Consider the following 67970-nt stretch of genomic DNA (forward strand, 5'->3'; position numbering starts at 1 on the left):
GGGTTGAGCATCTGCCTTTGGCTCATGTCCTGATCCTGAAGTCCCAGGACTGAGCCCCGTATCAGGCTCCTTGCTCAGCAGGGAGTCTGCTTCTCCCTCTGCCCCTCCCCCTCTCTCACACACTCTATCTCAAATAAATAATCTTTTTTTAAAAAAAGATTTTATTTATTTATCTGACAGAGAGAGACACAGCGAGAGAAGGAACACAAGCGGGGAGGGGAGGAGTGGGGGAGGGAGAAGAAGGCTTCCCGCCCAGCAAGGAGCCAGATGTGGGGCTCCATCCCAGGACCCTGGGACCATGACCCGAGCCAAAGGCAGACACTTAAAGACTGAGCCACCCAGGTGCCCCTAAATCAATAAATCTTTAAAAAACAAACAAAAGTCTATTCTTGCAAGGAGCTTACATTCCTGTGGAGGGAGACAGGCAATCTACAAAGAAACCCAAAGGGACAGGTTCTGACAAGTGCTCTGAAAAAGAAATACAGCAAGGTGAGGTCAGGGAATATGGGATGGGGAGCTTGTTTCCTATTGGGCCACAGGTCAGACAAAAGGTGAGAAGGCAAAAAGTGAACAGGGACCTTAAGGAACAGGGAGAGGACAGAATGTTCTGGACAGCAAGGAAAACAAAGGCAGAGTCAGGAGACAGGGTGTTTGCTGTAGCTCAGGAAACAGCAAGGACACCAGTGAAGCTAGAGTGGACAGACCGACGGGAAGGATAGGAATGAAGTCAGGGAGGGTCAGGCTTCCTGGCCATGATAGGACTTCGCTGTAGCTCTGAGTGGGGGGTTTGAGCAGGGCAGTAATGCAGCTGATACTCACTATAAAAGGTTGCCTGTGACTACAGTGTGGAGAAGACACTGTAGGGGGGTGAAGATGATCCCTCCATTCTTAGAACAATGTTGCTATAGATAGGAATACAAAGTCAGGGGCATCTGGGTGGCTCAACCAGTTAAGCGTCTGACTTCCTCTCAGGTCATGATCCCGGGGTCCTGGAGTCTACTTGTCCCTTTCCCTCTGTCCCTCCCATTTGCCCTTCTCTCTCTCTCTCAAATAAATAAATAAATAAAATCTTAAAAAAAAGGGGGGGCGCCTGCATGGCTCCGTTGGTTAAACCCCATGTTGGGCTCCCTGCTGGGTGTGGAGCCTGCTTAAGATTCTCTCTCCCTCTCTCCTTGCCCCCCAGCCCTGCTCGTGCTCTCTCTCTCTCAAAAAAAAAAAAAAAAAAGTCCAACCCCAAAAATATAGGCTGGTGCTCAACTGGCTGGGTACCAAGAATACTAGAAGAAAAGCTGTGGGTCAGAGTTGGCTACACCCTAACCATGAATTAGTAGTGTGATGTCATGTGGCGAACCAGGCAATCCTGGAATATGTGACATCTGACCCACAAAGAGTAGGAGGACCGACTGTGCCATGTTCGGTGCATACTAGGCCCTGTACCCCACAGTTGCCTTACGTTTGAATGCTTCCCACCTGCCCTGCAACCCGGGCTGCACACAGGCCTGGTCCTTCCATAAGTGCTTTCTCCCAGTGTTTTCCCTTCTCTTCTGGCTGTGCTTTTAGTGCTGTCATTCATTCAGCAACGACCGTGCGCCAAAATTTGTTGAAGAGCGCCAGGAGAGGGTCTCGGATAAGTACTTGAAGCTTGAATCTTTTGTTAATTGCACCAAGCTGCCGTTGGCACAAATCTCTCCTCTGGTTTATCCTCTCGTGGACAGCTTTTCTCCACCTCTCAGCTGTAGTCTGGGACATATGCCTGCCAGACAAAGGTCTTCCCTATGGCCCCAAATCATTGGATTCAGTTTGGGTCAGGCCTCGCGACCTAGTCTCTGTCTGCACACAAGTGAAGATAAGCAGGGCCAGGGTGGACAGAATTGTGCAGGGAGTCAAGGGGTCTTTAACTTCTCCCCTCTTACCTCCTGACAGGTCGGGTCCCATATGGTCAGAGCAAGGCCAAAGTGTAAGGGGCCCACGGCCAGTCTTTGTCCCTTTCTTTGTAGGTGATGGAGAAGAGAGTCCCTATAGAGCCCTGGGTCCAGAAAGAATGAAACCCTGAAGCAGGAGACACTGAGTGGTTGAGTCGGACCAGAGACTTGAGCCAGTTTCTACCCTGCAGAGAGGCAGGAACAGGCTCCTTCTCCAATGCCTGGAGATGCCAGCCTTGAGGATTCCCAAGGGTCTGGGGCTCAGCAACCAGCCTCCTGCCCCAGGCAGAGTCCTGCGGACTGGACACAACCAGCCAAAGGCTCTGAGGGACCACAGGAGCTGGGGACGAAGCCCCCAGCCCAGACACTACAGCAGAGAGCCCCGTGTTAGCCGCACGGCCTCTAACCAGCGGGAGCCAGAGGCGGGGAAGAAGGGGAGGCCAGGAGCAAGGACCTACCCACTCTGCCAGGCTCTGCCCCGGGCTGTGCAGCTTCATGCTCTTCATGCTCGTGAGGCGTGACTATGCCCAACAGAACAGATAAGAAATCTCGGTCCCAGAGAAGTCATACAACTTTCCCAAAGATGACACAAACTACAGACTCCAGACCGGCTCAGACACCCAGGCTGCTGAGAAGAGCCCCCTGGAGCCTTGTCAGGGGCCCTGGCCACCTGTGTTCAGCCTGGGGACAAGCTCAGGCCTAACATCCGTGTCGTGTCGATCATGAAGAGTTACTGGACAGTTGAATGTCAAGTGACTTCGCACCGCCACCCCCCCTCCACCAACACCACCACCCCACACCCCCGGCCACAGGGGCCCCAGGCCTTCTGCCCTTCCCACCCTAAGCTGGCCAGATCCCCAACCCAATTGATAGTGGGTTTTATGAGCATGCGTGCATTCCAAAGGGAGGAGAGTCCAGCCCAGTTGGAGCTACCACAGCTGCCAGAGGCTCGTCCCAACCCCTAGTGTGTTGGGCTTCTTTGTCCCCCGTCCACCAACACTCCCTCTTCTTCCTGCAGCAGGTTCCCACGCCGTTGAAGGAACAGTCCCCAGCTTGTCACAGTTTTGCTGCGCCCCCACACCCCATCTCCCCTCTCCCTGGCTGCCTCCCCCTCACCAGGGTGCCTATTTGGCTGGAGTAGCTTGAGCTTTGGGTTTCAGAACGAATCCAGAAAACCCAGTAAGTCCAGTTGGGACCTGGGAAGAGGCCAGCAGCCCCAGGGGTCATGTGACTGCCTTTGGCTTCTTATTGCTCCTCAGGCTTTGCCTAGCACCTAATTAGGGTCCCTGCCCTCTAGGGCCCACGGGTGGGAGATGGGGGTGGGGGGGAGCACAACCACCAATAATACAATGTAAGAAACTCCAGAGCTGCCCTAGGTGTAGAGTCCCGTGTTCTGCTTGGAGAGCGATCCATGCAACAGAACGGGTTTGTGCTGGCTGCCCAGTTCTCACTGAAAGGTGAAATCCACCTCAACTTCTCCGTGTCTCACTCGGTGGATCAGCCTGCACCATCGCCTCCTAGTGCAGGCTTGCTGGGAAGCTCTGAATCAAACAACAGATTGTACAGGTAAATGTGTTCTTCCACCTAACACTTGTGCAGGGGCCCGTTCCGGTCTCCATGGTTACCAAGAGCAACCTTGCCCAGGAGGACCTGTAGTGGAAACAGCAGGAACTGCATCCGTGGCTGCCGGGTCTGGGAGGGCTGGCAGGAGAGGCAAGGGAGGAAAGGCTGGGGCCCCTGCAGGCTCCGGGGGGTGGGGGGCAGGTGGAGGAAACTCTTTACCTGAAAATGAATTTCACAGGTATGGAAATCTCCCCGCACTTATTCTTGGCATACAGCATTTTGAACAGTCGTTCCCAGTTTTCTTCAAAGGTGTCACTTTTAAGATATGTTTTCAATTTTTCTATTTTCATCGAAGAGAGTCCACTAGATGTGGACTTTAACATGGGCCAATTTCCCCATTTAATAAGGAAGTTCCGTGAGAAGAAGCAGTTGCAATTTCGAGAGGTGAAACTACTCTGGAAGATAAGACAGGTGAGCTACTCCTGGTGATGGGTATTGAGGAGGGCACGTTCTGCATGGAGCACTGGGTGTTATGCACAAACAATGAATCATGGAACACTTCATCTAAAACTAATGATGTAATGTATGGGGATTAACATAAGAATAAAAAAAATTAAAAAAAGAAAAAAAGAAAAAAAAAGAAAGTAAAAAAAAGACAGGTGAGCTACTGAGTCCAGAGTGAACACCAGAAACCAGGAAGCCTGAAGCCGAATGTCCTGTATGCACATAAGCGTGAACACTGTGGTTCAAACCGGCTGCCTCCTTCCCTTTGCCTGGCTGCCAAACACAATTTGCTATATCTTAATGTACGGAGAGAAACCATTTTTATGACATAAAATGGAGTACTAACGTGGAATTTATTTTTCCTTCATGTCCGCTGTGTTGGATGACTCTGGCCTTGACTCTGCCTCTCCAAGCCCCCAGCTTCTCTCATTACCGCGGGGCCAGCCTGCGCTGCTCTGAGAATCCCAGGGGCCCTAACCCCACCGCCCAGACGCGCATGCGCAGCGGCTGTCACTTAGAGCCCTCCGTGGGGAAGAAAGATCAGAGCAGCACCCTGGCAGAAAGTAACCCGGCTGGTTTCCTCTACCTCTTGTACATCTTGTCCCTGCCACCACCCATGGCTCAGACGTCCGGGTTCCAAGACAACTGACCTAGGACCAGCCCTCCTTCCCCGATCCTCTGCTCCCTGTGCCAGTCATTTAAAGCACATAAACACGTGTACCTCGGTGTGAGGCAGGGTACCTCAGTGTGTAGCCAAATCTAGTGCAGCCCCGCTGACGGCTCAGGTGGCTGGAGTACAGACCAGCTCCCCTCCCCCATCCCATCCCACTCTAGGGAAAATTCAGGCTCGTTCTCTCAGCTCCATTGGATGATACAGAAGGTCCAACTCCTTAGCATAACCCCCGAGACCACCCCTGTCTCCAACACTAAGCTGCTCCCTCACAACACCCACAGAAAGCAAATGGGCTTAGGAGGGATGAGGACGAACCAGAAAATGCTGGACTTGGAGGGGCGCAGATCCCCCTTTCAGAATCTCACAAAAAATACTGTCCTCTCCCCAAGGGAAGGGTGGGGAATGGATATCCATGCCTCGCTTGCCCATTTTCTTTGGGTCCCTCAGTCCATGGACCCCGGGTTAAAAATTCCTGCTCCATACTGAACTTGGTCCCACAGAGAGTATAGAGAAAGAAGCAGAACCGAGTTCTCAAACACCTTTCCCTTTTCAGAAAGCCAAACCTGGGAGCAGCGAGAGGCAGGAGTGATCAAGCAGGGGACAGCCATCCAGAAGATTCTGGAATCATTGTCTGAGCAGCAGAGGGGAGCTGTGTGTGCAGCCAACCGTGGCCAGACAGAGGAAATGCAGGGTCTGGCTGCTGTCCATCCTTACCCTCGCTCCCACCATCAGGCTCGATGGCCCCATCCTGACCCCTGGTGGCTGCCCGTGGGATAAGGCCGGCACTCTTCCCAAGCTCCACCCTGCCTGGTCCCAGCCTAGCAGGAAAACGGAATCCCCCACCCCACAGGTCCTGGCTAGGGTCCCCAAGAAGTACTGGCATGTTTCCTAGGGGTCCCTCAAGAGGGTTTACTCCACTGCAGTCCCCAGGTGACTTCTCAGTGTAAGTCCAACAACCAAACAAATGTATATAAAGAAAGCACTGTCACCTGTCAAGTTGGCAAAAGGTGTGTTACAAAAGGGGTGTGTGTGTGTTATAACTAAAGGTCAATGCAGGTCAGGGTGCAAAAGACCAGCACTCTCCTGCACAATGGGTGAGAACACAAATTTGTACAACCCTTCTGCAAGTGATCCAAGCAAAAGAAATCCAAAATCTTACAAAGTGTTCCTACCCTCTGGCTCAGTAATTCTTCTGTTAGGAATCCGACTTCAAAAAATCAATACTCAAATAACATGATACCCAGAATTTGAATTAAATGGGAAAGGAAAAAACAAGATGAGCCAAGCATGATCATCGCTGAGGCTTGGTGATGGGTACATTGGACTTCTTTATTCTGTTTTTTGGTTTGGTTTTTTTTTTTTTTTTGGTTTTTGTTTTTGTTTTTTTTGGTCAACTTTGGTTTATGTTTGAAATTTGCCATGATAAAACATTTTTAAAAGAAAGCATCAGAGATGCAAAGATTTGTATAAAAGATGTTAATTTTCAGTAGCAAAAAACTGCAAACAGCACAAAAGTGCTATGCCGGGATGGCTAAGCAGATCATGCTGCATCCAAACACTGGAATATTATGCAGCCATTAAAAATTCCAGGCTGTTTCAATGCCATAGAAAAATGCCTACAGTGTAATGCAAAGCAAATAAGCAGGATACAAAATGGATATGCTAACTTAACTAATTCTATTAAACAGCGCATAGAAGGAAAACTATATGAAAATACACTAACATGTTTCTTATACAGTGAGACTAGGGGTGATTTTTATTCTTGACATTGTCCTTTATTTTCTTAGTTCAACAATAAGCATGTTTTACTTTTATAAATAGGCCCCCAAATTGACTTTGTTGAAGTACACCAACTTGGGAATCTGAGCTATATTCAACTCCAAGGACTCCCGTATATTAGCTGTGCAACGTTGAGCAAATTAACATCTGGGTCCCAGATTCCTCACCTATAAAGCTGGCATAATGCCAGCCTATTTTTCAAGCCACCATTTACCGGGTATTTACCATGTGTTAGGTAGGCACTATGCCCAAAGGGTCTTCCCCTATATATGATCCCACACACTATTCAGACATGATTATTTCAGTCCTCACAATTAGCTCTGGAGTAGATTAGCATCTTCCCCTCTTAGAGCTATGCATACTGTGGCTCAGAAAGTTAGGGAATGTGCTCAGGGTTGCCCAGCTAATTAGCAGTAGAGTCGGGATTCAGACAGAGGTCTGTCCATCTGTGAAAGCCCAGATCTCGGCCTCCAGCCTGGGCTGCTTACGGTTACAGGTTTGTGGGAGGACTGAACGCAATGATGCAGACTAAGTGCATGGAGCACAGAGCTGCTCCATCCTTGTTCCCTTTTCTAGGACCCCAGCATAATGACAAATTGTGCCAAAAACCAGTGCACCCTCCAAAAGTGTCTCTGCCTTAGGAGAAGGGATTATAAGACCTGTAGGGACAGAAACAGATTGGGGCTGGAAGGCTGCCTCACCCAGGGAGGTGGCTGGGACCGTGTGCCCAAGTTCCAGGTACTTCTGTCAGTGACTTCTTCAGCCCTACACATTGGTTTGCAGCCTAGAATTCAGTACAGAGTCGCTCTACCAACAGGCATCACTCCCTACCTTCCATTACCCCTCCCACCCTGTCTTCCTAAAGAACAGGGCACAGGTCTCACCAGGCCTATAGGTTGCTTTTCTTTTCTTGTTGTCCCTCTTTCTTGGATAAAAGAAAGAAGGCTTGAATATCTAAGGATGAGCAATGAGATGGAGCTTGGCCTGCTCGAGAATCCCTTCTGGATTTGTCATAAATGCCTCTTTCCCTAGGGAGCCAGCCTAAGTTAGTTTCCATCCCTTCTCCCTATTTCTACCCCTCCAACCTGTTACAGCACTAACTACACTAGAGTTGCTTGTTGGTCATCTCTGTCTTTTTCACTGGTAAGCTCCATGAGGGTGAGACTGTATCTCTAGCACCTAGCAATGTGCCTGGGACACAGTCAACTACGTAAATGTTTGCTAAATGGAGATCTGGAGGGAGGAAGGAAGGAAGGGAGGGAGGACTTCTCTACCATCAGTCTTCGCCCAAGTAGACCTGCAGCTGCCCTGTTCTGTGCAAAGCACTTTGAAGATGTGGTCCCTGCCCTGGAGATTTAAAAATATACACATTTCTCCAATTTTGTATCCACCTTTAGGAAAATAAATTGCAAGGGACATTCCTTTTTATTCCAAACCTCACACTATCTTACTAAAGTACCCAAAATGGAGCTCCCGAGTCTGGGAGGTTCCTAAGTACATGGACTCCTGGGAGGAATTACAGAGCTCAGAAGTCTCAAGTTTAGTGTTCTGGGGTGCTTGGGTGGCTCAGGTGGTTGAGCGTCTGCCTTCGGCTCAGGTCCTGACCCCCAGGGTCCTGGGATCGAGCCAGCCCCAAGTCCCTTGCTCAGCGGAAGGTCTCCTTCTCCCTCTGCCCCTGCTCCTGCTCTCTCGCTCACTCTCTCTCAAGTAAATAAAATCTTAAAAATAAATAAAGTCTAGTGTTCTAGCTCTGCCACCTCTGCTGTGTGACTCTAGTGAGTGACTTTCCCTTCTGGGCCTCAGTTCTTTGTAAAATGGAGTGGATCAGACTTTGTATGACAATGAAAGCAACTGAGTACGTCTATTTACCCTATTGTGGGTAATTGGACAGTGTCTTCCCTCCTAAATGCTTAGGACTGGGATAGATGCAGCATCTCAGCAAGTAAGCTGAGGGGCAGGGAAGATAGTATGTGCCCACTTCTGTCTGTAAGCAATAAGGCCCAGGATGTGCTGCCCCTCTTGTGAGTGGTTGGAAGGTGGTAGGCTGAAGGGGGCTTTGCCACAGTAAGGGGCCACCCCAACATGTCTATGTGTCTTAGCCTCTAGGTTTGCAAAAGGCTCCAAAGCCCCAGAGTCTTCATGGCACTACCAAGCATGGCCCCTGCTCCCCATTCAAAAACAATCCACCCCTCATGCCACCCCTTCCCCTTCAGAGGGACAACCCAGGGAGAAATCGCTGGTGGGGGGGGGGTCTGGATAAGCACTAGTGGGGCCAGGCTTCCTGCAGGGCCCCATTTCAAGCTTCCTCAGAAAGTACAAGTAAGGGAGGCTTCTGGTCGCCCTGCTGTGGTTACTTAGGGGGGACAGCGGACTTGGAGGACACAGGCTTCCTGGCTTCCAAAGGCTTCCTGGCTTCAGTCCAAGCAGCTGGCAGGTTCATCCTTCTCCCTGGAGCCCCACAAACACCACTTCCGGCCCTCCTGCCTCCGCTTGGGCTCTTCCTGCCTGGATTTCCATGCCCATACCAGCCCTTCCCTGTGCAGCGCTTTCTCTCTCCCTTACAACCCTTATTCGCTCTCACTCTCCCTATTTCTTTCCCCCTCCCCCTCCTCCCCTGCTTCTCTCCTCCTTGCCAACCCTCAGCAGCCCCAGAATGGGTCTCCCCCCTCCCTCCTTCTCCGGCAGCATCTCCCCCTCCTTAGCTCTCACCCCTGCACCTCTTTCTTTGTATTCCTCTCGCCCTCTCCCGGCCTCGCCTGCATCTCTCCTCCCCCGCCTGGCATCGGCCTCCCCCAGCCTCCCCATCTTCAGCTCTGTCTCCTCCCTCTCGCTCTGCTCCCCTCCCCTTTCTCCCCCCCACCCTCGGTCTCACCCCACTCCCCGCCGGCATTCCAGAGTTTCTTTCCACCCTGGGGGTCTCTGTGCCTCTCATTCTCCCCTCTACCTGCCTCCTCCCTCACCTCAGGTTTAGCGGGAACCCATCTTTTCCAGCCTGGGCACCCCCCTCCCAAACTGTTAACATCGCCACTGTGTCTTCTTCCTCTCCTCCTCTCCCCACCCTCTCCTCTTCTCTCTTCTCCCTGCCCCTTTAAATCTGCCTGGCCCAGCCTCCCCGGTGATGCTGGGATGGAGCAAACATTGATTTGTGCTGGGATGGAATCGGAATTTTGATTTTTTTTTCCTCTCCCAACCATAAGAAGGAAAAAAATAATAAAAACACCCCCTTTTGATAGCCCCCTCTCTCTTCCCATCCAGTTCCCAGCTCCTCTTCCCTATCTCCATCCAAGGCAGATTTTTTTCCCCTCCACTATTCTCATCCCCCCCCACCCCTGCCACTACCTCGCCCCCCACCCCCACCGCCTGCTCCTCCAGCTGAGGAGAGAGGGGACTCTCTCTTGCGGCTCCCCCACCTTCGCTCTCTGGGTAGGAGCAGTCTCTCCGGAAGGGAGGGGGCTTTGGCTTGTCGGGACGAGGTGGGAGTGGAGGTATCCTGCCATGGATGCTGTGCCTGGGAGGCAGCCTGAGCCCCAGCCCACATGGTGAGTAACCTGCCCCCTCCCTTCCGCCTGTTTGCCCATCCCCACCCTCGCCTTCTCCCGCAGAGCCTCCTCCATCCCCATCCTTTCTCCCACCAAACCCACTGCCCACCTTGCTCGGATGCCCCCACTTACATTTCCAACCCCCACCCCTTGCCTGGGAAGCCAAAGAACCGGGGTAGAAGGGTCTTGACAGCAGCCAGAGGAGCGGGTGGCCTACGACTCTGCCCAGCCCCCTCTCAGGACCACCTTTCCACCGCCCCCGCCAGCAACTGTCATCCACACTCGACACTTTGGGGTTCTAGGCTGGAGAAGCGGGACTACCGCTTGGGGCTGGGGCCCCAAGTCCTGGGAGGGGTCCTCTACAAGGAGGGAGGGGTGGGGAGAGCCCCCATGCCTCCAAAGCTTAGGAGCTGCTGGAAGACGCTGCCGAAGGGTGGGGGCTTGGGGGGCGGTGCTGATGCCCCGGAGCCACTGGGCCAGGGAGCGGCGGGCAAAGAGGAGGGGCCTCGCTCGCCACTTCCCCCCTCTTTCTCCGCAGCCACTCAGGATGAGGGTCCGGCCCTGCCAGCCCGCGCTGGGGCCCCCCCGCCCGGCCCCGGTCTAACTGCCCCCGCCCCCAGGCCTCGCCCGGCTCGCAGGCCCCCAGCCGGCTCTCCAGCCCCAGGATGCGCTGAGCCGCCGGGGGGCTGAGGCCGCGCCAACTACATGCATGTCCCCCGGGGGCAAGTTCGACTTTGACGACGGGGGCTGCTACGTGGGGGGCTGGGAGGCGGGGCGGGCACATGGCTACGGCGTGTGCACGGGGCCCGGCGCCCAGGGCGAGTACAGCGGCTGCTGGGCGCACGGCTTCGAGTCACTGGGCGTCTTCACGGGGCCCGGCGGACACAGCTACCAGGGCCACTGGCAGCAGGGCAAGCGCGAAGGGCTGGGCGTGGAGCGCAAGAGCCGCTGGACGTACCGCGGCGAGTGGCTGGGCGGGCTGAAGGGGCGCAGCGGCGTGTGGGAGAGCGTGTCGGGCCTGCGCTACGCCGGGCTCTGGAAGGACGGCTTCCAGGACGGCTACGGCACCGAGACCTACTCCGACGGAGGTGCGGGGCCCGGCCCACTACTGTCTGTCTGCTCGTCCGCGTGCGCCTCCGCGTCCGCCTGTCCCGCGTCCGCCTTCCCCGCCATCGGCCCCCTGCCCCGCTGTTCTCCTGTACGCCTCCCCCATCCATATGCGCCCCCTGCGCCCATCTTGCCGCCCTCTCCTCCCATCGCGCACTCCTTCCTCCCACTCTGGCCCCTGCCTGCTTCTCCCTCTCCCCGGTCTGCAGTCTGCCTGCCCTCACCCCTTCCCTGTCTGCCTGTCCCTCACGCCTCCCATCTACCTGACCCTCACCCCCCCATCTGCTTGTCCCTTCCACCCCTCCTCTCTGCCTGTCCCACACCTCTCCTCTCCCCCCACCCGCCTGTCCCTAACACCTCTGCTCTGCCTGTCCCCTCACATTTCCTCAGTCAGCTTGCCCCTCATCGTCCTGTCTGCTTGTCACATGACTATCTTAAACACCCCATCAGCCTGTCCCTCGCACCCTCTGGACTAGCTGTCCTTCACACACCCAGCCTGCCTGGCCCTCCCCCTTTGCCTTGTCTACCTGCACGACCCAAAACCACAGATCTCCTGCTGCTATCTGTCGGTCTTCACTCTGCTCTTCCACACCTTCCGACCCAACCTGGCCCGTCCCCACTCCTAGAGCTCTTCCTCGACCTCCACGCTAACTGCCCCCACCTCTCCCTCCCGACACTTAAGGCCTCCAGGGGCGCTTGGGGCCGAGGGTGCAGGAAGCAGCGGGTCCTGACCCTTTCTCCCCGTGTTACCCCGCCCGCAGGCACCTACCAGGGCCAGTGGCAGGCCGGGAAGCGCCACGGCTACGGGGTGCGCCAGAGCGTGCCCTACCACCAGGCGGCGCTGCTGCGCTCGCCCCGCCGCACCTCCCTGGACTCCGGCCACAGCGACCCCCCGACACCGCCCCCGCCCCTGCCCCTGCCGGGCGACGAGGGGGGCAGCCCGGCCTCGGGCTCCCGGGGCGGCTTCGTGCTGGCCGGGCCGGGGGACGCTGACGGCGCGTCCTCCCGAAAGCGCACCCCCGCGGCCGGCGGGTTCTTCCGCCGCTCGCTGCTGCTCAGCGGGCTCCGGGCGGGCGGGCGCCGCAGCTCCTTGGGCAGCAAGCGGGGCTCCCTGCGCAGCGAGGTGAGCAGCGAGGTGGGCAGCACAGGACCCCCGGGCTCCGAGGCCAGCGGGCCCCCGGCCCCAGCTCCGCCCGCCCTCATCGAGGGCTCGGCCACTGAGGTGTATGCGGGCGAATGGCGCGCCGACCGGCGCAGCGGCTTCGGCGTGAGCCAGCGCTCCAACGGGCTGCGCTATGAGGGCGAGTGGCTGGGCAACCGGCGGCACGGCTACGGACGCACCACCCGCCCGGACGGCTCCCGCGAGGAGGGCAAGTACAAGCGCAACCGGCTGGTGCACGGGGGGCGCGTGCGCAGCCTCCTGCCTCTGGCCCTTCGCCGGGGCAAAGTCAAGGAGAAGGTGGACAGGGCTGTCGAAGGCGCCCGTCGAGCCGTGAGCGCTGCCCGCCAGCGCCAGGAGATCGCCGCTGCCAGGTGGGCATCCGCTGCAGAGGCCAAAGCTGGGCTAAGTGGAGAAGGTACCCTGGGGACAGTTGCGGGGGTGGGGGTAGGTAGTGCCTAAAGGAGGACCACGACCCAAGGCGTAGGACTTGGTGGGGAAGAGCAGGCCTAAGGCCAAGCAGTTGTAGCCCTGGGTATTTGGATTGTTTATATCTGAGGCTACAGGTGGATGTGGGTGTAACTGTGGGTGGCTGGGTATTTGAGGGAAGCCGTGTTAGACTCTAACCGTGTCTTGGTGTCTTTTGTGGGGATGTGTGTCAATGTTGTGTGTGGGAGTAGCAAGGAGCGCTGGCTTGTGCAGGCTCAGAAACCTGTCCCCAGTGCTCCTCTTGCAGCTGGGAGGAGCAGCCCTGGGCGGAGAGACAGGGAATGTGCATTCCTAGCCACATCCCTGCCTGCCCACAGACTGATGTTATTTCAGCCTTGGACCTTGGGGAGAGCTAGTTTGTACAGCTGACCTATCCACATGAGAAGATAGTTCCTCTCAGCTTTGCTTCCTCTGCCTCCCTTTACCCAACTGATAAAGGTTTGAGGGGAGGAGGCTGGCCTGTAAATGAAATTTTCTCTCCGTAAATCAGATTACATGTCCATGCGTTATCTTATTATCTAAAGCAGCACTGTGCAGTAGGAATATAATGTAAGCCAAATATGTAATTTTTAATCTAGTAGCCTTGTGAAAAAATAAAAACAGATAAATGATTTTAATTATTACATTTTTTTAAAGTAAGCTCTAGGCCCAACATGGGGCTTAAACTCAAGCAACCCCGGGATCAAGAGTCCCACACTCCACCAAGTGAGCCAGCCAGGTGCCCCATAAATAGTACATTTTTATTTAAACCAATATATCCAAAATTTGATCATTTCAACCTAGAATCAACATAAAATTACTAATGAGGGACTTTATAGTCTCCCTTTTTTTTTTTACTAAGTCTTTGAAATCTAGTATATATTTCATGTTTATATGCATCATTTCAGATCAGTGCATCATTTCAGATCAGACTAGCCACATTTTTTTTAATAAATTTTTTTAAAGACTTTATTTATTTATTTGACAGAGAGAGAGACACAGAGAGAGGGAACACAAGCAGGGGGAGTGGGAGAGGGAGAAGCAAGCTTCCCGAGGAACAGGAAGCCCGATGCGGGGCTTGATCCCAGGACCTGGGATCATGACCTGAGCCGAAGGCAGACGCCTAAAGACTGAGCCACCCAGGCGCCCCCAGACTAGCCACATTTTAAGTGCTGGATTCAATAGCACAGATCTAAAGAAAGCCAAAAACCCATTTGTAATGAGGTTCACAGACCTCTGATTTATACAACTCATACATGTGAATTTTTGTATATTGGATTTTCTTTAAAAAGGAGGGTACAGTTGAAGGATTTTGTTGAAATTTGAGACTGCTTCAGAGGATCAGATACCAAGATATGTCCAAATATGCTTCAGTGCATTTGTATAAGGGGTGACCAAGGTGTCTGTGTAGGAATGTGTCATACCCAAAGTAGATGCCTGAGCCAGAGATGTCTATCTGTAGCTACATCTCAGTGTCTAGGTGGTTAGAGTCCAGGGCCTTAAGCCAGGGAAGGGGGAGGGCAGGGCACCAGGGAGCACGTTAGTCTAGATGAGGAACAGGCATGGGCAGGAAAAACTGATCTCAGTAGCTGAAAGATCAGTCAGTGGGAGGAGGCTGGTTGGTCTCCCCAGCAACAGGCCTGGCAAACCTGATTGGTTGCCAGCTGCCATGGAAACAGCAGAGCCTCAGCAGCAGGTGCCTCTGCCAGGTAGCCTGAGCCTGGCCTGATGACTGGATCTACTGCCTCAGACTTGCTCATCTACACCCTCCAAACTCAAAAACACAGCCTCTTGTCACTGTTGCAGTTTTTGGCTGCCCGACAGAACTCCATGCAACCCAGGACTCTGATCGTCATCCCCTGCACTAAACCCTGAGACCAGTTTAGTTTCAGGGCAAGGCTAGTTCTATAGAGTCTGACAGCCCAAAGAGAAAAGAACAGGGTTATCTAAGGTCCCTCCAAACAGGCTCTAAAAGTCCTTGACCCAGCAGGTTTGAGGGGAGGAGGCTGACCATATCTCCCTAGGTACATAAAGAGGGGGTAGGCTTAAGACTACAGTGAACACCACCAGCCTTCTTCCTACCCAGGTACCCAGACTGCCTTCCTAAGCCAGATGAACAAGCCTGGGGCCAGCAGAGGGGTCTTGATCCATTTAAGCCCAAGGATATCTGATTACCTTTACCTCTGCCCCGTTGTGCCCCACCTTCAGTCAGTATTACAGAACTCATTGAATGATCACGGGCATCTGCGATTAACAGCAGACGGTGAAAGGGAGGGGAAACTGAGGAAGCATCTGACATTAGAGGGAGAACTGGGAAACCACCGTGGAGAAAGGACTGATAGTGCTTCAGGGCGCCCGTACCCAGGGCGCAGGGCACAATGGGAGGGGTATGTGGAAGGGAAGGAAACTAAGAGTTTCCTTGGAAGGTATAATCACAACGGTGAGAAATGCATGGTGGCTGGGAGAGGGAGTAGAAAGAGCAGAAAGGGGGGGACCCACGCTTACCCCAATTCCAGAGCTCAGAAAGGATGCGATGGTGCAGGGAGGAAGGGGCAGTGACCTAGAGGTGAGAAGAGTGTGGTAACAGACGAGGCTGAAGAGAAGGAGCCTGTGAAACTGTCATGTCAGGAAATCTGCAGGGAAGGGGCAGGGTTATGTTAGGGGGGTTAGCAGTGGTAACAGGAAAGGAGGCAAAGGCTCCAGGCACAGGGAGCGGGTGGCCCAGAACAAGGGGCAGGGAGAGCAAAGCTGCTGGGAAGGCCCAAGCAGGTGCGACTAGAGAGAGGTGTGCGGAGGGCATGAGGTCTCATCTGTCCCTGGGAAGGGAGCAGGATGGGACTGTGATAACGGAGTGGAGGGCGGCCGGTGGCTGTGGCTGGAAGAGGGGACGTGATGGTGGCAGGTGTGAGGGGAGCCGGAGAGTGTGATGAGAGCAGGCACAGCCCAGGTCTAGGAGTGGAAAGCAGAGGCCAGCTGCCCCGCCAGGCCAGGGAGCAAGGTGAGCAAGACCGAGCCCTCCAGAGGTGACCTCCGATCCAGAGGACACGATGTGGTGGGGACATGGACCAGGGGGCTGGAGCATCTGAGCAGGTCTGCTAAGTCCCTGTCCCTGGAACCCGACAGGGCGGCAGATGCCCTTCTAAAGGCAGTGGCAGCCAGCAGTGTCGCTGAGAAGGCTGTGGAGGCAGCTCGAATGGCCAAACTGATAGCCCAGGACCTGCAACCCATGTTAGAGGCCCCAGGTGAGGCGTGGGCAGCCTGGGGAGCTGGAGGGGCTCAGGTGTGGGGAAAGGGAAGGAAGTCCCTGCAGAGGACTGGGGATGGAAAAAGCCAAGGTATGAGGGTCCAAGGGGACAAGGATGGGGGCCAGACCCAGATGTTTGGGGAGCGGAACTGGGAATTTATAAAATAGGGTAATAAGGACTAGGGGTCTGGGGTCTGGGGTCTGGCTTTGAGAGGCTGTAAGCCTGGGAGGTGCTCAGACAGGGGGATAAAGCTCTAGCTTTTGCTGCCCAAGGCCAGTTAGGCCCCTCTGATTCTTAGCTGTCCCTGCCACAGGCCGCAGACCCAGGCAGGACTCAGAAGGTTCCGACACAGAACCCTTGGATGAGGACAGCCCTGGGGTATACGAGAATGGACTGACCCCCTCAGAGGGCTCCCCTGAACTGCCCAGCAGTCCTGCCTCCTCCCGCCAACCCTGGCGACCCCCTGCCCGCCGGAGCCCACTGCCTCCTGGAGGGGACCGAGGTCCCTTCTCCAGCCCCAAAGCTTGGCCTGAGGAGTGGGGGGGCCCCGGTGAACAGGCAGAGGAACTAGCTGGCTATGAGGCCGAGGACGAGGCTGGGATGCAGGGGCCAGGGCCCAGAGACGGTTCCCCACTCCTCGGAGGCTGCAGCGACAGCTCCGGAAGTCTTCGAGAGGAGGAAGGGGAAGACGAAGAGCCCTTGCCCCAGCTGAGAACCCCAGGGGGCTTGGAGCCTGAGCCCATGGCCACACCGGTCCTGAGGGACCCAGTCTCAAGGGGTCCTGAGGCCGGGTGCCTGACAGAAGAGCTTGAGGAGCCTGCTGCAACCGAGAGGCCCGCCCAGCCGGTGAGCTGCCCTCTGTCCCTGCTTTGTGGCCCCTTTTCTCCTCAAAGCCTTGCCTCTCATCCTTTCCAGACCTCTGTCTGATTCCTTCAGGGGCTCTGATTTGGACTCAGCTTCCTTCCTGCCTGCCCACTCTTGGACTATATCCCACCTAAAAAAAAAAAAAAAAAAAAAAAGGGAACTTGTGAGCTGCAAGCAACTTTAGAGACCTTCACCTCCAGCTCCCTCATTTGACAGATGGGGGAACTGAGGCCCAGAGCCCTTAAAGTAATTTGCCCAAGGTTACCAATAAGGAATGGTAGAGCCAAAACATCTTTCCCTGTTCTCCTTCCATATCATTTCCAGCTCCTGGTTTCCTACTCCACCCCCACCCCCACCTCCACACTTTCTCTCTTTGGTGCTCAGAAATAAAAAAGGAAAAGCTTGTTCCCTCCCTACCCTGACTCTCCCTCCCTCTCCTGGGAAGAAGGGAAATGGGAAAGGAGGCAGAAAACTGGGAGGGGTGGAGTTTTCCCAGAAGCCTCTACTCTGATTGGACTCCAGGCCTTCTCCTGTTTCCTAGCAACCACATCCTCACCCCTTCATCCCTCTGTGCTTTACTGCAGTACGGACTGCTGCTGCCAACGTCTGCTACTAAGGCCAGGCACCTTCTGCCTGGGCCACGTGACATGCTAGTGGGCGGGGAGCGGAGGGAGGGGGAGGAAGGGCTGTTCCCGACTTGAGGGAGCCAGCGGGAAGGAGGGGCCCTGCCTGGCAGGAGGGAGGTGTTTTTTTGCAATCCAAAAAAGGTTGGAGATGCCCCTGCTCTGACCTCTGGGGAGAGGTGCCTGGGACCCTTTAGCTTTGCCACCTCTGCCAGGGCAGGAAGGTGGGACCTGTCACTGGACATGGTCCTCAGGGACTGAGACTGCCTTTCCCCCCCATCTCTCTAGGGAGCTGCCAACCCCCTGGTGGTGGGAGCCGTGGCCCTCCTGGACCTCAGCCTGGCGTTCCTGTTCTCCCAGCTCCTCACCTGAGGCTCCTGCCCAGCCTAGTTCTGGCTTCGGTTGCTGCCTCTTCACTTCTTTGACCTGCCTTTTTCTCTTTTCCTCCTCCTGGTTGTTTTTTCTCCTATCTTTCTTTCTCTCCTTCCTTCTGTTTCTTTTCTGTCCCCCTTTGGTTTTGTCTTTTGCTTTTTCTTTCCAGCTCTCCTTTCAGATTCTCTCATTTATTCTGGATCTGTCTCTGTCTTCCTCACTCCCTCCCCCACCCCACCCCACCTCTCTCTCTAGATTGTTTACATATGAAGGGCTTTTCTCGCTCAGAGTCGCTCTCTTCTCTGAGACACACAAATCTAAGTCAGACCATTGCCCCGTGTCTTCCCCGCCTTTTCTTTAGACCTGAACTTCGGTGAGGGTGGGGGTTTGGTGTCCTGAGGAGTCTCCTGGAAGCTGAGTGGAAAGGAAGAAGAAAATGGAGAAGGGATGACTGTATACGGGGCAAGGCACTGGCTGAGCTGCTGTGGCTCCCTGACCCAAAGGGCCTGGTGTCCCTGCGAGGCCTAGTGAAAGAGCTGGAGGAGGTACGGCCTCCATCTCTGACTGTGGAGGAGCCTATTTCACCTCCAAGCACTGAGCTAGGTTCTTGCCTAACTCCATACTTCCCTGAAGGAGACAAGGGAGATGAAAAGTAGAATGACTCCCTAGGATCTCCCTCTTCCTTTCCTCAACAGCCAGCCCCCCGCCCAACCCCCTAGGGTGGCATACCTTGTCAAGAGCAATGTGTAAAGGAAAGAAACCGTCCAATGCAGTCACGTCTACCCACTGACCTCTCCCACCCTCCTCTCTCCCCCTAAAAGTTTATTTGGTTGGTCTGGACTCACTTGTGGCCTTTGATTAGATTTCTAAGGGGCCTGAAGAAGACATTTCTACTGCAGAGGGTTAGAGGCACTTGAGCTAGGACCCTACTCCCCAACTCTGGCAGTTGTGGCGTGGGGGTGGGGGGAGGCATTTCTGGGGAACACAACCAGCCTAGATAACAGGAACTCACAGAGCAGCAGAAGCTGTGACAAGTTTAGTAATCTCTAAGTGGGTTATATCCCTTCCCCCGTCACATCAGAATCTTGTGAAATGGGAAAACAACAGAAAGAGGGATCAAAGGAAGCCAATCTCTCACACACTTTCCAGGCAGGGCAGAGGTGGGAGTCAAAGCAGGGTGAGAGGTGGGTGGAGAGCCCTGTTTGAGGTTGTGGCTGATCCCTGTTAATAGCTTTCCCCTCGGGGCAGGAAGCCCTAGGAAGAGGAGGACCCCTCTGTAGGGTCCCCAGGGGATCTTTCCTCCCTCCCCTGCATGAGGCAGACGCAAGCTGCCTGCCAACCCCCTCCCTCAAGGAATGGCCTTGCCTGGGAATGCCCACCACACGTACCCTCTTCTTTTTTTCTAGTCAAACTCTGTTTACTCCTTGGCCTGCCTCCCTCCCTCCCCTCTAAACCTTTACTTCTGATTTCTATTTCATGGAATTTGGGATTGAAGTTAAACTACAACAGTGCCGCCAACACCAAGTCTTGCAGGAAAAAAAATACAAAGAAATTTAACAAAAAAATATATTAATAAAAAAGTTCAAAAAAGGGGGGGGACTGTCATCTCCTTTGGGGTGCGATGGTTTCAAATCCAAGCTCTCTTGAGGCTCCCTGGGGGGTGAGAATGTACAAAGAGGCCTCTTGGGGAACCCCAGGCCTCTTATGCAGTCTTGCCGCCAGGACAGCTCCTTGCCCTCAACTCCAAAGCCTGAGGCCTGAGCTCAGAGGGTTCTAGACAGCTCAGCTGGGCGGCCCAGGGGGGGGCGGGGTCCCGTGACGGGGGCGGGAAGAGGGAAGGACCAGACGAAGGACCAACCCCCGTCGGGCCCGGTACCAGGAAGCGCTGGGGGGAAGAGGAGCGGAGTTGAAACAAGCCAGGTGAGGCTGTCGTTAAGGCTGGCGTCCTGGTGTGAAGCTGAGTCCACCTGAGGTGTGACCTTGGGGAGGAATCCCGCGGAAGAGGTAGCGCAGGACCCAGGGAGGAAAGCAATGGCCGAGCTAGGGATGGGCAACCAGGTGGGACCGGAGGATTGGGTGGGGTGGGGGGGGGGAAATAGGCGGGGTTCTGGCGCATGCTCCGTCGAAATGGGCGCGGAGTGGGGCGGAGACGCATGCGTAGTGGGGATCTCCTCCCACGGTGAGGAGGGGGCGGAATTTGGTAAACCCACGTGGGCAAAGGTAAATGTGGGCTCGGTTTTAGGATAGCTGCAGGACCTGGGCATTCAGGATCGTGGTACAGAGCGAGTCTGGGCTGGACGGCCAGGTACTCCCGGCCCGAGAGGTTCAAAGCCCTCTCCATTTCCGGGCTCTGCCCCCTCAGGATGGTGGTGCCTTCGCTGAAGCTTCAAGATCTAATCGAGGAAATTCGTGGGGCCAAGACCCAGGCCCAGGAGCGGGAGGTGATCCAGAAGGAGTGCGCCCACATCCGCGCCTCCTTCCGCGATGGGGACCCTCTGCACAGGCACCGCCAGCTGGCCAAACTGCTCTACGTCCACATGTTGGGCTACCCCGCCCACTTTGGACAGGTACTGGGCAGGGGTGCCTCCCTTCTGAGTTTGATGAGGAGGGCTAATGGGGCAGGGTCTTGGACACCTTCACCTGCTTGTGCCCTGATTTTTTCATTCTCCAAAGTTTCTGAGCCCTTCCTCACAGCATGCACTGCCGACCTCCTTCCCCATTACAACCCCTGTAGGTCATAAGCTGGACTGAACCCTTCATTCTCTGGCCAGCCCCATTCAAGCCACCTCCTTTTCTCTCCCACCTCCTCGACTCCTGGTTCCTTCAAACTACCCACTAACTTTGAATTTCCTAAGCCTTTTCCTTTGTTGAAGGGAGGATGATGGGAAATGGTGTTACCATAAATTAATCTGCTGGTAAAGAAGATAGAAAAGGGCTGTTAGTGCCTCGAGTTTCACCCCTGCCCCTTCCTGGTCTGCCCCCTTCCCTGTAGATGGAGTGCCTGAAACTGATCGCCTCCCCCAGATTCACAGACAAGAGGGTGGGCTACCTGGGGGCCATGCTTCTACTGGATGAGAGGCAGGATGCCCACCTGCTCATTACCAACAGCATCAAGAAGTGAGAGGGTTCTGGGAAGCACTTGGAATCAGGGAGATGGGAGAGTGGGGAACTGGGAAGTCCCAGGGGGCTGCCTGTTGTAGGTACTGGGAAGGATGGATTTCTCAGAGCTTGACTGACCACCCTCCCAACTCTGCAGTGACCTGAGCCAGGGGATTCAGGCAGTACAAGGCCTGGCCCTGTGCACTCTGAGCACTGTGGGCTCTGCTGAGATGTGCCGGGACCTGGCCACTGAGGTGGAGAAACTGCTCCTGCAGCCCAGCTCCTATGTGCGCAAGAAGGTGAGATGGCAGGACTCTAGGCACTTGCCCCTCCCCCCCCCCAAACCGTCCTGTTTGCCACGTGTTAAAGGTGGGAGGTCCATCCTGGGAGACCCTGCCCCTTTTTGAGCCCCCTGATCTCTGCAGGCTGTTCTGACTGCAGTGCACATGATCCGGAAGGTCCCCGAGCTCTCCAACATTTTCCTCCCACCCTGTTCCCAACTGCTTCATGAATGCCACCACGGTAAGGCCACGGGCCTCCCCATCCCCTGCCTTACCTCTGGCTATGGACAGAAGTGAAAAATAGGATGGGAACACCAGCCGCTAGGAGCAGGGTAGCATGTGCACATGAACACACACACGCAGTAGACTCTCCTGTGCCCCTGGCCCACCATTCACTGCCCTCCCCCCCGACACCAGGCATCCTGCTGGGCACCATCACGCTGATCATGGAGCTCTGTGAACGAAACCCTGCAGCCCTCAAGCACTTTCGAAAGGTGGGCTGGTGAAAGGGGCAGGCCCTGGGCCAGGAAAAGAGGGGCCGTGGGGTTGGAATGGGTCTGAAGGTTGAGAGGATTAGGAAGAATGCCCAGTAAGGCTGTGCCCTCCCTCCAGGTGGTTCCCCAGCTGGTGCAGATCCTCCGGACTCTGGTGACGACGGGATACTCGGTAGAACACAGTGTATCTGGAGTCAGCGACCCCTTTCTGCAGGTGGGCTGACCCTGTCCTGCTGTATCCCTGGAAAAAAGAGCTTAGCAGTAAGCCCATGGCTAGCGGCCACCTCCCAGAGAACACTTTGGGTCAGTGAGTGGCAGGCAGGAGGGTGGCAGGCACAGGATCGCACGGGTCATCCCGAGACCAGTGCGGGAAGCGGGGGATACCTAAAGGTCAGAAATCCAGTTTGGTAACAACAACAACAAAAAGCCTGTCTCCAAATCCCCTGGCCTCACATGCCTCTGATCTCCCAGGACCCCAGGGACCTGTGTGGGGTAAGGGGAGGGAAACTCTAGGAAACCAGCCAGGCCCCTCGCAATACTTTCTTTGGTGCTGGATTTTTCTCTTCAACCCAACTCCTTACCCTTTGAACCCCTCCACCTTTCAATGTTTAACCCATCTCAGGTCCAGATACTTCGTCTGCTTCGGATTCTGGGCCAGAACCATGAAGAAAGCAGTGAGACCATGAATGACTTGCTGGCCCAGGTGGGAGGCTGGAGAGTGGGCACTGGTTAGGTGTGTGGCTCTGAGATCCTACCAGGCCCAGGCACCCCTCACCTGACCACCCACCCCATGGTGGCCGTATAATCACGTCTCCGTTTCCCTCTAGACTGCGATCTCCATGAGGACAGGGACACAGTCTGTCTGTGTGGTGGCCCCTGGCACATCGTGGGGGCTTGGGGAACTTTGTTAGATGATGAAGGGATGATGTGGTGGGTACCTTCCAGAGACCTGAGGAGAGGACCGAGCCCCTTCTAGTTGCATCTTCTCCCCCATCCACTCAGGTGGCCACTAACACAGACACCAGCCGAAATGCGGGCAACGCGGTCCTGTTTGAGACTGTGCTGACCATCATGGACATCCGCGCTGCAGCCGGCCTGCGGGTATCATCCCATATGCCCCTCCCACTGCAGCCCCACCCACCAACCCCAGCCAGGCAGACAGGTCCTGTGCGCTGCTTTCTCCTCCCCACCCATCATCCTGTGCCCTGCAGCCGGCCTCCTTAACGAGCGCGTCGCTCCTTCCCGGACTGTCCTCAGCCTTTGCCTCCCGCAGGTTCTGGCTGTCAACATTCTCGGCCGCTTTCTGCTCAACAATGACAGGAACATTAGGTAATCATCCCAGGTGTCTGGCTGGGCTGTGCCACTGAGCCCCTGGTCCCTGGCCCTCCTCCTTGCAGCGTCTCTTGATTTACCTGCCTCTTACTCCAGGACTAGGGCAGATGGGGCAGGGAGGGGGCTGAGGCCCACGGCGTGATAGGCCCTCCCCCGCTCTGGCCAGGTACGTAGCCCTGACGTCATTGCTGCGTATGGTGCAGTCCGACCACAGCGCTGTGCAGCGGCACCGGCCCACTGTGGTGGAGTGTCTGCGGGAACCCGACGCCTCCCTGAGCCGGTGAGGAGGACAGAGGAACAAGGAGGCAGGCAGGGGGCCCAGCGCCTGGTAGCCAAGACCTGGACCGGGTCAGAGCAGCTGAAGTGGAGGGACTAGGAAACAGGTGCCTGGAGAAGGAAGGGCCTGAGGCCTAGCTCAGGGTGACCCGGCCACCGTGTATTGACGACATCTTTCTCCTGCCAGGCGGGCCCTGGAACTGAGTCTGGCTCTGGTGAATAGCTCCAATGTGCGAGCCATGACACAAGAGCTGCAGAGCTTTCTGGAATCCTGCCCCCCTGATCTACGGGCCGACTGTGCCTCAGGCATCCTGCTGGCAGCAGAGAGGTGAGGTGACAGGTGCCCAGAAGGCAGAGACGGTAGACTCTGGGGAGGGTCCGTACCAGGGCTGAAGAGGCATATGTCCCCTAGGTTTGCCCCAACCAAGCGGTGGCACATAGACACCATCCTGCGTGTGCTGACAACGGTGAGGCAGGGACTGATGTAAGAGAGCTGGGAGGGAGTGGGCAAGGTTCACCACCCTGAACCCTTGGCCACATTCACCCCCTCCAGGCAGGCACCCATGTACGGGATGATGCGGTGGCCAACCTGACCCAGCTGATTGGGGGTGCTCAGGAGCTACACGCCTACTCTGTGCGCCGTCTCTACAGCGCCCTGGCAGACGACATCTCCCAAGTACTGTTCCCCCACCAGACCCAGGGCTGCCTGAGCCTCCCAGCCCTTCCTGGGCCACCTACTCCCCATACCTGATGCCCCACTGTTTTTCCCTGGAGGTCACAGCTACCCGTTTAATGGAGACATTCAAGGACAGAGCCCTGGTTTTAGTTAGAACACCTGGACTTCTGTCCTGGCTCTAGTACCTACTGGCTCTGTAACCACAGATGACTAATTTAAGTCTCCTTACGCCCAGTGTACTCAGCTCTCTACCCTGCCTGCCTCCCACAGCTGTCTTGATAATCAAATTGAGATAGAGCTCTTTCTGTGCGTATCAGGTTTTTACTACCTTGAATGTTGAGTGGATTAACAGAAGCCAGCCACTATCTATCTACCGTCTTTTTTCCATATTAAGTAGGGTGGGCAGAAACCACGTACCCCTTCCTCAAGGCAGGGACCCTCTTGCTTGGTTCTCACTGAGCTCCTTTTGGTGGGGCCATGTAGTTCTGATGCTTGGCCACCAGAGGGCAGAAGACAACCAGGAGCCAGGACAGAGCTGGCAGGGGTGGGGGGACGGACAAACTTACAAAACTGTGCAAGAGCCTTCCCTTTCCCCACCTCTCCAAACCCCACAAGCTCTGCACTGCACAAAGGGATGTCACAGGGCGTGGAAGTGGGGAGGGGACCCAGAACCTAGCCTGGCATCTTTCTTGTCCCACGCAGCAACCGCTGGTGCAAGTGGCAGCCTGGTGCATTGGAGAATACGGGGACCTCCTGCTGGAGGGGGCCTGTGAGGAAACTGAGCCCCTTCAGGTGAGACCGACCTCGGGAGTACACTGAGGAGGGCCTCAGCGGGAGAGGCAAGATGCCCCACGGTTACTACCTATGTCCCCGCAAAGGTGGAGGAAGAGAAGGTGTTGGCACTCCTCGAAAAGGTGCTGCAGTCCCATATGTCCCTACCAGCCACCCGAGGATATGCCCTGACAGCCCTCATGAAGCTCAGCACCCGGCTCCGTGGGGACAACAAGTAAGAAAGGGTCCCGGCCCCTCTTCTTGGTGCCTCCAGTGACAGATGTCCCTTCACCGTGCCCACCAGTTTCGGAGTTTCTCTCCGTGCACACACTCCAAGTCCCCCAGTCCTTAGGTTCTTCCTCCTGAGCCAGGTGTTGTGGGTACCCCCCTGCTCTGTGCGGCCTTTCCCTTCCGTGCCACATCCTGGAGTTGAAGGGCAGGGCAGGCTGCCCTCCCGCTCACACGCCACCCTGTGGCCCAGCCGCATCCGCCAGGTGGTGTCCATCTACGGGAGCTGCCTGGACGTGGAGCTGCAGCAGCGGGCCGTGGAGTACAACATGCTCTTCTGGAAGTACGACCACATGAGGTGCGACCGTCACTGTGCCACAGTGGAGGACCCAAACCCCTGCCCTGTCCCCATGTGGCCTCTCCCCAGTGCCCCTTTCTGGGTACAGGGGTCTCATCCTCCCCTTCGTCCTTCCTCCTCCACAGTCAGAGCCTCCCACCCATAGTTGACTGTAGCCAAGGTGGCTCCCAGCCCTCCTCGCTCACCGAAAACCAGCAACAGCGTGCCGGTCTTAGGAAATCAGAAGGGCCCTCCGACCCACCGTGTGCAGGGTTCTGCACGGTCTTAGCCATCCTCCCACATGCTTCTTATGAAAAGCCCGGGGTCCACCCAGAGGGACACACCTGTATTCTATCCTCTCAGGGCTGCCATCCTAGAAAAGATGCCTCTCGTGGAGCGAGGTGGCACTCAGGATGAGGAAGCAAAGGAAAGCAAAGAGGCCCAGCTTTCGGAAGCAGCCCTTGTTGCCACAGAGCCGCAGGTGAGGAGGCCAGAAGCCCCCGAGGGAAGAGGACTTGGTCTGGCTTCCGCACCTAGCCCTGCTCCTTCTGCCCTTTCCCCCAGGCCTCCAAGCTCTTGGATCTGTTAGATCTCCTGGATGGCACTTCTGGGGCTGCCCAGCCCCCACCTGCTCTGGAACCCTCCCCAGGAGGCACTTTAGTACACCTCCTCGACCTGCCCTGTGTGTCTCCAGCCCCAGGTAAGCCTCAACAAAGGGGAGACAGGAGACGTCTTAAGAAAAGGAGGGGTGGAAATGTGCTGCTTCTCTTTCTTTGCCAAGGACTGGGGTCCACATGCCCTCTTCCGTGCTGTGAGCCCCCCATCACATCCCCATCTTGGTAAAAGGGTTCATTAGCTTGTGCCAGTTCCCTCCTGGATACCCCTCAATGCCTTCCCTTTGTTCCAGACTTCGTATCCTGGCCTGTGAGGCCCAGCTTCCTCCCAGCCCATCTCCTATACTTTCCCACTCCCTGCTCCACTGGCCCCTCTCAGCTCCTCAGACCGTCTCACCTGAAACCCTTGGTAATCTGTGCTCCTTTTGCATGGAATGTCTGTTCTTTTTTTTTTTTTTTTTTTAGATTTTATTTATTTGAGGGACACAAAGAGCATGAGCGGGGTGAGGGGCAGAGTGAGAAGCAGACTTCCCCACTGAGCAGGGAGCCCAATGCGGGGCTCAAACCCAGGACCCTGGGATCATGACCTGAGCCAAAGGCAGATGCTTAACCAGTTGAGCCACCCAGGCGCCCCTACATGGAATGTTCTTGCCCAGCACATCAGATGACTGGCTCATTTTCACTCTTCAGGCCTCAGCTAAAATGCCAGATACCTTCCCCTACCAAGTTATTCCTCATAGCACCAAGTAGTCTGTGATTATCTTGGTTGTTTTCTTGTTTATTGTTTTTCTCTGCCCATTAGACTATAAGCTCAGAATAGGGACTTCATCTTCTGTCCACTTTGTCGCTAGCATCTCAAGCACTGCCCTGCACCCAGTGGGTGCTCACTTAATTTCTGTTGAATGAATGAATGAACTTGTTATCTTCCCCATACATTGAGCTGCTTCTCTCTCCATACTCCAGCTTCCATCCCAAATCTCAGAGTGTTTGAGCGTGAAGGACTGCAGCTGAATCTGTCTTTTGTTCGCCCCCCTGGAACCCCTGCTTTGCTCTTAATCACGGTCACTGCTATCAACACCTCAGGGGCTGATGTCACCCACTTTGTCTGTCAGGCTGCCGTGCCCAAGGTTTGTAGAAGACCAGGGTTTGAGGTGGCCTGGGCACTCCAGGAGAAAGGCTAAGTAGAGGAGGTGGGTGGAAGAATGAGACGGGAAGGGAATGACGTGCAGAGATAAGCACTTGGGGTGTTATGGGAAGAGGCTTTGAAACTGTTGGGTGTGGAGGGGTTGCCTGAGCCCAGCTCGTTGCCTTACTGTGCTCTGCCCAACCTCTTGTGTTCAGAGTTTCCAGCTGCAGCTACAGGCCCCCAGTGGGGACACAGTTCCAGCTCAGGGTGGCCTTCCAATGACCCAGCTCCTCAGAATCCTCAATCCTAACAAGGTGAGCTCAGGAGCACCCGCCCCCACCCCACCCCCTGTTGATAAGGCCCAGGGACAGAAATCACAGGAGCTAACCCTGGTCTCCACTCTCGAATTCCTAGGCCCCCTTGAGGCTAAAGCTGCGCCTCACCTACAACCACTTTGGCCAGTCGGTGCAGGAGATCTTTGAAGTGAACAACTTGCCCGTGGAGACGTGGCAGTAACTCAGCCTCCACTCAGTCTGAAATCCTCCTGTATCCCAAACTCCCCAGGGTCTCGGCCACTTGGAGCCTGCACCTGACGACTACCAGCAAGTGGCGCTCTGGTCCTGCGTTTGCCTCTGCAAAATCGGGGCGGGGGGGGGGGGGGGGCGCCCTTCCCCCCCCCACAAATAATGAAAGCCCAATAAAGCCTGAGGGGGAAAGCCATATTTGGGTATATTTGAGATAGAAAACGTTTACAAATCATAGCAAGGGAAGGTTTGTTGTTTGTTTTTTTTTTAAGATTTCATTGTTTATTTGAGAGAACGAAAGCAAGAGAGATCACAGAGGGAGAGGGAGAAGCAGACACTCCACTGAGCAGGGAGCCCGACACAGGGCTCGATCCCAGGACCCTGGGATCATGACCCGAGCCAAAGACAGACACCTAACCAACTGAGCCACCCCGGCGCCCCAGGAAGAGTCTTCTTATCCAGGAAGTCTGTATCTTCCCTTGAGCCTTAGGAACTTGTTTCAACAAAGGGCTCTTTTTACCCTCTCCAGGTTCGGCAGATTTGCCCCTAAACCTCCACAGGAGGCACTCTACCATCTGGGCCAGACTAGGGCACAGTAGCAAAGTGAAACCAGAACTTCCAGATGTCTAAAAGGGATTCCCACCCACTTCCCCAACCTGCTGCTATTCCCCACACCCCAAGGCAGGGAAGTCCCTGCTGCCTCCCCTCATCTCTAAGTCAGCTGTCAGGCGGTTTAGGAGGCGCTGGCAGAATCAATGGCATCGACCAAGGGAGGGGGGGTGGCAAGGGATTTTCCTGTGCTTAACTACTGATCACGGCTAAGTGGAAATCCTATAAACACGAGCGGAAATCAATGGAGGCTGCTTAGCGGCCAGGGGAGAGGGGCGGCCCACAGATTGCATCTGACGGATGAGGGAGGGGGCAGCCAGGGAGGGCTCAAGGAAGGATAGCTGAGGGTAAGGTGAAAGAACAGGCAGAGCTGGAGAGAGAGGAGTCACTGTGGGAAGGAGGCCAGGGGAAGAGGCACAGTGTGCTCAGGAAGGAATCCCGTTAGACCCAGAGTTCTCTTCGCTGTTGAGGAAGTGACACCCTAGCCCAAGCTGCTGTCAGGAGCTTTAGTCCCTTGTGGCCTCTCTCTGGGGCTGTATACTTCTAGCAGGTGCTGGTAGTCCTGAGGCTGGAAGCACTGTAAGTACATCATCACCTTGGCAGGTGCTCGCTCCTGCGCCGGCACACCTGCAGGCCAGAGGAGAAATGAGAGAAGCAGACAGAGCTGTAAATGCTTTGACTCGGCTCCCTGCCCTCATAGCCGACCCCAAAGTTGTTTCCAGGGCAGCACTGGGATTCTGAATGCCATCCAGCCAGTTTCTGTAACCCACCAGCGCACACCCTGACTGCCCTGTGCCAGTGGGGCCTACAAGGGCCACGTCGGGTAGGAGTGAGGCTGGGAAGCCAAGCATGAGCCTCTCCTCCAGCAAGGAGAAATGGTGAAGAGTCGCTCAGGTGCCATGTAGACAGAGGGGGCCTCTATATCCACTCTTTTCGGTTACTGCTCCTGTCCCCCAGTCAAGATTAAAGCCCATGGAGGCAGGCCAAAGTTCATTAGGTTGGTAATGAAGCACATGCAGAGATGCACACAGAGAACAGGGATAGAGAAAGGAGAGAAGCAGCAACAACCATGGGGTGGGATTCACATAGAATTCTAGCCTCTATGTGGTATGGAGCCGTGATAAGTCAGGGTCTTACTGTTAGAGCCTGGCAGCATGCTGGGTGGAGAGCAGGAAACTCAACTCAGTGTATGTTTGCTGAGAAAGCAAGAGCAGCATTCCACCGCTTTAAGGCCTCATGGGACGCACAACCCCATACTTCTGTGGATGAACTGTCTACAGAAAAATCTGCCACGACTTGTCCTGTTGTCTGTCACATAAATACAGTGTTCCTGCCTTTTACTCAAAGCCAACAGGGCAAAATTAAATGAGGACCTAGGTAGTTGTAAAAATAAGGACAGGATTGGGGGAAGGAGGGATGGATGGAAGGATTCAAGCAGAGAACGGACGCAAACTTGGAGCGGCTGGAGGTATGAGAACTAAATGAGGCAAGGACTAGGGAAGACAAGGAAGGATCCGATCCAGTTAGGCAGCTTCTGTAAAAGCAAACTGGGCCCTCCAAAAAATTGCCAAGACAATCCCCGTTACAGGAATAATGCCGAGACCCTCCCCTCTAGCTGGTTCAGTGGGTACATCCAGAAGAGCGGTAGGGAAGGCAAGGAAAGCACAGAAGGGCCTGTCTCCCTCACCGAGCATGCTGCTGAGCCTGTGGATCTTCTCTAGGGCAGCTGGGACCTCAGCCTTCTCGGACACCAGGGCTTCTACCTCACCCACAGTGTAGCCAAAGTCGGCTGTATCCAGGTCCACCCTGAGCGGAGTCTCCTCTTCATCAGCTCCAGATAGCACCAGCTTCCAGGCACTACGCCTAGTCACAAAACTAGCTACTTCCTGCAGCTCCAGTGGCCCCAGCACAACAGCCACACATCCAGCCCCCTGGACGTCAGCTCCCAGCACCTCACAGAGCTTGGCCACAATTGCAGGCTCAACCGTGAGTTCCACATACTCAGTGTGAGGTCCTGAGACCACTGCTGCTCCCCGATATTTGAGCTCCCATCCACTACCCTCTCGCTGCCGCAGCCAGTGGTCCGCCCGCATGAGGCTCAGCTCACGGGTGTCATAGTAGCTGTCCCGGAAGGTGACCTGGTGCTCCAGGGTGCCCCCCAACTCCTGCAGCCGCTCCTCTGTGTCAGGGCCAGGAATGAATTTTCGCTCCACTTCAGTCAAGGCCTGGGCCATGCTACCTGCAATCACTAAATCAATAAACATCTGCTGAGCTCCCAAGGGTGCTCAGCCTTGCAGGGTGACAATTCGGCAAACCGCCCCCCACCCCGCAAGAATTTGTGAGGCACACGCTGTCACCGAGCTCTGTGTTGGGGCTACAGCTCTTTCTCCCTGCCTCAGTGATGGATGGCCCCCGTCTGGCTCCGGTATCTTAAGGTTCTGCAACGGTGACAGATCTCCAGGTAATCCCTTACACCCTTGCTGATGTCCTCAATTCAAAGGGCTCCCTGGAAAACTGTAGTGGGGGTCCTCCTTTCCACACTCGCCCTCTATACCAACTACCCCAGGTGTCCAGTGGCTCACTTCGCGCAACGACCCCGCCCTTCGCCACAGCACCGGCCCGGCCCGCGGAGCTCGGGTCTCACCTCAAAGTCCGAGGGTTTTCCATTCGCGGGACCTGGAGATGGGCGATGGGAGCCTACGCCACGCCCGCGAGGAATGCCGGGAGCAGTCCCTGGCCTTGGACCTCGGCCCGGATCTCTGCGCACCTACCCGGTGCCAGCACGAGCGGCCATATTAGGCCCGATGTGGCGGTGCCGAGGACAGGCCAGGGTCCCAGAGGCCCGCTACGTGTTGGGGGTCCGCGGCCTCCGCGATGGGCCGGGAGCGCAGAAGTCCCCCTGCGCTCTGCTCCTCCTGCCCGACCCCTGCCGGCTCCCGGGGGTCGGCCCGGGTCTCAGGCCTCAGGCTGAGCCCGGCACCCTGGGGCCCGGGTGCATGATGGGAGGTGTAGTTCCAAAGGGAGATTTTGCTTTCTCGCCCCACCCGTCGCTATGGTGACAGGAAAGCTGCGGTTACTGCCCGCGGGACTCAACCTAAAGTTGAGCAGGGGCGGCACGGACAGCCTGATGCAAGAAGCCGAGCCCCAGTCCGGTCTCCAGCCCCTTCACTTCCTAGGCAAATAGGCCTGAAATCCGAGCCACTTACTCAGACGCTGTCCAAGAGAGATTTTATTGGCTATTATGGCGGCCCACAAAATACAAGCGAGTGGTAATGGGCTGCAAAGGGGGATAACTAAGACCAGTTTAACTACTCAGGAGTTTTAGAGGGGATAATACATCCTGCCATGAGTGTTTAGGGTAAGGTTGAAAACTTTCAGAGAAGGAACAGTGTTTTTGATAGGAACAAAAGACACGACAGGATTTCAACAGAGACCCAGATGGAGACAGGAACAGCATGAGCAAAGACCAAGAAGCTGGAGAGCACCTGGCCAGTGTATAAGGAGATGAGGCTAGAAATACAGTTGAAGGGCAGGGTGGAAATGGCCTTGAGTGCCAGCCTGAGGAATTTTCACTGAGTTGCCAGTGGCCCCTGCGCAGCCTTTGTCTGGAGTGGGAGAAACTCTCATGTTTGCTTAAAATACAGGAAGATGTGGGGGTGGCCCTTTGACTGCTTTGGGAGATAAAATAAAGAAGAGCTCCTTCTCCTTACTCTCTCTGAGGGCTATGATTACCTGGAGACTGTGTGTCTGACCCTCTGGGTGAGGTAGCTTGCTGAGGAACAGTGGCTCTTTTCAACTCCTATGATGGGTGAGAAGTGCCAGGTTCTTAACATCTGTCATCTTCCCAGTATGTTTCTGGAAACAAATGACCCGTGGGAAATACTGTGGAGAGGACACTGATTTATAGACATAGCACCTTGAACTTGGGATGTCTTGGATGCATCTCTCTTCCACTCCATAACAGGTACCAGTAGTCAGGGAGGGGAGGGCCGCCAGCCCCTAGCTCCAATCACTGGCCTACTTTTCATCCATCCTTCGATTTTCAGTTTTCTTCCCTGGGGAAAAAGACCTCTTCCCCTGAATTATAAGGTCCTCTTCCCTGAGTTATAAGGTACAGTTCAGTGGGGCAGAGGGCAGACTCAGGAACCAGACAGACCTGGGGTTGACTACCAGCTTTGATTTCCAGGTGTTTGGTCTTGGGCAGGCTACTTCACCTCCCCAAACTTTTCATCTCTCCTTGGTAAGATGTGGACTGCCACAGTTATGGGTGGGGATTCAGTGATAAATGGTCACATCATAAAGCCTCAAAATGTTAGTTTCTTTCTCCTTCCTTTTTTCCTATAAACTCCAAGGTTTGTTTTTTTTCTCTTTCTTACTTTCTTTCTTTCTTTTACTTTTAAGAGAAGTAGGCTACAGCAAGCTATTGTGAGCTCTGGAGTCAGACCATCGAGGTTTGAAACCTGGCACTGTCACTTACTGGCCATGTGACTTTGGGCCACGTAACTTCTTTGTGGCCTGGTTTCCTCAACTGTAAAATGGGACTAGTTGTGAGGATTAAGCAAGTTAATGTACATAAAAGTGCTTGCTTGGAACTGTTCTGTGCACTCAATAGATCTCTACAGTTATTATTAGAATATAAGAGAGCTTATAACTTGAAGATGAAGACCAGGAGCCAGAACCTCCCTTTCCCGACCCAACTCTGGGTGGAGGGGACAAACGCTCTCAGAGACCTCAGAGTAACTGCTGTGGAAGAGAAGATTCTAGTACCCCATTGGAAAGGTGGGGGACTGGTAAGGCAGGAAGAAGGGAGTGGAAAAGAAAGATAGGCCTGGGGAGGCTCTGGGAAGCTGGTAGAAGCCCAGGCTTACCCTAGAGCCAATTTAAAACAACAAAACACATGTATGGTTTCTGTAGGCAGGAGGGAGAGGAGAACACGGGAAGGAGTTTAAAGGCGCCTGCCACCTTTGCAAGCACTGGCTTGGATCCAGGACCACAGTCGAGCAAGGTGGCCCCGCCCGCTGGCCGGCCTACCTTGGGGCCTCTGTCCCGCGCGCGTACGCAGCGCTTGCTGGCAGGCGGGTGGGAGCAGGACGGACGGACTACAACTCCCGGCACTCACCGCGGCGGGCGGGACGCTGCACCTGCTCAGTGGGGCCGCCCCGGGCGCCTGGGTATTGATTATTCCATTGTGTGGGACGCCTCGGCTCCAGCCAGTGAATGAGGCGGAGGAGTGAGGGCGAGGAGGAGGAGGAGGAGGAGGAGGAGGGCGAGGAGGAGGAGGAGGAGGGCGAGGAGGAGGAGGCAGGGAGAGAGCGAGTGCCCAGGGTGAATCAATGGAAACCCCCTCACGAAGCCGGGAAAACACTTCAGCCGCAGCCAAATAGCATTGATTATTTTCCTTCACTTCCCTCACCGCCGTGAATTTATTTATTTTTTTTTTCCATCTCCGTCCCTGACGCCCCGGAGTGAGCGCTGGAGGGAGGGAGGAGGAGGGGAAAAAAAAAAGGAATCAACACATCGGAGAAGTCCCTTCCAAGAGCCGCCCCCTCCCCTCCCCGCCTCGCGCTGCTCGGCGGCCGCGGTTCGACTCCCGTCCCTGCTTCCAGCTGAGGTGTAAGTGCATCGATTTCCGATGCTGCTGGGTTGGTTTTTTTCCTCCTCTCCCTCGCTCTCTTCTTCCTTTCCTTGCTCTTTGGAAGCTGGAGACGGAGGGGAGAGGAGGCGCTCGGAGACTGCCGCTGGAGGGCACGGCGAGGGACGGGAAGGGGCTGGGGGAGGGGACACGGACGGACGGACAGACAGACGGAGAGCCTGAGGAGAAGGAGGGGCAGTGGTGGAGGGGAGGGGTGTGCGAGGGAGGATGGGGTGGGGGAGAGAGATGCAGGGGTGGAGGGAGAGACGGCGAAGGGAAAAGGCATCGAGGCTGGACCAGAAGCCAGCCGGACAGACGGAGGGTAACGAGAGCCTAGACGGACCGCGCCGAGCTGTGCGGGGAGCGGGGGTCCCGGAGGGAAGGGGAGGCCGGGTGAGTGCGGGCTCGGAGCTGTCAGCCCGGAGGGGCCTGGGTCTCGGCTCCCCCGCCGGCTGCGGGATCGGAAACCGCGGCAGGCGGGCGGGCTGACGGATGGGCTAGCGTGCTGGGGGCGAGGGTGGGTGGGAGGGGACGTGGATACTCTTAATCTTCGATCTTCGTTTTTGCCTGAAGTTGAGCTTTTTTTTTTTTTTTTTTTTTTTGGAAAGGTGCGAGTAGTGAGGGGAGGCCACTGCTCCACTCAAGGTGAAGTGTGTCTCTCCTGGCCCCCCAACTCTCCATCTGCTCTGCTCTTGTCTGCCCCCCCTCTCAGAGTAGCCCTATCATTTTTGAGCACTCGACCACGCGTGGTCTCGATGTGCCTGTAGCCCCGCTGATCTGTGTCCATGCGTCCCTGCCTCTTGATTTTGCCATTCTTCCCCCTCGTTCATTCTCTCCAGCCATCCATCTCTGGGTCTGTGTGTCACTGTCTCCGCATGTGACTCTTCCTATCCGAGTGATCCTCTCCCTGTGTGTCCCTGTCACTATGTGTCACGCCTTGGCTGCCTGACTGGTCTAGGACTCCATGCCCTCTTCTTCAGAGTCCTTATGATATCCCTGGCCTTTTCAGGCTACTTTTTTCATGCTTATCAGTCATGATTGTGGCAGTCACTGGTCAGGGGCCTGGAAAGAGTCTGAGGGATGGGGCAGATGTGTCTCCCTGAAGGACTCAAGTACCCCTTCAGCACAGCCAGGATAGTATCCTTTTGCACCTTCACCCAGGAAGCTTTGGAACTTCTAGCATTGTTGACTATCTCCTTTGCCATGTGCCTGTCTCCCCTACCAGCACCTCTGGTCTCCTGTGTGTCATCTGCCTCTCCAGGAGCTTCCCACCACAAACCTCTTCTTTGCTGACTTGATTTCCTCCCTTCCCTCATTTTGCCATTGTATTTTTTTTTTCATTTCCCCACTTTGTTTCACCCCCTTTTTTTGCATTCCTGTCTCCCATGATCTCCCTTGCCTGTCTTTACCTTTGTTCTCATAACATGCCCTCTGCCTACCTTTTCTCCTTGGTCACCCTAATTTCCTTTTATCCCTTATCCTCTCACCCAGCATTTTAACCTCCGCAGCAGAAGGTACCAGAGAGCAAGGGGCTGGGAGAGGTGGGGAGTATGGTTTGTGAAGGCACATAAACAGGCCAAGAAATCAATTTAATGGGCTTCCAGGGGCATATAACCCCTTCATCAGTCAGGGCCATTATGTCCATTAACTGTCAACTTTGATTTTGTAAGGGGACATTCTCTAGGACTCTGAGCTCCACCCTGCTTGGTTGCCTCTCATCCTTCAGTTCATTCTAGATTTCAGTGGCTTTTTCTTCACTTTCTAGCTCATCTTCTTCCTGGGCTCCTGTTATTATCATATTTGGATTCAGCATAATCCTTTACGAGGCTGTTTTCATTCATATGACAGAAGCTATCTTATACAAGAGGCCAGGTTCATTGAGCCTAAAGAATGGGGAAGGTGGATAAAGAGTCAGGAGACTTTACCTTGTTTTAAGCCCATCATTGTTTTCCAGCCCTCGGAGCTTGGAAGGGTAAGAGAAGGAGGTAGATAGGGGCAGAAGATGGAAGATTTCAGAGGTGAACGGTATTCCAGAAAGGAAGGAGAGGCTGGGTACAATAAATGTGTGGGGTAGAGAAATGCATGACGTGAGGAATGTGCCAAAGGAAGGGAAGAAAATCCATGCGGAATGGGGGCAGGGAAGGAACTGAGGGGTGATTAATGAAAAATTGGGAGAATAAAATAAAGCATGAGTTTAGAGCGATACAGAAGATGGACAGAAATGATAGAGTATTCCCAAAGAGGAGGTCAACAGAAAAGGCAATATGCAGTGAATACAATGGTAAAGTGGGGGAAGGGAGGAATTGAAGAATAAGATGAGGTGGAAAAAGAATATGGTACAAAGAAGGTAAATGGAAGGCAAATGGAGGAGTGCTGAAGCAGATCAGAGCCGCACAGAGCTTGGGAGGGGGAAGAAAGGAGAGAATGAGGTATCAAAGGGAACAAATGCCTCTGGTGTGAGAGGGACACAGCGTGACCGGGTGCAAAGAGAGCACCGCAGGAGGGGTGATTCGGAAAAAGGCATAGCAGAAATACCACTGGGTGAAGCCCCGCAAGGGAGAGATGCCAAAGGAGAGGCAGAGCGCGTGCAGAGACACTGGTGAAGAGACAGGGAAAGAGACCTCACAAGCATTCGTTCCATTGGCCACATCCCTCACTGCCCCACTAGAGGCCTTTGCTTTTCATTCCCAAGCCAGGGGGACACAAGCAAAAAGATGAAAAAGTAGAATTCCCATTTACTGTAGCTGACAGGAACTTGAATCTTTCTAGCCCCCTGAGAACCAAAGACCTCAAGCTTCTGATGTCATAAATTGCTGGTGTTGCCTTGGCAACCTGACAGGGTTCCTCCCTCCATGATGTCAGAGCAGCTGGTGTTACCTTGAGACCCACAGAGGAACAACTTGCTGCTTTGCTGGGAGCTGTACACGGACAGGGCCAGGGCCGGAGTCTGATCTGTAGGATCCCTGGGTCTGGGTCGGTAGCTTGACCTTGCCTCCCTGGAGCTGTTCTGAGCTCAGAGTGAGACCTTGTGAGTGCCTGACGTTCACTAGAACCTACAGGAGCAAGAGGAAGGGACCTTGGGAGACAGGGGGCATTAAGGACCAGGTGGTAGGACTGAAAGGTAGGCAAAGAAGGAAGAAAACTGGAAATGGCAGTTAGGGAACGTGAAAGGAGAAGGGCTTTGTGAGCAGGGAGGAGAGTTGTTGAAAATGTAAGATGAACCTAGCTCTGGGTTTAGGCATGGAGACTGAAGCCGGAAATGCAGAAGAGAGGAGATCAGGGCTGTGGGAGTATAACCTGAGGCAGAGCTAGAGAAAAGGGCAGGGTTCTGAAAGGCCAGAGGACACAGTGGAATTTGGCTGGGGAGGGGGGGGTGAGGGAACTGAGTGGAGAAAGGAAGCTGTTGGGTGAGAGACCCAGGGGTACTCATGATGGCCCTAGGAGCAGGGGCCTTGTCCATCTACTTTCCGATTGTTTCCCAGCACCTAGCCCGGCGTCTGCCACATAGAAGATGCTTAATAAATATCTGTTGATTGAATGTTGAATTAATCGGGAGAAGCTAGGGAAAAGAGTTGCCCACTTTCGTCTCACCCTAAGCCTAAGGCCTAAATCTGCATAAATGGGCAAGTTGGGAAAGCAGAAACTGAAGGAAAGGGCTGGAGGGGAGTTCACTGAGCCCCAGTGAGACCGAGGTGGAGAGAGGAGAGACTGACTAGGTTAGGGGCACACTTGGTGTTAGCCAAGGGCAGCCACACTTGGAGGGCTCACTCTAGGGGTTGATCTGGGGAGTCTTTGGAGAGATGATGGGAAGGAAACATGAATGAACAATCTCAGGAGCCAAGAGGAAGATGCGGAGGAGGGTAGAGAAAGGAGGTGGTTTCCAGAAAAGGCTGGGAGTTGTTTCTAAAGACAGAGTTGGCAAATTTGAATTGGAAGTAGCATCCCCACCCTACCCCATTCCCAATCATGAAACCACAACTGAATCAGCGCTACCCCTGCCCAGCCCCCCAAGTCACAAATAGTTCATAAATCAATACCAGGCCCATCCTATACACCCTGTGCCAATCCAGGCAATTACAAGGAAGTCAGCATTGGCCAAGTGGGCCAGCAGGCAGGAGGCACAGACTTGGATGTAAGGAACCCTGTGAGGGATGGCCCTGATGCCTAACTGCCCATTGTTGAGAGAGTCCAGAGGTATCTAGAAAGGGATGGAGTAGGGCAAGAGATGCAGAGCTTAGCACAACTCTGAGGGAAATCTGCAGAGAGGTCTCAATACACAGAAGTCTTAGAGAAGGATGCACCGGTCATGGATTATAACCTGTCCTGTTTCTATGGTGGAGTCAGAAAGACCCTGAATGGGTTGAGGACTCTAGGAGAGAAGACCTGGAAGGGAGCAAGCAAGCAGGGAGCCCTAGTGGGGGGTGGGGGTGGGGAGTCTGGCTATAATGAGAAAGGCCAGGGCAACTGGAGAAGGGGCTGGGGGGGGAGGGGGTAGCCTGAAGGGAGGGCCGTGGCGGTTGGATGCACTGTCAGCCACCACCATGGACGTGGGCAGCTCATATTTTGTAGCAGGCGACAGGCTGTCGACACGGCGGTCCTTTACCTCACCGTTAGAAACTCATTTCATTGATTTTTCCATCTTTCTTCTCTGCCTTCTCAGTCATCCCACCACTCACTTTCCCAGAGCCCCTTGCCTCTCTGGGGAAAGCCCCAGGGGACTGCCTGCCCACCCCTCCTCCACCCCAGGCTCTTGAGACAGGGGTGAAAGATTTAGAGGGCCTTCCAGCACCCTGAGGTAATGCCATTGGCTCTCAGTAGCCCCCTCCTGTAGGAAACTAGTCTGGACACCGGGGCCTTTGGATGGTTGTTTGGGGTGCCCCGTATAAGGGGTGACTGGGCTAAGATCCACCTGTTCTCCTGTCACCAAGCTATACCACTGAAGGGCAGGCTGCATATACCTGGAGGGAGACATCTTTTTCTAAATTCCTGCCGAGATAGCTGGGCATCCCTCAAAATTTTTCTTTCAAAGTCAAGTGAGAGAACAGGAGCTGCCCCTGTGTTCGGGCAGGAATAAGGGATTCCATGAAAGCGAAGTTTCCAGCCTTGGAATCGCCGCAGGGCCATCCACCTGCGCGGTGCCGGCTCGGTGGCCTGTGCAATTAGGACACAGTAGCAAGAGCTCTGTTCTGAGAGAAGGTAAATGTATGCAGGGTCTCACTCTGTGTAGCGCGCCGATGTGCAGTCAGTGGGGCAGGAGGGGTGTGGGCCAGAAATTTTTACTTCCCGTGTGGACATTTCCCTAGTGCCTTCTCCAGTCACAGCCAGCTACCCTTAGCCTCTCTCTTTGGGGCTGGGATCGGAAGAAAGGTTAAGAGTCAATTGCCAGTCATCTGGCTTCTCAGTGAAGGAAGGCAGAGGGTGGGACGGAGTGTTAGACTGGGTTTCCCTGAGGAACTGATGGGATACACGCCATTTCCATCATCAAATCTTTCAATCCTTGTTTTATTGGTGACAGCACGCCCCCCTCCCCCGCCAGTCTCAAGCCCAAGGCCCTCTGGCTGGCTCTGTCCTCCTTTATCTCTGGTCTTGCAGGTGGTTTCTCAAGTCTGGGATGTCTGAGTCTAGATTCTGCTGCTTCCTCTGACTCATGGGCCTCTTGCCCCCATGGCAGCTGTCTTCCTTTCTGTCCAGCCCTTTCCAAGTTCTGGACCACTGGCCTGCTTGGGCCTGAATGCCTTCTTCCATCTCCAGCTTCTTCTGGCTACCCGATTTCCAAAATCCAGAGATAAATCCTGGTGCTTCAGGGAAAGGAGTGCACTTGAAGTTAGGAAGAGAGAAGGCCCAGGGGAGGCCAAGGAAGGGGTGCAGGATGGATGGGGCAGGGAGTGGGAGAGGCGGGGAGAGGCAGAGTACGACTGAGAGAAGGAGTCCGAGGTAAAAACCATGTGACGTGGAGCTGGAGTGAAGGCCACAATTTAAATGAAAAAGGAAGGAGGGCGGTAGGCTGTGCAGCGGGGAAAGAAATGGAGGAGCAAAACCGGGCGCCTGACCCCCTGCCGGGAAGCGAAGGCAGCGGGGAGGAGGAGGGAGGGAGAGTGGCTGGCGAGAGGCTTCCAGCGGAAAAGGCAGCCCCGGCTCAGCCTCCGTGGCAGTCCTGAGTTCAAGCCGTGCTGGCTTTGACCCTTGTGGGAGGAACTGAAGTGGCAAATTAACGACGATAATGAAGTCACTGCTCCTTGTTTGTCTTTGCTGGTTTCCCCTTGAGATTTGTCCTTTGGCCAGACGGGGCAACGTGGGGGAGAGGAGGGCCAGCGGCGGGGAAAGGCGGAGGAGGGGCGCGGAGAAGAGGACCGGCGAGTGGCGATGCGGAGGCCGAGCGGACCTGAGCGAGGGGGAGGGAACCCAGGTATGGGGGAGGCCGAGGGAAGGGCACGCGCCAGGAGCAGGGGAGAAGAGTGGGGGGCGGAGAGACGGGAGGGAAAAGAACAATGGGGAACAGGGCAGGGAAGCCTGGAAGGAGGAGCAGAAAGACCAGGCGGGAGACGGAGAGGCGGCACGGGGAAATGGCGAGCCGGAGGGAAGGATCGTGGCCGGGCTGCGGGAGCTGCAGCTGGCGGGGCCAGTGGGCGGGGCCTCATCTCCATCTCTAATGGCTGTGAAATGAGGTTAGCTCCATTAGAGGCGGCGAGAGTGTAACGGGATCACACTCATTAGGGCTGGGCCATCCCAGTAATTACCACCACCCCAAACACGCCCGCGCCAGCCAGGCCGCCGAGCACAAACAGGCACGCGGCAACACACCCGCACCGGACACGCCACCGGCCCGCGCGGGCAGAACCGGGCCGTCGGGGAGACCGAGCCGGAGGCTTGAGAGCCAGCACCTTCACTAACCCCGAAGAGGGGCTGGGACAGACAGCGCTCCACCCAGGCCCTCAGCCACACACACAGTCAGAAAGCAGTAAACACACACGTACACCCCGACTCAGCGAATAAGGCACGTGGATGAATAGTTATCGTTTCCACTTATTGATCACAAAGTGCTGGCCTGGATAATGATCATCTCAATGGACACAACTCCATGAGGAGCTATTCCCGATTCTGTATATGAAGAAACAGTTTTTAAGCAACTCACTGGAAGTCACGTACATAATACAGACTAGAACTAAAATTTGATTCCAAGTCCGTCTGACCCTAAAGGCCGCGTTCTTATATAATACCATACTGCTTGTCTTGAAGTCCATATGCTATTATGGATGCACATATGTAGACTTTAAGAGACATTATCACAAATGAATACACATATCCTCAACTCGACCTTTTGATATTTAGTTCCACCCACACCCCCAAACACAAACACACAAAAGGAATGGCCAGGGCCCCTCATTGACTGCAGTGTGAATAGCGCCCCCTGGAGTTGCACAAAGCAGTGGTCCTGTTCTGGCCCATCTTCTAAGAAACAGAGCGGCCATCTGACCAACACCTTCCAAGCTGAAAGAGGACCTGATATGCTCAAGGCGAGACACACATAAGGGCAGAGTAACACACACAAAAAACTCAAAGACCTCATTCAAAATGCACAGCAGCCCGAGTTCAGAAGCTTACAAATTGTGCTGGGGTCAGGCTACCTGAGTCCAGTCTGGACTCTACTTCTTTCCAAGTGTGAGACCTTAGAAATCCTTAACCCATCTAAGTCTGGTTCCATGTTTGTAAAATGGGAATGAGTAGCTATATCTGTTTCATCAGATTGTAGTGGAGAATTAGGTAATGCAGTGCTTGCTTGGCCAGGGCTCACCCCGGTGCTGGCACATGGTAAACATTTACAGATATTATTAGTTGCTGTTGTGACACTATTTAAATGGAGTCGTTACCATCACAAAGGTTCACGTAGACTCAAAGAATCAGATTTTATTTATATACACAGTCACTTACAATTGTATTCTTCCAAATAATTCTAAGGAATTGTGTGTAATTCCTTTTGAGTGCAGAGAGATCCACAGTCTTCTACAGAGGTCCCCCCTGCCAGGATTAGAGAGGATCCCGAATCTGAACTCAAGGGCACTACTCCGTGCCCCTCATATAGAAGAAGGGTTCAGAGCTGGCTTTGTGGGGTTGTCTGAGCCTGAGTCTGCCAGGTGCACCTACAATATCACAGCTCCATACTGCTGTCCTAACATTGAGGTGTCATTAAGGGAGAAGCATGGGCAAGAGGTCCAGTCCTCTCCAGGACATCCACCCCTCCAGCAGCCCACCCAACAAGCCGTGCAAATGTGGATGGATGTTCAACTAGCTAGCTGTGGTTTTAGTCCACTGTTTCCCTTTGACCCCTGTCTTCAGCTCCCAGCCTCCCCCACCCGCCCCCCGCCCGCCGTCTTCTTCCTCTCTGTCTCTCCTTTCTCCTCACACCTCACCTAGTTCCCTCATGACCACCTTAAGCATCTTGCAGGGTGTGAGACACAGCCCCCTTGCTCCATCCCTCCCAGTGGGGACAGGCCACCTGCCCAATCTGATGTCAAAGCTGGGAGGCTTCAATGAGATTCAGTAATCACATGTGTGGATCAAGATCCGGCCCCTTCCCCCAGCTTCTCTACTTCTCCCTCTTTCTCCCTCTTACTCTCTGTCTTAGCTGTCTCTTTACCCCCATGACACTCCTTCTCCTGCCTGAGTGTCTCATTCCCTGCCATTCTCATTTTCTGTCCTGTGGACAAAACTTCTATTGCACAAAGTAAACACTGCCAAATATTTGGGGTAGGGGGAGATGGGGAGATCTAGGAGAGGTAGGTAGGATTAAAATAGAGGAATAAATACTCCTGAAACTAATATTATACTATATGTTACTTATTAGAATTTAAATAAAAACTTGAAATATGAAAAATAAATAAAGGGGGTACCTCTTTTTGTTTTCTTTTTAAATAAGAAGGTAAGATTTAGAGACAGAGAAAATGATAGTTTTAAATGCAGGGAGAGGCCATATAGTTTTGATCCAAGCATGAGCTGCTTCTGCACCCAGGCCAAATGTGGGCCTAGGCAAGACTTCCATTCTCTGCTCTGGGATGATGGGGTGTCTCAAGGCCTGGCAATCAAGAGAGCCAAGTGAGAAATGAACTCTGCTGCTGGGCACACTTAGATTTAAATCCTGTCCATTGAAGATGCTGCCCTCAGTTTTTGAAATGGGCAGAAATTAGAGGATGAGTCCTGGTCAAGAAGGGGCAAGGCAGGGGCGCCTGGGTGGCTCAGTCGTTAAGCATCTGCCTTCAGCTCAGGTCATGATCCCAGGGTCCTGGAATCGAGCCCCGCGTCAGACTCCCTGCTCAGCGGGAAGACCGCTTCCCCCTCTCCCACTCGCCCTGCTTGTGTTCCCTCTCTCACTGTGTATCTCTCTGTCAAATAAATAAAATCTTAAAAAAAAAAAAGGGGGGGGGGGCAAGGCAGAAGGAAAGTTGTCACCTACCTGCAAACACCTTACTCTGCTCTGTGGGCGGAGCTAGCCAAGAGAGAAGGAAAAGAACTAACCTGACCATCCAGTGTGTGCGTGGTCACATAGTCTTCACAGTGGGCCAGGAAGGAAGGGATCATTCTTCCCATTTTCCCAGATAAGGAAACAGACAAGTAACTTACCAAGGTTGCACAGCTGGTGAGTGGGGGAACCAGCACTGACCCTGGGTCTGCTTGAATCCAAAGACCATGTTCTTCCCCTGCCTTAAAAATAAAGCTCATCAAGTCAGAGTTTATTTGCTGTTTATACCAAAAAGTCCCCCTGAGACAGGGCACTCACTCCATCTTTCCTTTTTCTCTTCGAGACCTCTTCTCCATGGCCGAGGCCTCTTGAAAGCAACAGGTTGAGGAGACAAAATAGGGAGAGAGGCCAGGGCAAAGTGAGTGTGGAAGAGAGCAGTGCCGTAGGCAAGAATTTCAGAGAGAGGAAAAGAGAAAAGGAAAGGTCCTAAAAATTGATTCTGAATAAGGGAAAGGGGATAGATCCAACATTTGGAAAAGTGGAAGGCCAGAGTGTTTAGAGGGCTCTGATGTGTAAATCATTGTATGCAAATTTTAAGCAAAGGTTCTGGTGCCCTCTGGCAGACTTTCCTGCGAAAGCTTTTGCCTTGTCCTTGGGTTTGGAGAAAAGAAGGGAGTGGGGTTTTGCTTTCTGGTGTAAGGAAGGGAGGCCGGGAAGAGAAAGGCCATCTGTCCCCCCCACCCCCACCCCCGCCCGGCCTGTCTTCTCCTTGGTGATGTTCCTTCCGTAACCACTAGGGAGCAGTAGTGTTCCTTTTCCTCGCGTAGTCGGCTGGGGCCGGGAGGGGGCGCTACCCAAGGGTAGTCCCCGTCTCGCCGGGCTCCGGAGGGAGCGCTCCTGGCCGGCTTTGCCTCCGCTTCCACAGGCCAACCTGAACCCACACCCTAATTCCTCCTCCGTGAGGGAGAGATTCTTTCTTCGGGCCTCCTTTCTTTGGTCCTTCCTTTGCCCTTGCTCCTTTGGCTCCAATAATTCTCTGGTCTTAAGTCTCATTGTGTTCTGCCTGTCTTGCGTGGTCTCAGAGCCCACCTTTTCAGATGGCCGTAACTTCACACCCAAACCTTTTTTGGTCCATCTCAGAACCCCTCTCTCTCTCTGTCTCTCTCTTCCTCTCTCTCTCTCGATAGCTTTCTGGTCCCACTATATGTCTTGGAGCCTCCAGGCTCCCTCCTGTTCTAAGTACTGTGTGTCTTCCCAGTGAACAGGGAGCGCACAACAAGAAGGAGGAATTCTTGTTCGGCTATTTACTGGGTGTCTTTCTGTCCACCTCCCATGGACTAATACGTGCAGTTCAGTGATGACGTTTGTGGGGCAACCCCTCCCTGGCTGAGCTTTGAAAGTAGCACTTCCATCCCTCCCTTCTCATCCGAGCAGTAGCCAGGGACACGGCTCTGGAAAGAGGAAGAGGGTAATAGGAAAAAAAATATATCTTCTATTTCTCCATAGCTTTCTCTCCCTCCTCCCCCTGTGAGGGAAGGAAGCATTAGGGAGGGAAGTGGGATGAAGGGGCAGCAGGGGAGCTCTGGAGACTGGGGCCATTTTGGAGCTGGAAGATTCATCTCAGGGGACGACTACACCCTCAGAACTCTCCACCCTCCCTTGGCTCCAGGCCTGCCTCCTCCCATCCCCCTCGGTGGCAGCAGCCTTGTAATTTAAAGCTCTCTCTGTCGCCTCTAATGTGATCCTCTCGTTTTATTGACTCTCTCTGCCGTCTGTGGCGCCCCTTCACATCAATCTCCGCTCTAATCACACCGCCGCCACTGCCTGCTGTCTCCCCTAACCCCTCTCCTCCTGGGCCCCAGCCCTTGCTGCCACCTTTCCTTTGACGGTCCCCCCACTTCCACCCTCCGCCTGGTCCGCCCTCTTCGGCCCCTCCCTCCCCCAGAGGCAGGAATGCCAGGGCCCTTGAGGGTAGCCTTCTCCCCTTCCCCACATCTAGGATGTGCCCCAAGGGAGAGGAGACGCCCTTAAGGACAGCCCGGACCTACAGGAGGAATGGCAGTGGTCTGAGGGGGGACAGGACGCTTGGCCTGGGGGTGGTAGGTGGAGGGTGACTTTTTGGTCTGTCATCTGGTTCTGCATCATCTCCAGCAAGAGCTGCAAACCGAGTTCCAGGTAGGAAGGGCAAGGAGAGGGACAGAGACACAGAGAGGGAAGGAAGAAAAGAGTGAGGAGGAGGGAAACGGAAGGAGGGGGAAAAGGTGAAAAACTAATTGCAGCAGTTAAAGGTTTGTAATAAATAGAGGGTGAGGGGAGAAGCGCAGAGAAGAGGGGGGAGTGAGGAAGGAGGGTGCACTGAGGCAGAGATAAATTTGCAATTGTAATTCTTTCCTGTAGAGGAGGAGGGGGAGGTGGGGAAGAGATTTGCAATTTTAAACAGCTGCCGATCTCCCCTCGGCTGTCTGGGTCTCACCCACAAGCTAGCCCAAAGCTAAACTCCTTTGGTTTCTAGCTAGCAATCAGCTGGGTCTTTTTCCAGGCCTGGGAAATAAAGGCTTTGGAGAGAGGATTTGGGTCTTAGGTCTTCCTAGCACTTCCTCTGAAGTTGGATCTGGAGTTGTGAGGCAGGAGGAAGCAGCTGATCGATGTGATGTAGGCACGGTGGCCCCGCGGGGACGGAGCACCACCCAGGTCAGCCCTCTGTGGCAGGGCCCGGGGGGAAGCCCCTCCGGCCCAGCCACAGTTCTTCTCACCAGGTGGGGCAGCGGAAGGGTGGCGGGTCCTCACTGTGGGGGGTGACAGTGGACTCTAAGACCCTCGTGAGCCAGCTCACCTACCCCTAAGGGGTCCGTAGGAGGGACACCTTTCTCAGATAGTGTTGGGCTTCTGCTTTCTGGTTATGTAGGATAACCCCCCTCCATCTAATTCCTTTACTTCCCTCTTGGTTCTTCAAGTACCTCCCCCCGCACCACCCCCAGCCCTCCACCCCTCGCCCAGGTGCTGATTTGCATTTTCATTAGCATGCTGATCCAGCCCCACGCGGAGCTCCTTAATGGCTCCGTCTTCACGCCTCGCTAGCCCCCCAGGAGGAGAGGGGGGAAGTGGGAAAGGGGGCCTGCAGGCTAGGTGGGGCCAGACTGAAGACCCAGTCCTAATGGAAGAATCTGAAGGTGAGGGTTGGAGGTGGCCCAAGGAAGGAGAGGCCACATCCCTTCCCGGCACTGGGCTGAGCGCTGAAGGTTAAGTCAGAGGCTGGCTGATAGTAAGAACTGGAGAGGATGCAGGCCACTTGGGACATTGGGAGAAGTATGGGATGGTGAAGTCTGGGGAGTTGGTGAGTTGGGTGGGGGTGCGGCGGGGAGGTGGGGTAATCAAGGTAAAACTGTTGGGCATGGGAGGCCCGGTGCTTCTAGTCAGCTGGAGGGAGCCCAGGAATGCTGACTGCTAGACCTTTGGAGGCGTATTTGGTCCTTACTGGGTCTGAGGACGATCCAGGTAGTTGGAGGAGCCCAGGTCTCTGTGCCCCGCCAGTCCTCTTCTAGTTTCACCTCCTTGGACCTGTGTGACAGTCAGCAGCTCACTCAACCTCTCTGTGTCTTTGGCTGCCTCATCTGTAAAGTAAGGTGGTTGTTAGATTAAATGAGATTATTGATGAAAGCATTTAGCACAGTGCCAGGACCGTGGTGTATGTACCTAGATAGCTTTTAATAATATTACTGTTACTTTTTTTTTTTTAATCTCTTTGGGGAGGAGGAGGTTAATCACATAGAAGCTGTTGTCTTCCAACTGGCCAGGGAAGCCCCCACCTATTCCACATGCTGTGACCAGAGATGGATGATCTGGAGGGCACCTGCAGGCCAGGGAAAATTCACTGTGGCCTCTCTGGCTAGAGGACCTTAACTTAGGGAAACAAACCTTCATCGAGTGGAAAATCTGAGGGTCTTTTCCTAGAGTTCATTCATTCAACAGATAATATATTGACTATGTGGCAGGCATCTTTCTCGGTGCCAATGATAGAATAATAAATAAAGCAGAGTTCCTGCTCCCCTGGAACTTACCTTCTAGAAGGGAGAAATAAGTAAACCAGGAAATACCGGGTAGTGCTAAATCTCTGAAGAAGGTAACCCCCAGGGCATGTTAGCCTCCGTAGGGCGGGAAGGCCTGTTGGAAGAGGGGATATGGAAGCAGAGACCTGAATGAGACGAGCCGCTAAGCAGAGGTCTAGGGAAGAGTCTTCCTGTCAGACTGAGTAAGCTGTTTAGCTTAGGCAAGGCCCTAAGGTGGGAATGAACTTGGCGTGTTTGAGGAACAGAAAGGCCAGTGGGCTGCTGCTAGCCAGCCAGGCAGGGTGGAGGGTTTTAAGGTGTGTCAGAAGTAGGTAGGCACCAGATCAGATAGATCCTTTTGTAGATCAGGGACGGAGTTTGGATCTTACTCACAGTGCAGTGAGAAATCATGGATGGGTTCTAAGCAGAATATAGTACAATTTACGTTTTAAAAGATGCTTCTTTATGATACCTGAAATGTGCTTTAAAACAATATAGGAAAAGGGGAAGTGGGTGAGGATATGGATGGAACAAGACCGGCCAAGGTGTCCCTGTCAGGTGGCTATTGAAGCTGAGTAATGAGTATGAAAGGGTTCCTGATATTATTTGGTCTACTTTTATATAGGTAGGTCTGGCATTTTTCTTTTCTTTTTTTTTTTTAAGATTTTATTTATTTGAGAGAGAGAGTGAGAGAGAAAGCACGAAGAGGGGGAAGGGTCAGAGGGAGAAGCAGACGCCCCGCTGAGCCGGGAGCCTGAGGCTGGGACTTGATGCGGAGACTTGGGATCATGACCTGAGCCGAAGGCAGATGCCTAACCTATGAGCCACCCAGGCGCCCTGGCATTTTTCCTAATTGAGAATTAAGTGAAAGATCATTCTGGCTGCTGGAAGGAAGGAGACTGGGTTGTAGGGGCAGTAGTGGGAGCAGAGGCCACCGTGGGGTCCGTTGCCCTGGTTCAGGAAGGGCAGTGGCTGGGGCCACCCAGGTGCTAGTGGAGACGACGCTGGTGGGGGACAGGACAGGTGTCTGAGAGGTTGCTGTCCAGTTGCATATGGGTGGGGGCAAGAGGAACCTTTTAGGTTTTTATTGATTTTTTTTTTAAAGATTGTATTTATTTATTTGAGAAAGAGATTGAGAGAATGAGTGGGAGGAGGGGCAGAGGGAGAAGCAGACCCCCAGCAGAGCAGGGAGCCTGACCTGGGGCTCGATCCCAGGCCCCTGAGATCATGACCTGAGCTGAAGGCAGACGCTTAACCAACTGAGCCACCCAGGCGTCCACCTTTTAGCCTTTTAGCCTAAGCAGCCAGATCAATGGAGGTACCAATTTTGGAGATAGGAAAGATGGGAGGAACAAGTTCAGGGGAGAAATACAGAGTTCTGATTTTGGACATGTTAAGTTTGAAGACTTAGTACTAAGGTGAAGCTTCACGTTGGCAAGCGGGTACCTGAGTCTGGTGCTCGGGGAAGAAGAGAGTGGGGCTGGAGTATCTGGAGGGTTGACTGCCTGGCTGGTTGTCTCTCCTGCCACCTCACGGTCCCCCTCTCTCTCCACGTTCCCCCCCACCCAGGGTTACTGGCTGTCACGCTGAAATGAAACCCCGGCACTCCTCCGTCTGCCATGGCTACCCTTAACGCATCCTCTACCACTGGCACCACCCCCACCCCTGGGCACAATGCCCCGTCCCCGCCTCCGGACACCTCCTTCCCCAGCACCCCTGCTGATCCTGTCACCAAAGATCCCCCTGCTGCCCCCTCCAGCTCTGAGAGCATGAGGCCCTCAGAGCCAGGGGGACAGGCCCTGGAGTCGGGCTGTGGCCTCGTCCCACCAAAGGAGACTGGGGAGCCCCGAGAAGAGCCTGGCTGTGGTGGCTTCTCACCAAAGGACCTAGGAGTGCAAGAGGACAAGGAGCAGGAGGAAGAAGGAGGAGGGCTCCCTCCCGTGGACCTAAGCAACCATTTATTCTTCACAGCTGGTGGCGAGGCCTACCTCGTGGCCAAGCTGTCCCTGTCAGGTGGCAGTGAACTCCTGTTACCAAAGGGCTTCCCCTGGGGCGAGGTGGGAATCAAGGAAGAGCCCAGCCTGCCCCTCCTTGCCCACCCGCCCCCTGCACTCCTCACTGCCCTTCACATCCAACATGGCTTTGACCCAATCCAAGGCTTTAGCTCTTCTGACCAAATTCTGTCCCATGATACCTCAGCGCCATCTCCGGCCACCTGTGAGGGAAGGGATGGAGCCTTCTGGAGCTACCAGCTGGCTCCAACCCCCCCCCGGAGATCCCAAAGATGGCCCTACGGGGAGCCGGGGAGGAGACCACAGGGCACTCTTCTGGCTCTGTGTCCTGTGCCGCCTGGGTTTCAGCAGGCTCCAGGCTTTCGTGGGTCACACACAGTCTCATGGGGTGAAGCTAACCCCTGCTCACCACCTGGGCCTGCCCGGTAACCCAGCTGTCCTCCAGGCAGGAGATGAGGGCTGCAGGGCCCTCCTAAGCTTTCTGGAACCAAAACCAGCTGCTCGGCCCCCTTTAGAAGCCCCCCTTGACAATAGCAGCACGGTGGGCACGGAGGCGAATGTAGCCCAGCCCGAGGATGGCCCCCCTGAGGCAGAAGCCCAGGCTCCTGTCCTGCCTGCGGAAGTCACGACCCTCAGCCCGCCCTCCCCGCCCACACCCCCCGCCACCTGGGACCCCAGCCCAACCGAAGCCAAAGAATCGCTGATGGCAGCAGGTGAGGCGGGGCCGGATTGGTTCCCCGAGGGGCAAGAAGAGGATGGAGGGCTCTGCCCCCCCCTCAACCAAAGCTCACCCGCCTCCAAGGAGGGGGGCACTCTCCCTGCCCCAGTCGGCTCCCCCGAAAACCCCTGCGACCCACCGCAGCCCTACCGCCTCGCCGAAGACTATAGCCCGGCCCCTGCGGCCTTCCAGGGCCTCAGCCTGTCCAGCCACATGTCTCTGTTACACTCTCGCAACTCCTGCAAGACGCTCAAGTGTCCCAAGTGCAACTGGCACTACAAGTACCAGCAGACCCTGGACGTGCACATGCGGGAAAAGCACCCCGAGAGCAACAGCCACTGCGGCTACTGCAGCGCGGGGGGCGCCCACCCCCGCCTGGCCCGGGGCGAGAGCTACAGCTGCGGCTACAAGCCCTACCGCTGCGACGTGTGCAACTACTCCACCACCACCAAGGGCAACCTCAGCATCCACACGCAGTCGGACAAGCACCTGGCCAACCTGCAGGGCTTCCAGGCGGGCCCCGGCGGCCGGGGCAGTTCCCCGGAGGCGTCCCTCCCGCCCTCTGCCGGGGACAAGGAGCCCAAGACCAAATCGTCCTGGCAGTGCAAGGTGTGCAGCTATGAGACCAACATCTCCCGCAACCTGCGCATCCACATGACCTCCGAGAAGCACATGCAGAATGTCCTCATGCTGCACCAGGGGCTGCCGCTGGGCCTGCCCCCCGGGCTGGTGGGGCCAGGCCCCCCGCCCCCGGCAGGAGCTGCCCCCGCCACCCCCCCTGAACTCTTCCAGTACTTCGGGCCGCAGGCCCTAGGGCAGCCTCAGGCTCCCTTGCCTGGCCCCGGGCTGAGGCCGGACAAGCCCCTGGAAGCCCAGCTGCTTCTCAACGGCTTCCACCACCTCGGAGCACCTGCTCGCAAGTTCCCCGCAGCCGGTAAGCAGCCCGGGCTCTGCACCTGCTTCCCCTCCTCCCTTCCCCGGGCCCAAACTCAAGTCCCTGCTTCCTCCCAAGGGCCGCCCCCCCCTCACTCAGTAACCCCAGCTCCCTCCCTCAGCACTGTCCTCATTTGCCCACCCGTCCCTTTCCTTCCCTGGGCCACTCATCTGTGTCTGTCGCCCAGCCCCTGGCAGCCTCTCACCGGACACCCACCTGCCTCCGAGTCAGCTCCTGGGCTCCTTGTCCGACAGCCTGCCCACCTCACCGCCCCCAGATGACAGCCCGTCCCTGAAGGTGTTCCGCTGCCTGGTGTGCCAGGCCTTCAGCACGGACAGCCTGGAGCTGCTGCTCTACCATTGCAGCATGGGCCGAAGCCTCCCGGAGGCCGAGTGGAAGGAGGTGGCCGGGGACACCCACCGCTGCAAGCTCTGCTGCTATGGCACCCAGCTCAAGGCCAACTTTCAGCTCCACCTCAAGACCGACAAACATGCTCAGAAGTACCAGCTGGCCGCCCACCTGAGGGAGGGGGGCGGGGCCATGGGCTCTCCGTCCCCGGGGCCCCTGGGAGACGGGGCCCCTTACGGCTCCATGCCCCCGCTGCACCTGCGCTGCAACATCTGCGACTTCGAGTCCAACAGCAAGGAGAAGATGCAGCTGCACGCCCGGGGTGCAGCCCATGAAGACAACAGCCAGATCTATAAGGTGAGAGTGGGCCAGGGAGGGTCTGGCACTTGAGGGGCCCCGACACAGAGGCCCTGGGGAGAGAGAAGAGTTGAAGGGCATGGGGGTGGACCGAGGAGACCCCCACGAGTGGGAGAGCGATGGGAAAACCCAGGGTGGCAGGCTTGGATAAAATGGCAAGTATGTACCAGAATCATCAACTTTTTGGAGACGGTTGTGGAGAGGAGACCAAAGGATGGTGGACTCAGAGAAAATGAATCCAGTACTTTATTCAGTTTTTCTGGTGTTTGAGACTAGAGCGGGGGGTGGGGAGGGGGAGGGGGGTGTCTGTCTGCTCAGGCCGTCTTGTCACCAGCTCAAGAGGATGGAAGCAGATTCCATTCACCTACCAGGAGGGAGGCCAGGATTGGTAGGAGGAAGAGAAGGAGATGGGGGAGAAAAAGCATGAATATCCAGGTGGCCAGAGGAGGGAAAAGGGCGTGCTCAAGAGGGCAGAAGGGATGGGCGGGAGGGGCTGCTGCTGGTCAGGCTCCCCTTGGGAAGGCGGAGGGGGCCCCTGAGATCTAGAGGGGCCTGTCCCTTCTGGCCTGAGCAGCCTCTTTCCGCGCTTCCAGTTTCTGCTGGAGATGGAGGGGGCCGCGGCCGGGGCCGAGCTGGGGCTCTTCCGCTGCCTGCTGTGTGCGTGGGAGACCCCCTCCCGCCTGGCTGTGCTGCAGCACCTGCGCACACCGGCTCACCGCGACGCCCAGGCCCAGCGGCGCCTGCAGCTGCTGCACAGCGGCCCCGCGGCCGAGGAAGGGCTCTCGGCCCTGCAGAGCATCCTGAGCTTCAGCCACGGGCAGCTCCGGACTCCCGGTGAGGAAGACGGGGCTGGGCGGGGGCGCGCGGCGGGAGCTGGGGCTGGGGAGAAGGGCATGCCAGTGAGGAGAACCGGGTCTGGGCGCAGTTGAGAGCAAGTGGAAAGGAGCCAGCCGTGAAGGGCTGATAAAACCGGACTTGGGGAGCAGTGGGGCGGCCCAGTGAAGGGGGAAGCAGGAGGCTCGTGGGAGGGAGGAGGCAGAGAAGGGCAGGGCTTTGCTGGGTGGAGAGCAGAGAACGGGAAGGGAGGGGAGGAGGAATCACCCAGCGATTCCGAATGGTGACCAGTGTCCCAGCAACGCTAGGTGCTGGGGGGCGGCAGGAGCTGGTCAGGAAGGAGAGAGGAAGTAAAAAAACAGAAGAATGGGATGCACTTTGTGCTGGGCCAGGGCGTGAAGGAAGGAGATGGGAGCTGGGGGCCTGGCCCGAAGGCAGCAGGGAGAGGAAGCCCTTGACGAGCTCCCCAGCCTCTTCCTGTCTCCTAGGAGGTCTTCAGCCTGAAGGCTGGGCTTAGGGTCCCCCTTAGGCAGCTGAGGTTGTACCAGCAGAGACCGGGAACAGCCAGCCAGGCGCCACTGATCCAGAGGGTGCAGGAGAAGAGCCTGGAAGGGGCTGTCAGAGGTGGGCACGGGCATCCGGGCTTTGTAGGGGCCGGCGGCAGTGGGCGAGGGTGAGGGTGCGGGCAGCAGGAACCAGGAACAGGCAGCATTGACTGGTGCTAATTGAATTGCCAATATGCTGGCTGGAGTTAAGTGCCGGAGGGCCCCGGATCAATAGCTAATGATCCTGGCGCAGGGCTGAATGGAGTTAAGGAACTTTAACACTTTAATTAGGCTGCCACCGAAAATAAATTCCTACACATCTGTCAATTCTTACTTGAGTGGTAATCTCCTCTCCCAGCTAGACCTGCCGCCTCCTGTTCGCCGCACCTGCTTCCATTCGGCCTCACCTTCCTTCTCCAGTGCCCCTCCCTTTTTGTTTCTGGGCTCCAGGACCAGTCAAGATGGGGAGCCGACTTGGGCCCCATCTCTGCTGCCTACGGCCAGACTTGTTTCCTCATCTTGAAATGAGGGGGGCTGGGCTCACAGACAGGATCTCTTAGGCCCTCCTAGCTCTAACCCTGCCATTTCTCCTTCATCCTCTCTTTTTGGCAGCTTTTTGTCCTCTCCAGCCTGTTGGCTCATCCATCCATCTTCTCCTTCTCCTGGCTGCTTGTCCTACTTCCACTGCCCTATGTACTCCCTTTCCTGATGCTTCACTCTTTTTTTTTTTTTTTTAAGATTTTATTTATTTATTTGACAGAGTGAGACACAGCGAGAGAGGGAACCAAGGCAGGGGGAGTGGGAGAGGGAGAAGCAGGCTTCCCGCCGAATGGGGCACCTGATGCGGGGCTCGATCCCAGGACCCTGGGATCATGACCTGAGACGAAGGCAGACGCTTAACGACTGAGCCACCCAGGCGCCCCGATGCTTCACTCTTAAGCTGACTCTCCCCTCCTCCTACACAGGGAAGCCTCCTGTCACCCCCTTAGCTGAGCCGCCCACCCCTGAAAAAGATGCTCAGAACAAAACTGAACAATTGGGTGAGTTGCTCAACTGGTCCCTTTTCCCTCCACCCTGCCCCCTATTCCCCCCCACCCCATACAGTCTGAGAGGCACAGGGGACATGGCAGTAATCCAGATGCCTGGCAAGGCCTCCTGGGCGCGGGGAGCCGAACTGATGTAAGAAAGGACTCACCAGAGGGAAAGGAGGGAGGGCCCCAAAAAGCTCAAACCTGGCCATCCCGTTAACCTGGGGTTGGCCCCTCTGGGCCTCTTCTCCCTGTACTGAGTGTGGCGTTGTCCTTTCCTGCCTTTTCCCCTTTCCCCAGAGTCCAACACCTACCCTGGAAGCTCTCTGCTACAAATCAGGTCATCTTAAGGACTGGGGGTCTGGAAAGGAAGAGGGAGGGCTGTCAGATCTCTTTAATCTCCTCTCCTTTCAGCTTCTGAAGAGGCAGAGAACAAGACTGGCCCTCCAGGAGACAATGCCAACCAGACCACGGTCAGAACTGGGATAACTGGGAAAAGCTGGGGTCGGGGGTCTGGTGTTAATGAGATCTGTTCATATTCTAAAGCCTAAAATTCTCATTGGTAGAGCTTTACACACAGATTTCAGACTAAAGGTAGACCGAATTTTGGTCAGGCCTGTGACTTATCTCAGAACACCACACTGAGAAACGCCACCTAGGGCCAGTTATGTGTTCAGCACCACACAGGGGGTGGAGCACAGAGGGACAAGGGAGGGCAGGACTTGAGGGAGAAGGGGAGACAGAAGCAGTATTGAGGTAGGAAAGGCTGAAAGCAGGTGGAGGCAAGGCGGAAGACACAAGTGAAGGAATGAAAAGAGAAAGCCCAAACCACAAGACTAGCTGCTGCCCAGCTCTCTATTCCTGTCAGGAGCAGAAAGACTACTAGACTGGTCATCTCCAGCAGAAGGCCCTGAGCCTGCAGGGAAGCATCCAGGCACCTCCTTCCTGAGAGTAGAGGCCCCAGCCCAGATAGCGAACTCTGCAGCTCTCCAAGTCACCTGGCCTCGGGCCTTCAGCCTAGGCCAGGCAGGACCTGGGTGGTTTAGCTCTATGGCTCTAAAGTGTTATTCTGAGGGGACTCCCAGCCTGGGTCCTGAGGCACCACACTGCCCCTCCCAGCTCTCCAAATGGGACCTCAGCGCGCAGTATTACTGCATTCCCACAGATGACAGTGCTGGCCAGGCCCTCCTCCTTGCTCCTGTTCGCTCCTGCAGGCCCATTCCAGATGTCTGCTCCTAGGGCCGAGGGCATTAAAATGAGCATCTGGATGCCTTTCCTTTTGGGCCATTCCCTCCTCCCAGTTCTTGGGCTTGGACCAGTGGCACCAGCCGGCAGGAGAGGAAGTGAGCCAAGGAGAGAAACTGCAGGCTGGAGGTCAGGCAGTCAGGTGACTAAGGCGGAGACAGGTCCTTCCCTCGGCCCCATCCCTCTGGAGGTGTGGGCAGGAATGCGCCGGCAGAGCCAGGCCAGAATTTTCCTGGGCCGCTGGGGGAGCTGTGGTGTTTGTTTACATTAAGAAGAGGAGAAGGAAAAGAAAGTGGGAGCTGCTAAGCGTCTGGGAGAATGAGCCGGCTTCTGAGCAGACAGGTAGGGAGGGCCCCTCTTCAGGAGACACTCAGATTAGGGACCTCGGAGAGGCAGAGTGGGCAGGGATGAAGGAGCCTCTGGATCCAGATATGCAGAGGGCAGGGGAGCCATTTCATGGAGAAGACACCGGCAGGGTGGGGGTGGGTAAGAAAAGAAAACTCAATCTGGGGGAGGTAGGTACAAGGCCATACTGTTAGCTGGAGAAGTGAGCAAGGCAGAAGAGATGGGAAAGACAGGCCAAGGAGAGACAGAGGCCAGAATGGAGGGAGAGGCCCGGACAAAGAAGGAAAGCAAGGGCAAGTCTAGCCTAGGCCTTTGTCCCAATCTAAAGGAAACGAGGGAGGAGCCAGCTTCTTGCCTCTCGCTGGATCCCGCGTGATGCCTTGATGCCTTCGTTTGGGGCTCACTCCTCCTAAATTGGGCGTGGGGATCTTGCTGTGTTCACGCACACACAGGGCTGGGTGATGGTGGGCCCCCCTTCCCTGACACCTGCTCCACACACCCCACCCCCGTGTGTCCCCAGGTGTTTTGCTGTCCGTACTGCAGCTTCCTGAGCCCAGAGCCCGACCAGGTGAGGGCTCATGCGCTCTCCCAGCATGCAGTGCAGCCCAAGTACAGGTGCCCACTGTGCCAGGAGCAGCTGGTGGGCCGGCCTGCCCTGCACTTCCACCTCAGCCACCTGCACAATGTGGTGCCCGAGTGCGTGGAGAAGCTGCTGCTTGTGGTGAGTACTGGCTCAGGGAGGACCCAACCAGGAGGCCCCGTTTGGGCCGGGTAGGAGGGGAAGAAAAGGCAGGGGTGTCCAGGCAGGTGTGTGCGTGGCGGGGAGGGTGGTGGTGAGGAAGCAGCATTCCACAGGTTTGAGGGGGTTTTAGTGTTGGGGGGAAACTTAGAGCTTGCCTCTGCTCCCCGGTGAGGGAGCTCAGGGTTTCCTTCATTTCCATTAAGTCCAGACAAGAGCTGCTTAACAGCAGGCACAGGCTACGGCACAGGAAGAGCAGAAGTGAGGGGGCGCGAGTCCAAGATGAGGGTGGAGGCTGGACAGGGGCTGGGCACAGGGCGGGAGCAGGTGCAAAGCAGGGCGTCAGGAGTAGGGGGGTGGCGGGTGGGCAGTCACTGGGCTCTCTTCCATTACAGGCCACAACTGTAGAGATGACCTTTACGACCAAAGTGCTGCCTGGGCCCACTCTGTGCCCGCTGGGGGATGCCCCAGAGCCCCCTGCTCCCCCAGAGCCTGTGCCCAGCAGAGAACAGGGAGCAGGTAAGAATGGGGACGGCACACCTGCCAATGTGGCAGGAAAAGGGGACCTGGGGTCCACATTCCAAGGAGGGTCTGAGGACACCCGAGGCAAGGACTAGTTGCCCTAGACATTGAGTGGGTGGGGTCTGACTTCAGACAAAGTTCCCGTCTCACGGCACCCTTCTCTCTCCCTCAGAAGGCCCTCACCTTACCCCCGAAGCCAGTCCTGATCCTCTTCCTGAGCCTCCCCCGCCCTCAGCCGAGGCCCCAGACAAGCCCCCGGGAAGCCCTGATCGATCCCCTTCTCCAGCCCCATCTCCAGCCCCTCTGCCTGATGGCCCAGTGGAAGAAGTGGCCCCTCCACCCACCGTGGCTGAGGAGGAAGAGGGCATTGTCGGGGAGCCCCGCCCTGCAGAGCCCGCTCCAGCTGACTCTCGCCACCCTCTGACCTATCGGAAGACCACCAACTTTGCCCTGGACAAGTTTCTTGACCCTGCCCGGCCCTATAAGTGCACTGTGTGTAAGGAGTCCTTCACGCAGAAAAATATCCTCCTAGTCCATTACAACTCTGTTTCCCACCTGCACAAGATGAAGAAAGCTGCCATTGACCCATCCGGCCCTGCCCGAGGAGAGGCGGGCGCCGCGCCTCCCACTGCGGCCGCCACAGACAAGCCCTTCAAGTGCACGGTCTGCCGAGTCTCCTACAACCAGAGCTCCACCCTGGAGATCCACATGCGTTCAGTTCTGCACCAGACTCGATCTCGGGGGACCAAGACTGACGCCAAGGCTGAGGGGCCAGAGCGGGGCCAAGAAGAGCCCAAGGAGGGCGAGCTGGAGGGGGAGGTGGGCACTGAGAAGAAGGGCCCTGACCCTGGTGGCTTCACCACTGGATTGCCCTTCCTGTCACCTCCCCCACCTCCCTTGGACCTGCACCGCTTCCCAGCCCCCCTCTTCACCCCACCAGTCCTGCCCCCCTTCCCTCTGGTGCCCGAATCACTGCTTAAGCTCCAGCAGCAACAGCTGCTCCTGCCCTTCTACCTCCATGACCTCAAGGTGGGGCCCAAGCTGGCACTGGCTGGGCCTGCACCCCTACTAGCCGCCGCCCCTCCTCCCCCGCCCCTGCCACCCAAGGCTGAGCTGGCTGAGCGGGAGTGGGAGCGGCCCCCCACGGCAGAAGAGGGGAATGAGGCAGGGCCCGCCTCACCCCCCACCTCAACGCCCAACGAAGCAGCCCGCACTGCAGCCAAAGCCCTTCTAGAAAACTTTGGCTTTGAGCTGGTGATTCAGTACAACGAAGGAAAGCAGGCTGTGCCCCCTCCCCCGACCCCCCCCCCACCAGAGGCCCTGGGGGGTGGGGACAAGCTGGCCTGTGGGGCCTGTGGGAAACTCTTCTCCAATATGCTTATCCTCAAGACACACGAGGAGCACGTCCACCGCCGATTTCTGCCCTTTGAGGCCCTGAACCGTTACGCTGCTCAGTTTCGAAAGAGCTACGACAGCCTATACCCACCCCCTGCAGAGCCCCCCAAACCTCCTGATGGGTCCCTGGATTCACCAGCTCCCCAACTGGGCCTTCCATTCCTGGTCCCAGAGCCTGAGGCAGGGGGGACCCGTCCCTCTGAGGAGTGTAGCCGGGCAGGACGCTGGCCCCCAGAGGAGGAAGAAGGCTCCAGAGGGAATCTGCCTCCCCTAGTGCCTGCAGGCCGCAGGTTCTCCAGAACTAAGTTCACAGAGTTCCAGACCCAAGCCCTGCAGTCTTTCTTTGAGACCAGTGCCTACCCCAAGGATGGAGAGGTGGAGCGGCTCGCAAGTCTCCTGGGCCTGGCTAGCCGTGTGGTGGTCGTGTGGTTCCAGAATGCCCGCCAGAAAGCACGCAAAAATGCCATCGAGGGTGGGCCTGTGCCGACCGGAGGAGGCAACGGGGGAGCCTCTGGCTGCAGGCGCTGCCATGCCACCTTCTCCTGTGTTTTCGAGTTGGTGCGGCACCTCAAGAAATGCTATGACAACCAGCCCCCTGAAGAGGAGGAGGAAGAGGCAGAGCGAGGGGAAGAGGAGGAAGAGGTAGAGGAGGAGGATGCAGAGGAGGAACAGAGCCTGGAACCCCCCACAGGGCCTGAGGGTCCCTCACCAGGGCCCCTGGACAGGGAAGAGCTGAGCCAAGCAGAGGCAACAAAGCCAGGAGGCAAAGACCCTGAAGGGAGGGCCCCTCCCTCACCATCCCCGGTCCACACTTGTGACCAGTGCACCATGTCTTTCCCCAACCAAGACCTCCTGACCAGTCATCGGCGGCTACACTTCCTGCCATCCGTGCAGCCCAGTGCGGCCCCGCACCTCCTGGATCTGCCCTTGCTGGTGTTTGGGGAGCGAAGCCCCCTGGTGGCAGGCACTCCGCCGGCGCCAGGGCCTCCCCTCAAACGGAAGCACGAGGAGGGCAGCCTGTCCCCGACAGGCAGTGAAGCAGGGGGGGGAGGGGAGGGCGAGCCCCCCCGGGACAAGCGCCTGCGCACCACCATCCTGCCAGAGCAGCTGGAGATCCTGTACCGCTGGTACATGCAAGACTCCAACCCGACGCGCAAGATGCTCGACTGCATCTCTGAGGAGGTGGGGCTCAAGAAGCGAGTGGTGCAGGTCTGGTTCCAGAACACCAGGGCCCGGGAGAGGAAAGGCCAATTTCGAAGCACCCCTGGGGCGGTGCCCAACCCAACATCCAAGCCCCCCATCACGTCTGCCCCTGCAGCCTTCCCCAAGTTCAACCTCTTGTTGGGCAAGGTAGATGATGGGACTGGGAGGGAGGCCTCAAAGCGGGAAGCACCTGCTTTTCCCTACCCCCCGGTTACCCCTGCCGCCGGGCCCCTCCCTTTTCTACCACCTGGGAAAGAGGCCACCACCCCAACACCAGAGCCACCGCTACCTCTCCCACCTCCCCCTCCACCCAGTGAGGAAGAGGGTGCAGAGGAGCCGGCTAAAGCTTCTCCAGAGAGCGAGGCTTGCAGTCCATCTGCCGGGGATCTCAGCGATTCGTCTGCTTCCAGTCTGGCCGAACCAGAGTCCCCTGGGGCTGGAGGAAGCAGTGGAGGAACAGGAAGTGGGGCTGGGGTTCCAGATGGGATGGGGCAGCGGCGCTACAGGACCCAGATGAGCAGCCTGCAGTTGAAGATCATGAAAGCCTGCTACGAAGCCTACCGTACCCCAACCATGCAGGAGTGTGAGGTGCTGGGGGAGGAGATTGGGCTGCCCAAGAGAGTCATCCAGGTCTGGTTCCAGAATGCTCGTGCCAAGGAAAAGAAGGCCAAGCTGCAGGGGGCAGCGGTTGGCGGGGCTGGGGGCAGCAGTGAGGGCCCCTTGGGAGCCCAGCGCACTGACTGTCCCTACTGCGACGTCAAGTATGATTTCTATGTCTCCTGCCGAGGCCATCTCTTTTCACGCCAGCACCTGGCCAAACTCAAAGAGGCAGTCCGAGCCCAGCTGAAGAGTGAAAGCAAGTGCTACGACTTGGCCCCAGCACCCGAGGCTCCCCCGGCTCCCAAGGCCACACCTGCCACCACACCTGCCTCTCTGCCCCTCGGGGCTGCCCCAGCCTTGCCTCGCCTGGCCCCGGTCCTCTTGTCTGGCCCAGCTCTGGCCCAGCCCCCACTGGGCAGCTTAGCTCCTTTCAGTTCAGGTGAGTGGGCAGTTGGGAGGGGTTGAACTTGAGAGAGCCATCTCTCTCTAATGACATGCCCCTCTTTTTCCTCCTTGACTCTCCCCACCTCCAGCCTCTGGTGGCCTTCCTCAGTTTCAGGCTCTTGCGGGGGGGGGGTGGGGGGGGGGAAGGGAGGGGAGGGCGCGTGGCAGCTAGGTGGTGGGAGTGGGCGAGGGTGTGGCTGGAGGTGGCCTACAGCAGGAAGGATGACAGGCCAGGAGGTGGCTAATCCTTCATCACTCCTTTCATCTTCCTAGGCCCTGCAGCCTCCTCTGGCCTCCTCAGCCTCGCCACTTCAGTCCTGCCTGCTACCGCAGTGGTCCAGACTGCTGGCCCAGGCTGCCCCTTACCTCAGAGACCTGTGCCCGAGCAAACTAACACCTCCACAGCTGGCACCACTGACCCTGCCCCAGGCCCCCCTCCTGAGCCCTCTGGGGACAAGGTCTCTGGTGAGCGAAAGCCAGTTGCAGCCCCCACCAACTCTTCCACTGACGCCCTCAAGAACCTCAAAGCACTGAAGGCTACTGTCCCAGCCCTCTTGGGGGGCCAATTCCTGCCCTTCCCATTGCCCCCTGCAGGGGGGGCGACACCACCAGCTGTCTTTGGCCCCCAGTTGCAGGGGGCCTACTTCCAACAGCTCTATGGCATGAAGAAGGGGCTATTTCCCATGAACCCCATGATACCTCAGACCCTCATCGGACTGCTCCCCAACGCCCTCCTCCAGCCACCACCCCAGCCCCCTGAGCCCACAGCCACAGCGCCTCCAAAGCCTCCCGATCTGGCTGCTCCAGGGGAGGGGGAGGCGGGGGAGGCTGATGAGCTGCTGTCAGGCAGTACCGGCATCTCCACCGTGGACGTGACCCACCGCTATCTGTGCCGCCAGTGCAAGACGGCATTTGATGGGGAGGCCCCAGCCACGGCTCACCAGAGATCCTTCTGCTTCTTTGGGCGGGGCCCTGGGGGTTCTGTGCCCCCCCCGCTGCGGGTGCCCATCTGCACCTACCACTGCCTGGCATGTGAGGTGCTGCTGAGTGGGCACGAAGCCCTGGCCTCCCACCTGCGCTCCTCGGCCCACCGGCGCAAGGCGGCCCCACCCCCAGGGGGCCCACCCATCACCATCACCAACGCCGCCACAGCCGCCACGGCTGCTGTGGCTTTTGCCAAAGAGGAAGCAAGATTACCTCACACGGACTCCAACCCAAAAACTACTACTACCTCTACACTTCTAGCTTTATAAACAGATGAACCAAGATGGGGGGAAAGGGGAGGGCCTCAGGGCCCCCTCCCTTACCCCAAGGGGTGTTTGGTGGGAGCTCACATCCCTCACCCCGACCCTCGGCCCCGCCCACCTCACGGGACTCTTTCAGTTCCCACCCTCAGTGGGCTTCACACGCCCCGCCTCTGGCAGAGCCCTGCCTCCGCTCCCCTGCCCCCCCCACCCCCGCCTGGCCCCCAGACACACTGCTCCTCCTCTGCGGCTCCTTGCCCCACGTCTTCACAGACGCACACCCATCTCATTATCCTGACGGTCCGCTCATCTCTGCCCTGCCCACCACACACGAGGTCTATCCTTGAATCCATCTTCCACTACCTTATTCCCACTGGATTCACCCCCCAACACAGTCAACCCCCCGCAAACACACATATGTCAGCCCATGCTGTTCACTGACTGAGAAAACACCAAAAAAAAAAAAAAAAAGGAAAAGGAAAAGAAGAAAGTTAAAAGAAAACCCAAGACAAAGAAGGGGGAAGGAAAACAAACTTTGCTACTCCCCCTTCCCTCTCCCTACCCCCTTGTCTAGAGCACCACACAGCTCACAAACTTTCCAAATACCCAGTTGGCTCCCAAGGTTGGAGCCTGGGATGGGCAGGGAGCCCACAAAACTCTAACCAAACTGGAGGTTGGCAGGGGGAGAAGTGTTCAGTTCACTCTCCCCACACCCCTCCCTCCTAACCCTCTCCTCGCCTGACCAGGAACCCCTGCGGCCTGGACTCTAGGGGAAGCCGCCGCCAGGAACCTCTCTGCCAACCCCCACCCTGCACCCTGGGAACTGCAGTAATTTATTCTCAAAGGCTTTAAACACAGAGATCCTCTCAGCAGCCGTGGGCCGGCCCCTTGTCCCAGACCTGCCATGTGGGGGTCCAGCCTCTGGGACCGGCACTGCCCACCAACGGCAAATCCAAAGTTCTTTTAAAAAAACTGAAACACACACACAACCAAAAAAAGAGAGCGAGCACGCACGCACATGTGCACGGGAGAGAGATGGAGACAGAGGAATGAACTAAAGTAAAACATAAACTTGGAAAATACAGAAAAAAAACTGCAAACTCTCCCATCAAACAAGTGTTTGTTTGTTTGTTTTCCTGTTTGTGTCTCTTTCCCCTCACGTTAAGGGTTTCTTTAAACCGCTAGTCTTGGAAAGAGCAAATGGCTTTAAGTCCTTGGATGGGTATGGTGATCCTTGGGACAGAAAGCCATGCAGCCTGCCCCTGGCCGTACCCAGCTTCCAAAGCCGGGGCTGGCCATGGGGAGAAGAGCCTGGAGACTGGGGAGGGACCTACCTTTGCCCCCTGAGTTGAGTATCAGGACTGCTAACACCCCTTTGTTCCCAGCCGCTAGTTAGAAAAGTCAGTGTTGTCAAACATATCTTGGTGGTCCCAGGAAGAAAGGGGTGGACAGGACTGTGTGGTTTCTGAATCTTGGGTATACTTCCCTTTCCTGCAGCTAACCACTATTTCCTCCCATTCACTTCTTTCACAAACCCCAACTTCTATTTCCATGTCCAGTGGCCCCTTTACATTCCTGGTCACTTGAAATCCTTGCCTTTGCAGGGACCCTTGTTCCACACCTGTGTTCTTCCCTCCTCCTCTGCCCTTGCCTTCCTCCCACCAGTAAGCAGCAGCTGCTGGGGGCACCACCCAAAGAGTCAGAGGCTGTCTGGGAGGGCCCTGGGGCTCTGGAGCTGAGGACAGCTCAGGGGGTGGGTGGGCAAGGCAATGACCGAAGCACAAGGCGAATCTCTGACAGAGTGCTATCACCAAGGGAAACCAATGAAAGGAATGAGCTAGAAGAGGGTTCCCCACCTCTAACCTCATTGTTTCTGCCAGCATCAGGTGGTGACCCCAAAGCCCAGCTAAAGTGGCACAAGGTAGAAAAGCAGGTGTTTTATTTCAGCAAAGAAAAGCCTGCAAAAGCTCCCAGTCCTCCAGTTTCTGCTACCGCCCTTGCCCAGGCTTGGGCGGGGGTGGCGGGGATCCCCTCTCAAGGTATTCTCCTTGCAGACTTTCTCCTTTAGGGCTTCTTCCACTACCATCATCCATTTAATATGCGCACACAGTTCAGTCAGCCCTGGGATTTCCACTTCCTGGCCTGTCACTCTGCCCATGAACATGTTAATACCGAAGCAGAGGCTTATGTGCCGAAAAGATGGGAAAATCAGCCGAGTCCCTAGTGCCCACATGTTCTGTGAACCTCACTTCTGACCCAATCCATTTCTCAAATTAAGAGCTCCAACTCTAGCCAACCAGGGTAGGGGGGAAGCAGTCCTTCAGTGATGCCAGTTATAAATGCAGGCCCTGCCGTGCTGGCGCTCTTGCCACCACCCTTCCTGCCTCTCAGCCTCTCCTCTGTCCCTCCCTTCCTATCCTTTTCTTTTCCCATTGAAACTCTGTGTATAAGACTATTTTCTTAGCAGCACGTGTAGAGGGAAAGAAGCTTTTTCACTCTGTGCTTTCAGGGAATGTGATTTGTGTGTAAAAGTTGAAAACAAAACAAAAATTAGAAAGATAGGAGGGAAAGAGGAAACATTTTAAAGAAAACTGGGGCAAACGCCTGGTAGGGGATGATTAGAGGCGTGGTGGTGTATATTTTTAGGAGTTTACAACCAGGACAGATTGGCTGTTGTTTGAACTGTGAATATTTTTACCAGGAGTTAACATAGCCAGAAATCCCTCCTCTGCCTCCTCCTGCCCTCCGGCCTGTTCCCTCACATGGGGACACCCTGGTCTAGAGACATCGTGTACATGCACAGCAGGGGACAGGAGCTGATTCTAAGCCACTGTCCTTACCAGGAGCCCTGTAACTTGAGAAATAAGAGTCTGGCTGACTGTGGAGTCAGGTATGCCATTCCATGTTCCCAGTGACTGGAAGCCTTCCTCCCCAATCCCATTCTCAGACCAGAAGTCCCCACAGCTCCGCTCCTGCTTCAGAGATGCTCAGTGGGCTGTTCTGGTGGAAGGAAGTCCAGGTCGTCAGGCCCTATGCAGAATGCTAGAGGCGAACACCAGGTCACCCTGGGTAAACCCTGTTGCTTCTCCTGAGGAGAAGGAGACCCAACTTAAAACGCCTGGCACATCAACATCTATCTTGAAATACAGGCCCCACCCCAACAACCCTAAAGTGAGCTTAAATCCATGCCTCCTAATATTGGTCCTCCACGGCCTGGGGCAAAGGCCTAGGGTTTCTGACACACATGGGCCCTAAGGCATCCAAATTCTGGCCTAGCCTACTTACTGCTAGGATCAGTACCAGGAGACAGGAGGTGGAAGGGAGCTTGGCTGTTTTTGCACTAAACCAGAATCAGTGTGGCGACGGCTTCAGGTACCCCATTCTCAACTAGGAACAAAACTCAAAGTCTTCTGGAAGAATATGAGAAAATCTAAAGCTGCAGCAGCCGAATGGGGCAGTCTGCAGTAGAGCCACAAAAAGAAACCCTTCTTCCCTCAACCCTCTAGCCCTTTCTACATTACAGAAGCATGCACAAGAACCAAGAAAGCCAAGTATTCCAGACCCAGTAGCACCCTTCTGCTTAATTCCTTCTATCTGTTAATTTCCTTCTATTTGTTCCTTAGCCACTTATAGGGCTTATAGATCACCAATTCCCCAAACCTCCACCAGCCTGGTTGCTTTAAGGCACATTTTCTCATCCAAACATTCATCCCTCTATAGAAATTCACACCTGAAATACAGAGCTCTGTGTATATAACTGCCCCAATGAAACAAGCACGCACACTGTCAGCAACCAGCAGGGCCAGGCAGAGAGAGCTATGGGGATACACACATGCCAGCAAGGATGGGCCCCATGGGTATAGAGGCGCAAGGGATATGCCCCCAGCCCTATCACCTACACTTCCCATAAGTACAACCAGCCTCCAGGACATATTCATTTTCTTCACATCCAACAGTAGGTGAGAATAACTTATAAACAGTCAGGGGAAATGTAACCTGTTACATCAGGAAGGGTGACCAAATGTTGCAATCCATGGGGAAAGGACCTTCCATTCCTCTGCATTGTGACACTGGGGAGAGGAGAGGTAGAAGAGAAACCAGGAGGAAACTTTTGGGAAAACTCCTGGAAACAGGAATAAACTAGGCTGGGACCCTGTGTTATAGGGCCTTTCTCTCTAGGCTGCAGTGAGAAGCTCAACCCACCAGCTGGGAGCAACTAGTGAGAAATTTGTAAGCCCCGAGGATGTCCTTGAGGACTAAGGAAGAAATGCTCCAATGCCAAGGAGGCCCTTTCTGCAAGAAGGGCTACAGACCCAGTCTGCAGGAGTATAGCTTGGATACCTTGTGAAAAGGGCAGATGAAAGAAAAACCAGACAGAGGACATTCATAGAAGATCTAGACCGTGGTTCATAAAGTCTGGAGAAAGATGGGAAGTGATCCCCAGGGAAAGCCTCCAGGGCGAGACTATACTTTATGGGAGGAACGTGAAATTAGGTGAGGACCCACCCTGTCATTCTCCATCATACAGAGGGCCCAGACAACCTTCCACACAAAGGATAGGCAAGGGGTAAATGGCATTGTTCCCTGTCAGTAGTCTGAGCCTGGTGTTTCCTGCAGCTCTCCAGCCACAGAGAGGTGTCTGGTTAGAAACTAGTGTGGAAGCAGGCTGATTTTAAGTGGACCAGAAGGAAGGTGATGGGGAAAGGTGACCCAGTATTGACTTTTTTTTTTTTTTTTAAGTAATCTCTACACCCAATGTGGGACTCAAACTCATGACCCCAAGTTCAAAAGTCAGATGCTCCACCAACTGAGCCAGCCAGGCGCCCCCCTGGGGTTGACTCTTAATCTTACCAACCACCACACACACACTTTTACACAAACAATGGCTAAAACACTGGAAGAGGTAATCAGTAGGAACTCAGCATGCCCTACATCCACAGTCCTTCCCTGATATCCATGGCTTTTCAACTGGACTTGACTGACCCATGCTGTGCTCATTCCCACCAAGTGCTCAAACAACAGCCTCATTTGCATCTTGCTAGGTATCCGCAGTAGGCTAGGCCCTGTACTCTGTCCACCCCTCCTTCCACTACCCAGGACCCAGACCTGTCTCCAAGAAGAAGTATAATTAGGACTCATCCTGTACTGAGCTACAGAATCCACACAAATCTTACTGGACCACAGAGAGCCATCTCCCGGCTGTGCTCCTAACCTAGTGGTTCTCAGTGGTGAAGTTTCAAAAACACAGGGCAGCCAACCATCAGAATTTGGAAGTGTTCCGTAAGGTGAGAGGCATGGTTCTGACAAGCTAAATCTGCCTGATTTGACCTCACTATCTGTCCAACTGCTCCTACCCACAACACACTGACACACATCTCACAACACACGGACCACAGGCATGACAGCATAAGACATGCCTGTGGTTGGGGAGGAAGAAGAAAGATGCACAGGCCTAGAGAAATCAGACTAGGTTAACTGTCCTATCGTGACTGCCGCATCTTAGAACAGTCTCTCAAAGTTCTGTCTACCTGCAGTGCAGTCACCCGAGTGCTGGCTTAAAATGCACATTTCTGAACCACACTTCGGATTCGCTGAATTAGAAACTCCTGAAGTGATCCCATGCTCTCTGGAGTTCAAGAACCCCTGATTTGGGCTGCTCAGCCCATATACATCTGTGACCTGCCCCTCACTCTCCAGCACCCAGGCCCAACCCTGCTCCACCAGGGGGTACCACCAGGGGCCTAGCATCACCTCAGGTTTGTCTTCTTCATTACTCTGCCTTCACCCCCACCTCCACCATCTGGGAAATCTGACTGTGTCTTCTGCTTACATTGGCTGTTCTTGAACAGGAGAAAAGAAACATTGTCCACTCACCCATTTGGCTGAGTGTCTCCCTGCTTTTTCCTCTGCTGTGGAAATCATCTCCCCTCTTCTGAAGTTGGCATCCACTCCCAGAAATGCTGAAACCAGAGCTCCCCCAACCCTAAGCAGCTCAGTCCAGCACGGCTATGGCTTGACTTCCCTCTGGGCAGGTCCTATCCTCCATCAGAGCCACCCAGTCTCCCTCAACATCACCCAGAGCCAAATCTTCTACCTGAGTATCTTCCTAGTTACTAATCCACAGCTTCTGGCTAGGAAGG

The 67970-nt window shown here is 55.5% G+C and overlaps 4 protein-coding genes across 6 annotated transcripts; 3 read left to right on the top strand and 1 right to left on the bottom strand.

Annotated features, from left to right (window-relative positions):
• Positions 1-10689: 10689 nt before the first annotated feature.
• On the top strand, positions 10690-18613 carry JPH4 (junctophilin 4). The gene is made up of 5 exons (XM_021695412.1): positions 10690-11068; positions 11849-12620; positions 15838-15956; positions 16273-16805; positions 17735-18613. The coding sequence occupies exons 1-5, from the start codon at positions 10690-10692 to the stop codon at positions 17816-17818; spliced, it is 1887 nt and encodes a 628-aa protein (XP_021551087.1). The 3' UTR covers positions 17819-18613.
• Positions 18614-19686: 1073 nt separating this feature from the next.
• AP1G2 (adaptor related protein complex 1 subunit gamma 2) lies at positions 19687-27730 on the top strand. Of its 3 annotated transcripts, XM_021695418.2 has the most exons (22): positions 19687-19738; positions 20181-20385; positions 20811-20935; positions 21075-21216; positions 21343-21439; positions 21616-21692; positions 21811-21906; positions 22315-22395; positions 22695-22793; positions 22966-23021; positions 23191-23304; positions 23488-23628; positions 23713-23767; positions 23854-23976; positions 24679-24768; positions 24855-24982; positions 25229-25333; positions 25676-25793; positions 25877-26012; positions 26890-27053; positions 27268-27366; positions 27467-27730. In XM_021695418.2, exons 2-22 carry the CDS (start codon positions 20182-20184, stop codon positions 27566-27568), a joined length of 2352 nt encoding a protein of 783 aa, XP_021551093.1. In that variant the 5' UTR covers positions 19687-19738; position 20181; the 3' UTR covers positions 27569-27730. The 3 variants fall into 3 exon arrangements, with proteins under 3 accessions (XP_021551093.1, XP_021551094.1, XP_021551095.1); XM_021695419.2 differs by lacking the exons at positions 19687-19738; positions 20181-20385; positions 20811-20935; ... (3 more) ...; positions 21811-21906; positions 22315-22395 and adding an exon at positions 22409-22425; XM_021695420.2 differs by lacking the exons at positions 19687-19738; positions 20181-20385; positions 20811-20935; ... (6 more) ...; positions 22966-23021; positions 23191-23304 and adding an exon at positions 23332-23407.
• A 222-nt stretch (positions 27731-27952) lies between these two features.
• THTPA (thiamine triphosphatase) lies at positions 27953-31192 on the bottom strand. The gene is made up of 3 exons (XM_021695421.1): positions 30830-31192; positions 29873-30433; positions 27953-28812 (listed from the first exon to the last, which is right to left on the bottom strand). Exons 2-3 carry the CDS (start codon positions 30417-30419, stop codon positions 28667-28669), a joined length of 693 nt encoding a protein of 230 aa, XP_021551096.1. The 5' UTR covers positions 30420-30433; positions 30830-31192; the 3' UTR covers positions 27953-28666.
• Positions 31193-48936: 17744 nt separating this feature from the next.
• ZFHX2 (zinc finger homeobox 2) lies at positions 48937-61839 on the top strand. The gene is given in 10 exon segments (XM_021695532.2): positions 48937-49581; positions 49583-50981; positions 51169-51686; positions 52280-52520; positions 54031-54105; positions 54508-54566; positions 56204-56404; positions 56818-56941; positions 57117-60581; positions 60860-61839. Coding segments are annotated over 10 exon segments (7707 nt in total).
• Positions 61840-67970: the final 6131 nt, after the last annotated feature.

This window comes from Neomonachus schauinslandi, chromosome 9 (genome assembly GCF_002201575.2).
Source record: "Neomonachus schauinslandi chromosome 9, ASM220157v2, whole genome shotgun sequence".
NCBI classification, from domain to species: domain Eukaryota; kingdom Metazoa; phylum Chordata; class Mammalia; order Carnivora; family Phocidae; genus Neomonachus; species Neomonachus schauinslandi.

Coding starts and splice junctions, on each gene's coding strand:
- JPH4 (XM_021695412.1), top strand. CDS start 10,690: ATGTCCCCCGGGGGCAAGTTCGACTTTGACGACGGGGGCTGCTACGTG. Junction 15,957..16,272: donor ACCCATGTTAGAGGCCCCAG/GTGAGGCGTGGG, acceptor TCCCTGCCACAG/GCCGCAGACCCAGGCAGGAC. Junction 16,806..17,734: donor CCGAGAGGCCCGCCCAGCCG/GTGAGCTGCCCT, acceptor CCATCTCTCTAG/GGAGCTGCCAACCCCCTGGT.
- THTPA (XM_021695421.1), bottom strand. CDS start 30,419: ATGGCCCAGGCCTTGACTGAAGTGGAGCGAAAATTCATTCCTGGCCCT. Junction 28,813..29,872: donor CAGGCTCAGCAGCATGCTCG/GTGAGGGAGACA, acceptor TCTGGCCTGCAG/GTGTGCCGGCGCAGGAGCGA.
- AP1G2 (XM_021695418.2), top strand. CDS start 20,182: ATGGTGGTGCCTTCGCTGAAGCTTCAAGATCTAATCGAGGAAATTCGT. Junction 20,386..20,810: donor ACCCCGCCCACTTTGGACAG/GTACTGGGCAGG, acceptor CCTTCCCTGTAG/ATGGAGTGCCTGAAACTGAT. Junction 24,769..24,854: donor AGGAAACTGAGCCCCTTCAG/GTGAGACCGACC, acceptor GTCCCCGCAAAG/GTGGAGGAAGAGAAGGTGTT.